The sequence below is a fragment of the Furipterus horrens genome, unplaced genomic scaffold, assembly GCF_987537825.1.
Source record: "Furipterus horrens unplaced genomic scaffold, mFurHor1.1.pri manual_scaffold_5, whole genome shotgun sequence".
In the NCBI taxonomy this organism is placed as follows: Eukaryota; Metazoa; Chordata; class Mammalia; order Chiroptera; family Furipteridae; genus Furipterus; species Furipterus horrens.
The window spans coordinates 153553969-153626057 of record NW_028327175.1 but is presented as its reverse complement, the minus strand read 5'-3'; the positions used below and the strand labels follow the sequence as shown (position 1 = coordinate 153626057).

General features: G+C 39.7%; 1 protein-coding gene across 1 annotated transcript; it reads right to left on the bottom strand.

Moving 5' to 3' along the window:
• Positions 1 to 39839: 39839 nt before the first annotated feature.
• Positions 39840 to 63787, bottom strand: ZNF365 (zinc finger protein 365). Its single transcript, XM_090279303.1, has 5 exons — positions 63668 to 63787; positions 60985 to 61740; positions 48952 to 49132; positions 41482 to 41519; positions 39840 to 40750 (listed from the first exon to the last, which is right to left on the bottom strand). Exons 2-5 carry the CDS (start codon positions 61725 to 61727, stop codon positions 40489 to 40491), a joined length of 1224 nt encoding a protein of 407 aa, XP_090135429.1. The 5' UTR covers positions 61728 to 61740; positions 63668 to 63787; the 3' UTR covers positions 39840 to 40488.
• Positions 63788 to 72089: the final 8302 nt, after the last annotated feature.

Genomic DNA, 72089 nt, shown 5'->3' with positions numbered 1-72089 from the left:
ACTGTAATGATGGACCCATGGTATTGTGTACAGTTGTCCAAACCTAAGGAATGTGTGACACAAGGAGTGAACCCTCATGTGAACTTCGGACTGTAGGTGGTTATGATGAGTCAATGCAGGTTCATCAGCTGTAACACATGTACCATCTGGTGGTGCAGAGTGGTTATCATCAGGGAGGGCATGCCTATGGATATAGGGGGTGTATAAGAAATTGCTGCACCCTCCCATCAAGTTGTGGAATTAAAACTGCTCTACAAAATAGAACCAGAGATATAGAAATAAGGAACGGACTGACAGTGACCAGAGGGGATGGAGGAGGGGGATAATGGGGGAAAGAAAGGGAAGGGTCTAGTCAAGGAACAAGTATAAAGGACCCACGGACACGGACAACAGGGTGGGGACTGACTGTGAGGGTGAAGGGGTGTGGACGCAGGGGAGAGCAATGGGGAAAAAATTGGGACAACTGTAATGGAATCATAACAAAATTTAAAAATTATTAAAATCTGATCTTAAAAATAAAGTCTTAATTTAAAAAAATATGGGGGTTCTCAGAGAAGGCATCTGAACATTCTCATTTTGTAGAAAAAAAGGAAATCAGGGAGCTGAGTTCAGTACAGCCTGTTCTGGGAGTCAGATCTCATGAGGCAGGGCAAAAGGGGATTTTGCAAGGTGAAGAAGGCACAAGGAAACCAAGAATATTATTTAGAACTTGCTCTCTAGAATCCAAAACAAAATAATTCCTCCAACCTCCTAATACACAAGAAAATGAATCCACCATTGTGACACCAGCAATCATTGCATATGCCTGTGAATATCTCTCTCCGCCCCATCTACCACAAAGTGAACACCTTTAAATATCCTCCTGATTTTGCACACAGATAATTAAAGAATGCAGTTTGATTGCTCATCATCTGTTCTATAGTGTGAGTCAATGTATGGGATTTACACTCTGGCTGTGGCTCATCTCTGAGCATTTAGTTTAACAGGGGAAATTTTCCTTTTCTCTTTCTACTTGGGGTCCTAGCTCTTTAAATTCTATCCTTATTGCCAGGCTGTTGTCATGGAGAAAAATAACTTTAAGTAGCTCTTTGAAAAGCTTTCAGTTGCTGTTCTCTGCTATTTAAAGATCCCCCAGTAAAGCAAAAAGTACACTCTGCTTCCATATAAGGCTCTGCCACTCCAAGACAAGAGTGTCACTGAGGCTTGGTTCCATGCGCTCGTAGCAGAACAAAACATGTCCTGAACACCTGGGATCACATTCACTAAGCATGCCTACCCAGCTTGGGAAGGCAAATGCAAACCAGAAATCAGAATTCTGGTATATGAAGCCTTTGGACAACCAGGCTCCCAAGTCAGTATGAGCTGAAGTGAATGAGAAGCTAAATCTTTTAATCCCTACTTATTTGCCTCCCACGTGGAGCATTTGCTCTGTGGCCTTGGAACTAATTGTCGTAATCCATTTCCTTGTCAAATACTCACCTCCTAGTCAAATACTCAGGATCTACAATTTTCTTCATTTCAAGCATTTACTAGACACTTAAAATACATCTGGTTCCTGGTTGGGCACTTTAGGGGATACTGAGGTGTAGAACAAAGTCTCAACAGGGTAAGATTTGGGAGATGAGACAACACAAAATGGAACAGATGAAACACCAAGTGATAAAGAATATTAGTCATTCCCAGGCCCTTGCACCTGACCTACTGAATCAGAAATTCTGGGGGCAGAGGGGGTGCAGAATCAGCAGGGTCCTGCCATAAGTGCACATCTGAGTTCTATAAGAACTCGGACAAGAACAGCCTCAGTCTGATCCTCAGTTTTCTCATCTTTAAAAAAAAAGGAGCCCCTGAAGTCCTCCTTCTCTGATTGTTATTTAAAGTACAAATAAGTATGGTTTAGGTAATAATCAATGTAAAAAGTCAAAGAGGGCTTCATGGACAATGTGGAACTTGGAGGAGAAAAATAGTTTTAAGGAGTGCACAATGGCTCCTAAAGCAGACTTTAGAATCAGACATCCTTGGATTTGAATCTGAGTTGACTGAATGACCTTAGCCGCATGATTTAACCTCTCTAATTATCAATTCCTTTTTTTTAAAGATTTTATTTATTTATTTTTAGAGAGAGGGAAGGGAGAAAGAAAGGGAGAGAAACATCAATGTGTGGTTGCCTCTCACGCACCCCCAACTGGGGACCTAGCCCACAACCCAGGCATGTTCCCTGACTGGGAATCTAACCAGTGATCCTTTGGTTCACAGGCCAGCATTCAATCCACTGAGCCACGCCAGCCAGGGCTCAATTTCTTATCTATAAAATGATGATAATAATAGTACCTACTTCTTGGAATTGTTAGTAATATTCAAAGAAACAATGTGTACAAAGCACATAGTAACAGCTAAATGGTTATTATAAGTAGTATTTCCTTTTCTATTGGTGAAGAGAAGAGAATACAGTATTCCCTCACTTATCGTGGGTATTACATTCTAGACCCCACTGCGAAGTAGGAACCTTACATTTATTCTACACTCTTAAACCTATGTAACTTTAACAACATACATGTACAGTACCCCCAAATCCTGCAGTATAGCGAAAAATTCGCGATAAATAATTAAATATAATATTTTTTAAAATCCCATGATACAGTGAGGCCATGATAAGTGAACCACAACATAGAGTGGGACTACTGTAAAGAATTCCACCTGGAGCAAAAGATTGTGAGCAAATATATATGGCAAATGCATTTAGGCTGTAAGAAGAGTGGCAGGTTACACCAAGGGGAAGAAACTGGCTTGACTCTGTTGGGAGGAGAGAGATAAATTTGGATGGTATGGGTGGGGTTAGATTCTCCAGTTTATTGTGCAAACTACTGGGCTAAAGAAGACCTCCTCACTCCCTCCACAACAGAAGCTTCCTCACTTCCTTGTAACAACGCACTATTTAAATGGATCCCTCAACATCAGCTATTTCAGCAAGAGCTTTCTCTCATCCTGCACAGAAAGAATCTAGAGGGTGCCTTCTTATATAGTTGATTTGGTTATGCCAGGGTGGACCATACACAGAATAACCTACTTCAACAGAGCAGGGAAGTACAAGCCTTTACAACCACAACTCTGAAGGAAGTGGGGCTATGTCTGGCATGGAGATGATTCGGCCTTTCTCTGGTGTCAGAAATGCTAGGTAACAACCAGATTACCATTTGGAAGAGGAATTGGTGCTCACCATTGTGTTCACTGTAGATAAGGTCTCTCCCTGTCTAGAAAATGAACTAATTCTCCAGTGAACCTGTGGCCAAATCTAGTTATGCCCAGGTTCTAGGGAGGCATTCATGGGAAAAAGTATCATAGAGAAGGAGTCAGGGATATGAATGGTGTTGGGAACCTGGAATGATTTGTATTCATTTCTGAGCACCCAAGTACCAGTATTTTAAGAGAAATCTCATCCTTGGTTTCAATTTATTTACATTTGAGATCAGGTGAATCATTTACATAGTTTGTCTTCTTGGTTATCAAAGAAAATATGTTGTCTGCTTGATAAAGGGGGTTTTCCACTTTTTAAATGAAATACATACCTCATTAAATAAATATTAAGTTTTAAAGGAATGACTTTAGAGATTGGCTGAGTCTGAGAGAGAGTTCTTTTCTATCTTTGCAACTTTTATTTATTCATCCTATTATTTACAGAGTATCTAATATACAGGAAGAACTTTGCTAGGTACTGGGGCAGTGATTCACAAATGAGTAAAATCATGGCTTCTTGGGCTACTATTCAGAGGCTTTTGTTTCTGTAGTTCTGGATTAGGGCCCAGAATGTGAATTTTTAGAAAATCTCTAGTTGATACTGAATGATCATACTATGCTTTTAGAAACCCTTGTATAGAAGATGCAAAGATGAATAAGGCAATATTTCTGCTTCCAGGAATTTACAGTGATCCAACAAATACCCTTCAAGAGCCAAATACATTTCCTGCTTTCAAGTTTCATCTCTCCTTTCTTCCCCCACTTATTCACCACATTGTCTATTTACTCTGTACAAGGCACAGAGCTGGCACTGTGACAGATAGAAAGATGAAAAAAGTGTGTATTTATGAAGCTCAACATAATTAAAATTTGCCATGGAAAGTGAGCATAAGCTACCCTCTGACGTCTATGTATCTTATATAACAGACCCATGTAGGGAAAGTTCCTTATCCCAAGTCAACATCCTATCAAGCATATGAGATTAATTTCAAGTTCATTTGGTGGGTGGGGAAGAAAGTTGAGAGAGGACAAAAAGAATCATGTATTGCACATATTTATTTAGCCACTACTCTGTTTTGAGCACTGGGCCAAGTTCTCAGGAGGGATATAAAAATTAAAAGTAAGATGATGTTTTCTGGGGGCTTTAATATTGAGATTATGCTGGTTAAGGCCCATTTGGTTCCCAGGAACAGTAAGTATAACAAATTAATAGTGGTGTAAGTAATAAAGGCATTCAATTAAATGATATAATAAGAAGCTGACAGATGATCGTTTCAGATCTGGTTTGTCAGCTTTGCATTGTCAAGAGTACTGGGTTGGCATCCCCAGGACTCAACTTCCCATTTTGTTCACAAGGTGGTTGCACAGATCCAGACAGTACCTTCTTCATAACCTTATTCAAAGCAAGGGCAAGGGAAGCACCAAGACCATGAAAGGGCCTCTGCATGCACTTTTTCCCTTTGTCATGGAAAATATATCTTTTTCATCAGATACCAGTGTATGAGGTCTGTCGGAAAAAGTCCAGCCCTTGTTAATATAATGAGAAAGGTTTGTACAACATCTATATAACCTGGCAGCCAAGGACAGTGGACTGGAATACGCATGTGTGAACAATGACAACTTCACTATACTAGTCAGTGGGGGCAGTAGTAGACACAATTGAGTGAGCACGTGTACTGTGTGGCCATTGCACTCAAAATAACTGAGTGAGTAGAGCCACAAATCTGCATCAAATTTTGTGTTAAGCTTGAACATTCCTCCATGGAAACTATTCAGATGATTCAGAAGGCCACAGCTATGGCAACTGGTGACTGGCAGCTTCATCACGACAATGCACCTGTTCATGCATCATGTCTCATGCAGAGTTTTTGGTGAAATATCATATCACCCAGGTGACTCAGCCTCCCTACAGCCCAGACCTGGTGCCCTGTGACTTCTGGCTTTTCCCAAACTAAAATCACCTTTGAAAGCGAAGAGATTTCAGACCGTCAATAAGATTCAGGAAAATAAGACAGGGCAGCTATTGGTGATTGGGATAACTGTGTGAGGTCCCAAAGTGGCTACTATGACGGGAACTGAGGCATCATTGTCTTATATCTTCTTCAATAAATGTCTCTATTTTTCATATTACATGACTAGATACCTTCTGGACAGACCTCATTATTTCCCCTTACAGCTCACTGGCTCAAACTGGCTCACAAGTCTCATCCTTAGCTGCAGGCAAGGCTGGGCAAAGGAGGGATTGTTGGGTAACTAGTCAACTTTTTTTTTTCAGCAGAGATGAAATTATTGTAAAATTCTAAGAATATATTATTCAACCAATTACTCAATTGCATGAGTAGTCTGGAATAAAGAAAAGGAAGTACTACACACGGCATGCAGGGAATTTAAAGAGAGACAGACCCATTAGAAAATAAAAGATGAGGCAAGCTTAAATTGATGGAAAATAAAGGGTGAAGGTCTTTCGGGTTAAAAAACAAAATCAAGAAACAAGGTAATGGCATTAAATGATCTGTAATATCAATAGCACTCAGGTTATAGTCTTACCAATATTTATGTCAATATTAGGATAATTTTCTTATTATCCATGCTAGATCATTTTATATTTAAATACTAATATCCTTTTTGGAAATGTGTGTGTGTGATACTTCTTAAGAAGTGCTCCAACTAAATGGATTCATGTCAGCCAATTACATTACAGAAGCTTCCATTTCATACGTAATGCAGAATGGAAAGACACAGGCATGTTTTTTTTTTTCATTCACAGCCTTTCTTAATGTAGTTTTGCAAGCAACTGTGAGAGGTGTCCTGAGAAGGGATGCTAGTGCTAGATATCAACCATCAGTGAGATTCCAGGCTTTGAAGGCAACAAAATGCTAAATTATGAGAAGCACCAAAAATATATGCAAGTGTAAAACAACCAAGGTTAGGAATAGAATATGTCTCTGAAGTCCACTGGTTAGATGGATACTAGCAAGGCCTATGCTAAAGTAATACTCGATCTAATGTAGTATCTATTTTCTAAATCCATTTATTCTATATCTCACCCTCATATTTCTTTCCTGATAAAGCTCACACTTATTTTATTCATGTATATATTTTTTTACCTGTGTTTTGTTATCTTTCCCTCCTACGATAAAATCTCCCTCAGGACAGATATGTTCTTGTTTACCAGGGTATCCCCAGGACTGGTCACAGGGCCTGTAGTCTCTCAGTGTTTATTTAGTTCAGGCAGGATGAGTAAATGTTCCTATCTGTAACTAATTATGTAGATACTTACTTGAAATCTACAAAACTGTCCAGAACTAGCTGTCCTTCGTCAGGTTCATGTTGTGTATCACAACCAGAACGACACTGAGAATGGAGCCTGTTCATCAAGCAGAAGCATACATTACCAGGCAATCAACAAAAGAAGAATCATTGCTCAATACCTACCAAACTAAGCCGGTGGTTTGGCTCACATTAAGGAAAGCTGATTCATTATCAGCTGTCACCCCCTAGTGGTAAAGATCATACTTAATCAGGGCTCCACATTTTAGATTCATTTCAAAAGTCAGGCCTTTGCGGAAAAGTTCTTTTGCTATCAATATGATAACCTTTGAATTACATGTAATACACACACACACACACACACACACATGCACCATGAGTTGTACCTTTCCATAATAATCTGTTAGTTAACTTAGTGGAAAACATAGCTAGAAATGAAAATAACTTGTTTAAAACTCCCTTTGAATCTTGTCTGCTTCTGTCATTTCACTTGCTTATGGAGCCCTTTTCTAAGAAAAATTTAAAGTAGCTACTTTCAAAGATCCTTAGAGAAGAATATTAATTTTTCTATTTAAAATTTGGCATGACATGAATAAATCTTCCAGAAAGAAAAAAAAAATGACAAGGTTACCCTAAAGCTTGATATGCATCAACTTTTTTAGATGAATTTCAGCAAACTGCATGTTTAAAAAAACAACATTTAATTCAGCCAAACCACTGCTTACAAATCATTAGTTGCAAAACAGCCAGTTGCTCAACTGAATTCAACATTTCCCTGCCTCCACCCAGTCCTAGACCCCAAAACACCCACAGAAACCTGTGTTTGTATTTAAGGGTATAGATGGAGGAAGGCTTTAAAAAAATAAACCACCCAAAATGACCTCTAATTCTGAATGAATTATGAGAACCAAGAACACATATGTTTTTTAATACATACATTTCAGTTTGTTTTGTGACTCTCCCTCTTAGCTAAAGAGAGTGTATAGGAGAGTTTAAAATGAGAATATCATCTGCTTATGAAATTTGTTTGAAATGCTTGTGTGTGTGTGTGTGTTAGCAACATTTTGAGCATCAATTATATACCGTTAATTGAATTTGGCAAATAACCTTCCTAACAGAACTATGAAATAGACACCCTCAGTATCACCAATTTACAGATCGTCGTCGTCGTCGTCGTCGTCGTCGTCGGCAGCCGTCCGTCTCGAGAGACGATGGCGTAGCTTCTTGAGAGTCTATCTGCACCGCCGAGAATGGCTGTGCAGTCCGACTCGGGAGTGACAATCCCTGCCGCATTTGGTACAGGTGAAGGCAGATGGCCGTTGTTGCTGCTGTTGACGCTGCTTCCGCCTCGATCTTTTCTGGACCGCCTCCTCGTTGCGCGCAGCCTCTGTGCGTGACGTACCTTGCCTGACCGCGAGCCTCCAGGCTAGGCGGTCGTCTGCTTGAACTTCCCATGTGTTGAGATTGATGGAGCATTGTGTCATGTCCTTTTTGCAGATGTCTTTGAACCGCAGTTTTGGGCGCCCTGTCATCCTCTTGCCTTCTGCTAGCTCGCCGTAGAGGAGGTCTTTGGGGATACGGCCTGCATCCATTCTTTTGACATGGCCGAGCCACCTGAGGCGTCTCTCGCTAAGAACTGCATGCAAACTGCTCATATTGGCTCGCTTCAGCACCTCGGTGTTGGGGACCTTATCCTGCCAGGCGACATGCAGGACGCGTCGCAGGCACCTCATGTGGAAGCTGTTGAGTTTCCTTTCGTGCCTTGCGTAGGTGGTCCACGTCTCGCTGCCATAGAGGAGAGTGCTGAGTACGCAGGCTTGGTAGATGCGCAGTCTAGTTTTCTCAGTGAGGCTGGAATTGTTCCACGCTCGCCGGTTCAGTCTGGCCATAACTGTGGCTGCCCTGGCGATTCTCCGGTTGACCTCCAAGTCGACTGACAGAGAGCTCGAGATGGTGGACCCGAGGTAAGTGAAGTCATTGACAACCTCCAGGGTGTATCCGTTGATGGTGATGCATGGGGGAGTCCCCGTGCCTTGAGCCATAACATTCGTCTTCGTCAGGCTGATGGCTAGTCCGAACTCCTTGCATGCGTGGGAAAGGCAAGTGACTAGCTGCTGGAGTCCCCCTTCGGAGTGTGATGTCAAAGCTGCGTCGTCGGCGAAGAGCATCTCACGGATGAGCACCTCTTTGACTTTGTTCTTGGCTCGTAGACGGGCCAGGTTGTAGAGCTTGCCATCGGATCGGCCCAATTTACAGATCAGCCTGTCAGATATATTACATTCCTGGCACAAGGTTACCAACTGTGGATACTATACCTTGCTGGATTCCAATTAGCTGTCCTTTTAGCAATGCTTTTTTCAGTTAATTAGTATGACTCAACAAGTAGGAACCTAGTCATTGCAATGACATTGATCATTGAGGGTGCTCGGCAGGACTCAAAAGCTTCAGGAAATATGTATCTCCTACTGACTAAAAACAAATGAAAACTGTTCTGCCTTAAGGAGTGGAGAACTAAATTGATGCCTAAGGACTTATAGGGCATCAAAATTATTCTTCTTAATGTTTATATTTTATATGCTATTATTGATAACCTGAAATATTCTAGAACTTTCTTTAACCAAATCTCAATTATTACTTATTTTGTTGCCACTGGCTTTTGTTTTCTCTAAATCAGAAGTATAGTGCCCTGGCTTGCCTTTTCAATCACTAAAAAACGTAATTAATTAGGATTTTAGTTACTTTAGTCCTAGTTAGCCAAGATTTTAACCTATGAAATGTGTGTGGCTATTGGAATTACCCCATCTGTCTAGAAGAAAATTCCCATGGTCTGGAAAATTAGCTGCTTGTTGGGTGGGATTGTAACATGCTAATTTTAGTATTTTCTCCAATACACCAGGTGGCAGTGGCTCATTTATATGTATATAAGTTAACCTCACAAAGATGTTCAGACTAGTGTATTAGTTAGCTGGTAAAGAAAGAAAAGTTAGTCTTAAAGTATTACAGTATAGAAAACCAAACACCAAAGAGGTAATAATTTCCACGAGCCTTTGAAGCATCAAGGAAAAGAAGCACAGCATGCCATAGGCCTGTTAGAATGAGTAACTTGTCTTATACCAACGTTGAAACATCATTTTCATACAACTCATCTTTTGTTAAATAATTCAGAAATGGTATTCTATCTGAGCATGCTGTTGACACACTTGGCTTATGGAAAACAAGACAGAGTAGACTGAGTAAATATATTTTAAAAGAAATTAATTTGTTTTCTTGCAATGAAAGGATTCAAGCATTCCCCAGAATCTGGATGGAAATGTGGCTGTGAAAATCCATGGTAATAAATAAATAAATAAATAAATAAATAGATAGATAAATAAATAAATAAATAAAATAACTTCCATGCTAGGTAACATAATGAATGAGAATCAGGACTGGCTTTATTTCTGGTGCTCAAACCATTCCAGATCTTTCCTGATGGGACACAAACCGTTTTCCCATAGTCTTTGTAAAGTGAGGTTAAAAGTCTATAGCTTCTGTTTTCCTTAATCTTTTGAAAATGAACTACTAAAATTCCTCAGTGCTTAGGTATCTCAGTCCTTACAGATACCATTCCGCATCTCTAAACCTGTCTCAGTGCTTACATCCTAGCAAGTAATGCAGACAAAACTAAGGTATCTGTAGGGCAAAAATAAGAGTTCTTCATTGGGAATCACATTCAGAAGGTTACATTTATAAGAAAAAAGTTACCTGCAAACACTAGGAAACCTGGTTCTAGTCTCACCATTACCTGGGTGACTCCTTTGTTCTCTCTGGACCTCAGTTATTTCATCCAGCAGACACATAGGCACACTCACCTCATGTCTAATAACCCTTCCCAAATCTCCTTAGCAGGCCCAATAGAGTAGTCTCCATTCCTCACCATCCTTCCCCCCAATCACTCTTTCAGACCTTTTATGTTTTCCATCATATCAATTACACCCTCTGAAATGGTCTTATTTATTTGTTCTCTTATTTATTGTCTATCTCCTTTTGCAGAAGAGGGGAAAAAACTCTTCTTCTACTCTCGCAGGTTCTGCACCTGGGGTCCTGGAAATTAAACTGACAAAAGACGGACCAACAGGAGAAAATGGTTTATTTCATATGCATATGAAAGGGCCTCAAGAAATGAAGTGAAAATCTCAAAGAGCAATTAGGCCCAGAGGCTTATACATTATTTTAACAAAGATCAATGAATTTGTGGAAAAGTGACAAAAAGGAGAAGTTTTGGTGGTTGGGTCAGTGAATTGTGAGAGGGTAGATATGTGGGGGAAACTAACAGCAGATAAGAATTATTTTAGTAAAGTTTGTTTGTTCAAGTTCATCTTGGTGCAATCAGTCTCCATCTCAGGTGATAAAGACTGTTTTGATCCTCCTGGTTCAGATAAAGGGAAAGGGGTTGCCTTTACAAAGAAAACTTTACATCCTGCCTTTAGACAGATGAGGGAGGGTAGAGAGCTTTTACCTGCACCTACTGTTTCAATTTCAGCTCAAAATAATCTTCAGGCCAGAGTGGCATATTTTGGCGTACTATATTCTCAACCCCTACATGTTCTAGAATATAAGCTCTGGAACATCTTCTACAATGCACTCAGGAACCCATCTTGTTCACTGCTGTATTTAGAGGACCTACAAGAGTGCCTGGTACATGGGAGGATTAAATAAGTAATGTTGAATACTTGAAAGAATGAATTTCCTTAATAAATAATGTTGAACACATGAAAAAGGAATTTATAATTCATGAATTTTTGCTCTTCTGGAAAAAGTTTTGCTCCAACATTTTTTGTTAGCAGATGAGTTGTGAAGAGGCCTCCAGAGTTCGTGCTGTGCAATGGTAATACTCATTTTGTTCTGATTTCTGGTCGACTTCCTTGCTTGGATGGTTAACATCTTATTCTACCATCCTTGATTGATACAGACTCTCCTGCCCTTCCTGACTGGTTCAGGGAAGTTTTCTGAGTAGGTAAGTTCATTGCCTGCTTTTGGTGCTCACCCTGATTGCTGACATTCTTGATGCCTCCATTCCATTACCTTCGAATCTTGATAATATACTAGAGAAAATTCAAGGAGACTCTTGAGCTATTTAAGCCCCAGGGTCAGTGAATTAATCAGGCCCTTCCTGAGAAAAGGCATTAATTTAGAGCAGGAGAAACACACAGTCACTTTGGTATCTAAGGTTAAGTGTACCCAGGACAATCTCCATATGCAAATTTTAGTGGCAGATCAGCCCCACCAATACCTCTCCACCTACAACATAACTTGATTGTTTTCCATTTGATTCTTGTCTCCCCAATTCCAAGGGGTTTTAATGGATCATTTGAGCAATCTTACAGCTAACAATATCTTACTGATCATTTAATAGTGTTTCCCCAAACTTGTCAGAACATAGGAATCACCTAAGGTGCTGGTTAAAAAACAATTCTCAGGCCTCACCCTGCTGGTTTGGATTCAATAGGTTGGGGTGAGGCAACGGATATCTGTGTTTTTAACAAGTGCCAAAGGTGATCCTCATGTTCAAGCAAGCTAGAAACTGATCTGATACAACCCTTTCAATTATCAGATAAAGAAACGGAGACTTAGAAAGGCCTGTATAATCATCAGGATCTTATGTCTCAAGAATCTTCATGTTTCTTGACCTGAATTCTTACTGTTATGCCAACCTGCCTCCACCTAAATCTCCGTCCCCCTAAAAATATATTAAAACCCACCCAACAGGAGAACCAAGCACCCAAAAATGCTTCCTCAATATTTCCAATGAAAATGTTGGCTGACTTCTTCAATGTTCTCTCATTGTGAAACATCTTTTCTTTTACTCCCCCCCCCCCCAAAACTCTACTCATAATATGTGTGTGGTCCAGGTTATCATCCAGGCTTTAAAAGCAAACTGCAAATGACAGACATCTCAGTACTGGTCTGATGGCCCTGTGGAGTTAGCCACAGGTCAACCACTAGATTAGTGTTTTAAATCCTAACCTAGCTTCTCATCAAGTATCACTTGGCTTATCTGGTGAGTAAAGAATCCAGTGAGGTAGGTGTTTAAAGCCATTTTTTCATCATCAGGAACTAAAAACAATTACTAATCTGCTTATTCTAATACAGTCTATCTGTGCATGAGCAATTTGTGTGGTTTTTTCCTAAGTAGAACATTATATTCTCCATATACCTACATGCTTAATATTCAAAATCAAAGAAAGAAAGAAAGATCTAGCCAGCCCCAATTCTTATAAAACAGAGCTGAAAGCAGGTGATTCAGCTGACTTTAAATGACTCAGCCTGCCTTGAAAGCCCAAGTTGGTGAGTCATCTGTCTACTGTCTGAGGAAACTCATTTCAGGAACATCATTTCCAGAGAACTCCAAAAGTTCACTAAATTCATTAGTAACTAATTGGTTATATTTGAGTTATCCGACCCTTTGCTTTCAACCTCAGCTTTTGTCTCTGCTCAAAGAAATACGACATGAACTTAGAGACATCAAACAGTATTTCCAATAAGGAACATCCCACATCTAGAGTGAACTTGTACTTCCTTTTGGTTTGATTTCCCTGGTAATCTGGGTTTTCAGGGGAAATCCAAAGAATGGAGCGGCTTTGCTTGGGGACAGATCCTTAGATTTGCTAAACCTCCTGACAAATAAAAAGTGAGTAAAAATAAATGTTTAGTTTGGGTTTACTGGGAGAGTGCTCAACATAAATCTTAGAACTTAAACTATTCTGGACTGAAAATTTTTAATACTATTTTAGATAAAGAAACTATATTTCTTATCTAGTTTCTCATCAATCTTATTGGTATATTTGAAAGTCTTGCAGGCCCTGAACCTTACCTTAATCGGGTATTGCAAAATTGCTCATTTTATGTCATTATAATAGTAATAGTTGCTATTGTGTATTAAGCATTTACTTTTTACACAGCATTGGACTAAGTTGAAAATATGGAGGTACTAATTTGCTCACCATTGTCTAAAAAAGACAGTGGTCTTTTAAGGAATTTAAAAATATTGATTATTTGTATAAATGAGGGATCTAGAAAGAGGACCCAGAAGATGTCAATAGTCAATCTTCCTGTCCTAGGCTTGTGGGTAACAAGGCACCATTTCAGTAAAATAGCTTCTTAAAATCAGACTCCAAGATGGAAAAGATAGAAGTTACTTAACCCAGAGGAGCAACACTGACAAACCATCATCCCTAAGATTGCTCCTCACGATGGAAGATTCTGAAGGTTGAGCCAACTAGAATATTGGCTCAAATTCCTCCTGAAGCTGATGTGCATATGTCTGGGGCCAAATGACAAGAAAAAATTTCATCTAAAATATCTTATATTTTTCCTTCAGTACCCATCAGTGCTAATTGGGGCAAAGGCTAAACTCCTCGCCAACACAGCCCATTTTCAAAGAACCATGGCTTCCAGCTCATGAACCATAGTACTGGAAGCCCAAAGTGGCAAACAAATCACAGAAAATAATTCTAAAAGATATTTTAAAGATTTTATAACACTTTATTTTTACAGATGGAAAAACTGAGATCAGTATAGGTGATTGGGTGAAGTTCACAGTGTGTGTTATGATCAAATTATTTTTTTAAGTGACAGCTTTGGATCTCAATGTCATTACTGGAGTCTCTGTTTGCACTGGGTATTTTTTTAAACAACAACAACAAAAAAGAACAAATGCTACTTAAGCCTCTAGTTGAAATGGCAGAATGCAATATTTATCGGATGTTATTTTTATTAAATCCTCCTTAAAATATTACCCATTCTTACCTCATTCTTATATCCAGAAGCTCATTTTCTGCTTTGCTTTGTCCTTATCTTTTGTTGCACATACCTTTTGACCCAGAACTTCATCATAGACATATACTCCCCAAAGTGTACTGGGATCTACATTGTGACAATGATTAGAACCATCAAAAAGCAGAAAATATCCATCAGTTGAAGACTAGGTAAAAAATTACCTTAGAGACGTACATACAGTATGTTGCTGTTAAAGAAAGAATGAGAGAGAGAGAGAGGGAGAGAGAGAGGAAGAAAGGAAAGAAGGAAGGAAGGAAGAAAGGAAGGAAGGAAGGAAGGAAGGAAAGAAGGAAGGAAGGAAGGGAGAAAGAAAGGGTCTGTTTCAGGATATGTTGTAAAGTGAACCAAGAATGTATGTAGGATGATTCCATATGGGTTTGTTTTTAAGTGTTCATATATACACACATATATATGTGTGTGCGTGTATATATATATCTTTGTTTCTACATAAAATATTCTGGAAGGATACCCAAGAGCAGTACTGTTTTCACTATTCACACTATTACTTGATAACAATTTAGTAAGTAGTAACAAAGAGTAGGCAGAGGGAAAGCCATTCTGTGTTTCTAAATTTGGGGCTGTTGGCCAAAGTCAATAGACCTGACCTATTTGTGAAACAAAGTTAGTCCTCCCAGGCAGGGCTGCTGGAACTGCAACCAGGGAGAGGTGATAGAGACAGATGGTAAAACACTTGACTTTTACCAACTGTTTTGGTTTCCCCCTTTGGCCAAACACATTAAGAGTCATTTGAAAGGGAAACACTATAATTATACCTACACGAGAAATAAAAACAGCAGCTAAATGATAGGATTAGACTCTTAATCCTTATTACCACCTCCTTAGAAGACAGGTGTGACAGCTACTCATTCAGGAATACACCTGAGGCCACACCTTGTTTGTCATATTACATCTTGTTTGTCAGATACCTTGTGCTTGGTATTACAGCAGAAAGAAAAATAACAAAAGACATTCCACCCAACAAGCTATTCAGGTTAGCTGAGCCTTTGCACACGGCCTGGAAACTACCAACCATTTCCTTCTCCTTCCAGTTTTGGCAGCTTGTATTTTGGTGATGAATGATTCTTTATAAAGTGTCACCAAACTAGCATATCTTGCTTTCTCTATCGAGTTCTAGCTTTATGGTAAATAAAACTTAAGGTAAAAACCTCACAAGGGTCCATTCCATTATATTTATATTATATTATTAACTTTAAAGCAAGGAGCGCTTTCATCTTCCTCTTTTTAGGAAGATGGTAATCTATGGAAATAGAGTCTTTTAAAAACTTTTCTCAAAAACAATTTCAAGTTTATAAAACAAGAACCTTAAAAATGTCTTTACTTTTTGATCTAATAATTTTACATCTATAATTCTGTTTTAACCATAATCAAAGTGTCAGGTAGCCTCGCTCTGAGAAATTACCCAGAGAAAGGTCTAGGATTTTACACCAGGTTCATTGAAGGAAGGGAGGGAAAGGGGTTAGAGGTAAGAGGAAACTCCAGGACCAACGCAAGAGCCCATAGGCGCAAGGGAAGAGGGAAGCGGGGAGAGGGGAGGGGGGAGGGGTAAAGGAGGGGGAGTGGAGACTCCAGGTCACCCACACAGGCCCGTAGGAATCGCCTGCCTGTGTGCCTGCAGGAGCTGTCTCCACACCTTTCCATCCATACATGGGTGAGTTTACCCATCAACACATGTGGCAGGTTAATTTGCATATAGTTCATTTGCATATGTAAAAGTCCAGGTGGGCAATCTAAGTGCCACCATGTTCTGACACAAAGAAGTAGACAAGGTTTAGGTACAAGGATGTTCTTCAAATTATTATTATCATAGTGGAATAATGCTTAGCTTATATAGTAAGACTTAAACCATCTACAGTACATTTATATAACAGATAGTACAGAGTCACTGAGAACATTAATAACAAGGTTCATATAAACTATGTACATACAATATCATCTAATTCTATTATTTATAATGTTAACTGTCGGTCTTTCTGAGATTTGGGACGATTTTATGCTTTTCTGTACTTTCTGAGTTTTCTGCAATGACTATTTCTCTCATTACCAGAAAAACATAAATGTAAAATGTCACTAAACTTCATAAGAATTTGCTTAGTAACTACCACCTGCTTGTTGAGAATTGGTGATTGGCTTCCATCAGCCCTCACCCAGGAGTCAGCCTACACACACCATAATGTCAGCATCATCAATCTAAACATGCCACCAGAATTGGGATTGAACCTGAATAAGCTTCTATGGTAAGCAATGCTAGAAAACCAGAACTTAAACTTTTCCCTAGTTCCAATCATGACTCCTACTGGCAGGCAAACACCTCGCTTCAGTCTGACTTAGTTTCTGATAGGCAAAAGAGAGACACAAGACCATCAGAAACTTTCTGAGAAGTTAGAAGAATGGCACATTTCATGTTACTGTATCCCCAATAAGTTGAACTGTGGAAAACTAAGATATGGGCATCCAGAGTTTACTCTGCAACACACACACACACACACACACACACACACACACACACACACACACAGTTTAAGAGTAATAATTTGACCCCAACATGTTACCAACAATTAGGTAAATCATATCGTTTATTTCAAAGATCAAAATCTAATTTTACCTGGAGCTGAGACTAGTTCACCAATTAAGGACTTGTGAAGGGAGGGAGCACCATAAAGACTCAACAGTTCTTAAGGATGTTTCCTGTGCTTATACCAATTCAGTTTTCAATATAACAAAAAAAGCTTTCAGTTCCTCAAGGCTAGGTGCTAAATAGCAATCAGTACTAAATTTTGTCAACACCTACAATATGTGTAACAGGATTGCTCAAATGGGCCAAGGCTGAGATTGGGATTTACTCAGCTGGACATGAGCAGTAGGTGGTAATGACCACTCCCACATCTCACTCTGAGCATGCACTGGTTTCCACGGAGGCTGGGAAGCTTCCTGGGAGAACTCAGTGCTCATACACACACAGGCATTTCCCACTGGAGGCAGAATCAACGGCACAGGGAGATGAAGAACACAGAGGTGTGCTGGGCCCAGTTCCTACCAGCTTGAGAGCCCACCGTGCACCTCTCTTCCCAACTCCCTGGTCAGTGATTGCATATTGGTGGTTCGAAACTGACCATGGTGTGAGCATTTACACCATGGAAAGCAACAAATGCTATAATCAAGGCCTTCCCCACCCCCACTCCCCAAGCCGAGTGTTGAACATTTACTAGCACACCATTGTGAGAACCCTTGAAAGAGAACTCATGGAGGGAACGAGGAGTCTGGAGCGACAAGCCACATTCAGCAACATGATGTGAGGCTGTTACTCAAATGGGTTTTACCCTTCCAGCCTTGGAGGCCACTGTGGGCTCCTGTCATGTTGGGCTCGAAAGACAGGGCATGACATCCAGTATGTGTCTTTGAGTGCATATCTACATGCCATGAGACCTTTAATATTTCCAACCTCACTATATGGCTCTCAATATTCCTGCTGAGAGCTGTGATAGGAGAGGTCCCATAACATGAATATCATAATATCTATGTCCTGTCATGTTTCCTGCTAGGTCCTGTTCTCCAGAAAGACCAGGTAGAAGATTAATCACAGGATTGATCACAGAGCAAGCCAGGTGAGGGATGGTCTAAAAACTGTTTCTCTGACTTAACCTGTGATTGAAACTACAAGTTCCTCTACCAATCTTGCCTTTCCATCATATTGGCCACTGTGATGTTCAAATAGATTGAATACAAAATTTCCTGCATGTTTAACTCTCTCATGGTTATTTCTCAGCAACAGTGAAAGATGTTCTGCAAGAGGCAAGCAGCTCTGATCGATAGCATTGACACCTACTGCAGCTACAGAACCAAAGAAGACCCCCAACACAGGAGCTGCCTTCTAGCATCTAGAAGAGTGTTTTCAGAGAGGGACAGGACCCATTACCTCCACATTTTATAGCCTGGACATTAGCAAATGCAGGGTGATTGGCAGCATTCCTTTGGGTTAACCCTGTGAAGTAATGCAAGTACAAAATTACCAAGGCAGGATATACAAGGAAAATTACAAAGTGTAATGGGAGCACACAGGGGAATAATGTTTCTTGCTGGGAGAAATTGGAAAACTTCCTGGGGGAAACTGATAGTTGAACTGAGACTTAAAGGCAAAGTCTCGTCGGCAGCCGTCCGTCTCGAGAGACGATGGTGTAGCTTCTTAAGAGTCTATCTGCACCGCCGAGAATGGCTGTGCAGTCCGACTCGGGAGTGACACGGTATCTGTCTCCTCCCGTGTTGAATCGACATCTTGCGATGACGCTGGAGTGTCCTCTCCAGTGGAGCTGAAGCTACAGAGCCTGGGCAGGGTGATATGGAGGGTCTGCTGTTGCCCATGCAGTAGACTCCCCCTCTCTTCGCAGCTGAAGGATCCAAGGGAAAGACGGAGTCAATACAGCTTGGCTTCAGGTGCGCCGCAGGAGTTGCCGGTGTTGACTACAACGTCAAACCGCCTTAGGGACTCCGGCTCCGGATTTTCTGTCGGGGTTTACTCCCTTAGCCTTTCCCCTGAAGAGGTATGCCGCAAGGCAGCGGAGGTTTTTTGGAGTCAGAGTTTTCCTTCTCTGTAAAGGCAAAGTAGGCTTTCAATAATATATGGGGAGGAAGCAGGGTATTTGGCAAAAGGTATTCCCGTCATGAAAACAGAATAGGCAAAAGTACTCTTTTCTTTATATTGTTTATTTTTTGTGGATTATGTAAGATGTTTTGACATCTTAAAAACATTTTTGGCTGAAGAGAGACCACTGGTCCTGGAATCAACCAATTCTTAAGAGATAGCAAAGGACCCTAAAAGGATTGTGCCTTTCATATGCAAACTAACCAATCCAGAACTCTGCCTCCTCCATCTGTCCCTTGTATCCCAGGAGGCAATAGTCCTCTGCCTTAATCATCCCAGTGGGGAGGTGTAAGGCAGCTAGGAATAAAATGTCTCAAAAAGTTAGAGCCTTCTGAATTATTCACACAGGCCTATCCTAAACTGTTTGCTCTACCTGCCTTGCCTTTCCACAGAAACCCCAATAGTCTCTGGTCTTGGCTTTCCCCTAGCTCCCGTTGTCTGCCACCTAAACCAAAACCTGGTGGTCCTCACATGGCCCTGCCTGGCATGGCAGGCCTCCATCTCTAGGACCTGTGATTATAATACACTTTGTTTTCCTGCTGTGTCCCTGCTATTGACCACACCTGACTGATCATCTCATAAAAGAACACAGAACAACTACACAGGAAGAGAGTTCTGGGTATGTTCAGGAGACAAGGATTCGGGGTGTGGGTGTTTAGGAGGGAAGGCTGAAGGACAGTTCATCTGCTCATGGATGATCTGCACTGCAGTGATAGGAATAGACCACAGAGGCTTCTGAACAAGGGAGTAGCAGGTGAAAAGCTGAGGCTCCAATTAGTTTCATAAGGTATCTCAGGAACAAATGTGTGTATCTGGGACAGTGGTTCCAAGACTTGGTTACATCAGAAATAACTGGAGAGATTTTTATAACACAGACTGTTGAATCTCATTTCTGATCAACTGAATCAAAATCATTGAGGATGATATGCAGGAATTTTTTAAGCTTTCATGGGCTAGTGTTTTGAAATCAGTACTCTAGAGCAACCTCTATCAAAGAATTTTCCACTAAAGAATTAGCTCTACAAATAATTATTTGAATGTCTATTTTCTCAGTTATTTCAAGGTTGATACAGGTAGCACTGTTCTTGATGCACAGGAGCAAAGTTAATGCATTGCATGCAATAGATTTCTGAGGACATTAAGGTTTATTTCTCTCCCAAAACCCAGGCTGAAAAAAGCTGGTCTGTAATATCATGTAATAGTGGCAATGGGATTAAATATGGTGCTTATATTTAAAAAATTCCCTTATATCCTACTACCTCATCCTCTCATGTCCCTTACAAACAGAACAATAATTGTTGAATTTGAGAGCCAGGATGAGCAATGGGATCAAAATTAAATTAAGCTTCATTGAACAGGCAAACTCACTTGTGGGCTTCTTAAATTAATTGAGTTCTCAGAAATTTGGCCCAGTCAATCATTTTTGTTCTTTCTACATATATTAATGTTTGAATGGTCTGTTATAAAAGCTCTATAATAACACAAAGTCATTTGTAATAAGATCTGATTTTTTTTTCTTATCCTAACCTCATGCTTTTATCTTGTGTACAATTCTTTCCTCCCATCAGTGTCTCAAAAGAAAGTATAATATATTTCAGACTCCAGAAACTTCAATGCATTGTGCAAAACTAAGTGCATTCAATTTTAAAATTAAAAATTATTTTAATAATTTGAATAACCTAATGTGTAACCATAGAGCCAAATATTATGCTTATTATTATTGTAATTACTTCTCTTTCTAAATCAATTGCTTTGTAAGCTCAAAGAGTGCATTTCATTATATCCTAATTGGATTCACAGAGCTGTGATCTCCTTGTAACCCTACTCCCTATTACAAACTGGGAAAATCATCATTAAATTTGATTTGCACATTCCTTTTGGGTAGTGTCACCTACATTTCCCTGACGGCAAAAATTTTCTATTAAAATCTCTTTCTGAACTAAGAATTCTAGTCATTTAGAATAACCAAGATGAGCACCTCTTACATCCTAGTCAGTTAGTATAAAAATTAACACTTTCATTCCTAGCTATCACAACTAACATTCTGCCAAAGCCTAAATTATTAAAAACCACAATTCCCAAGACAGATTCTGAAAAGCACTATGCCTGTGCAATGCTCTGTGAAGGGTGGGGGTGGGGGTGGGGTTAGGGTCAAATAAATTTAGGAAATGCTGAAATTCAAAATACAGCTTAGTATCTTAACTCCTTTAGAACTCCTGCAGGTTCTTCTAGGTTTCTAGAAAAACATCTTCGAACTATTAGATGAGGAATTCTTTTTGCAAATCTTGAAAAAAAATTTAAATATATTTTATTGATTATGTTCTTCAGTAGTCCCAATTTTTCCCCTTTGATCCCCTCTGCCCAGTACCCGACTTCCCTCCAGCAATCCCAACCCCCTTACTTCATGTCCATGGGTTGTGCATATAAGTTCTTTGGCTTCATTCTTTCCTATATTATTCTTAACATCCCCCTGTCTATTTATACCAACCAATTATGCTTCTTAGTCTCTGCACCATTTCCCCATTTCTTCCCCTTCCCCCTCCCAGCTGATAACTCTCCAAATGATCCCTATAGCTATAATTCTGTTCCTATTCTGGTTTGCTTAGTTGGCTTTTGTTTTTATTTTTAGATTCAGTTGTTGATAGTTGTGGGTTTGTTGTCATTTTAGTGTTCATAGTTTTGATCTTCTTTTTCTTAAGTAAGTCCCTTTAACATTTCATATATAATGGCTTGGTGATGATGAACTCCTTTAGCTTTATCTTGTCTGGGGATCACTTCATCTGCCCTTCCATTCTAAATGATAGCTTTGCTGGAGAGAGTAATCTTGGTTGTAGGTTCTTGATTTTCATCACGTTGAATACTTCTTGCCAGTCCCTTCTTGACTGCAAAGTTTCTTTTGAGAAATCAGCTGATAGTCTTATAGGCACCCCTTTGTAGGTAACTCTAGCTTTTCTCTTGCTGCTTTTAAGATTCTCTCTTTATCTTTCACCTTTGGCATTTTAATTATGATGTGTCTTGGTGTAGTCTTCCTTGGGTCTAGCTTGTTTGGGACTCTCTGGGCTTCCTGGACTCTCTGGGCTTCCTGGACTTGTATGTCTATTTCCTTTGCCAAATTTGGGGAGTTTTCCTTCATTATTTTTTCACATAAGCTTTCAATTTCTTGTTCTTCCTCTGGCACCCCTATGATTTGGATGTTGGCATGTTTAAAGTTGTCCCAGAGGTTCCTAAGCCTCTCCTAATTTTTTTCAATTCTTGTTTCCTCATTCTGTATTGGTTGACTATTTTCTTCTTCCTTATATTCCAAATCATTGATTTGAACCCTGGTTTCCTTCTCTTCACCATTGGTTTTGTGTGGATTTCCCTTCATTTCATTTAGCATAACCTTCATTTCTTCCCTTATGCATTTGCCATACTCAAGCATATCTGTCAAGCCTTCGAGCATTTTTATCAGCAGTGTTTTTAATTCTGCATCTGTTAGGTTGGCTATCTCCTCATTTCTTATGTTGGCTATCTCCTCATTGTTTAGTTCTCCCACTGGAACCTTGATCCTTTCCTCCTTTTGGGCCATACTTCTCTGTCTCCTCATCTTGATAGGCTCCTGTATTTGTTTGCCTCTGTTTCTTAGGTAGAGCTGTCACTCCTGTTATGTTGTAAGGGGCGGATCCTTAGGTATTCATCAGTACAGGGAGACCTGTTTCACCAGTTGTGGTGCTGTATGTGTGGTAAGGGTCAGAGAGGGAACAATGCCACTTGCTTAGCACTTGCCCCTTTTCCAGTTTTCTAGGCACTTCTCCCGCTTTTGTATGGGCCTGGAAACTCTCCAGCTATTGCCCTGGCCATTGTTCCCAGAGTGGGTGGGTCTATTGATGTTCTAGGACCATGGGGGCCCTTTAAACAAGAGGACTCTGCTGAGAGACTGCCAGTTTCTGCCTCCGCCCCAACCCCCACTGGTTTGCACAGTCAGAAGCAATGAGGCTTGATTTTCCCCAGTGCTGGGACTGTGAGCTGTGTGGTCTGGTGAGGAGCTGGGAACGCTCCCCAGGTGTCCCTCCCTACTTTTTGAAATGTGTGACTGCCCTTTCTACTGGCCTGCCACTACCACTGCCGCCGCCACCGCCACCACCACACCGCGTCCTCTCCACCCAGTCTCCACCCTTATTACCTGTCTGGATGAGTATTTTTTTCTTCTTTATATCTTTGTTTGTTGGATTTCCATGCAGCTTGATTTTCTGGAACTTCTGGTTGTCTCTAGTTTTTTTCTTTAAATAATTTATTTGTTTGTTTATTTATTTTATTTTTAGAGAGAAGGGAAAGGAGAAAGAGAAAGAGAGAAACATCACTGTGTGGTTGCCTCTCACTCACGCCCCCAACTGGGGACCTTACGTACAACCTAGTCATGTGCTCTGACTGGGAATCGAACCAGAGACACTTGGCCCGCAGGCCGATGCTCAATCCACTAAGCCACAGCAGCCAGGGGTTGTCTACAGTTTTGAGGTAGTTGCCTTCTTTCTTAGTTGTGGAGGGAGACCCAGTGTGTCTGTCTAGGCCTCCATCTTGGCCAGAAGTCTTCTTTTTGAATATCTTACTTGGTGACATCTTGGAGAACACAATTTGGAAACTGTAGCTAGACTAATATTTATGGAAAATCTACTATCTAGGTTAGTCTCACAATAAATCCATTTAACACCACAGGAAGTCTCTTCCTAGCTAGTGTCAATGTACTGTGTGAAGAAACCATTTGTGAACCAGGTCCAGATATTTCCTCATCAGACAGCAAGTCATAGGGAACGCCTTAAGAGACCAGAGGTGTGAGCTGAGAAATCGATGGCAATAGACAGCTGTTTACACAACTTAGTTTAGTCTTCACCATTTGATGGACTTCAGTTTTATAGACAGTTCTTTCTTTTTCTTGTAACCATGGAGTGTTCTATGAACACCCAATTTTATGGTCTGGTGGGTGAAGTAGTACCTAACTCATGATGAACTACTTAAGTTGCATGTACATGTTGTGATCTTTTTTAGCATTTAATCCATACTAGGTCCCAGGAGAGAGCTAAGAATTATTCCATAAGTGGAGAATGACTATTTTCAGAAGAGGACATGGTTTTGCTTTAAAATCCTGGGGATCTGCATTCTGATTCTCCTATTAGGGTATCTCAAAACTCCATACAGCATCACTAGCTTCCTTGTCTGCTGGATCATAAGACTCAAGTAGCACTGCTCTCAAATTGCACAGTAGTGTGGACCAATTGCAGAGCCTCTTTTTTTTCTAGGCCCATTCAAAACTGGAAAAATTATACATCATTACCTGGCAATGGGTCAGAGCAGCACACTCAAACATGTATATTTTGCCTTTAATATACCTTCCTAGTGATAAGGGTGTAAGGCCTAACGATCTGCCATCCTTTTCTTAGGATATATCATATTTCCCAGGCCACTTAGCCCTGAGAAACTTCACCAAGATGACACACCTTGAATTCTATGCATTGTTACTCTCACCTCCAGCATGCAAATATTTTACTAAGGCATCTAAAATACCTATTACTTCCTATTCACCTGGTTCAATCAGCATGAGTCCTGTAGAGTGGTAAGATAACCTTGGGCTCTGTAGACTAGATTATTGCTAAGAATCAGAATGTTGACATAGCTCTGAATGGAGGTAATGAAGATATATGGCTATCCTGGTAGATAAAAGCAAACTGCTTTTCGTGTTTTTGGCTATTCAGAAAAGAAGGGTAACAGAATCCACACTTGTAACATCTGCAGTTACAATTGCAATAATCCACTGTCATTATTCTAGATTCTTCTATATTCTTCAAGGACTAAACAGATGAGTTAATGTTTATGTGACATGAATTAATAGCACTGCAGCTTCCAAGAGTTGATGTAGCACTTCAGGGCTGTAGTATCAATTATTGTTTACTATTTTGGGGAAGCAGTTCTAAGGACTTCTTGGCCTTTCCTATCATAAAAGTCTTTACATCAGGTCAACCAAGTGAGAAGTAATTTCTGAAAATTTTGGGACTTTACCTAATGTGGATTAACCCTGACAAATGCCCACAAGTTCCTCTTTGAAAAGGTAGGCAACAGATTTATAGTACCTAATTATGACAGTGTTGTAGAGTCCTTCATCAAGTTGACTAGATAGCCCTCCATTCACAAGGCCCTGTGAGCTCACTCAGGTTAGAATTAGTGATGAGATTGACTATTAATGATTTAAGTCTCTGTTACCAAACAAAATGGCTATCTACTTATTTTAGAGCAAGGGGTATCATAATAAATTAGTTGCTACCAATGATGTTGGTAGTTATAAGCATTCTGATTAGTGCTCTGGGTCTACCACTCACTACAGTAACCACATTTGTTTTGTCTCAGAAGTTAAGTACTGTCACTTGACTTCCACTTCAGGATCCTATCATCCTTCAAGAGCCCTTTTTCATGATAACATTTCCCACCATCATCTCTGAACTGCAGAGGACAGTTACTGCAGAGCTTTTCAAGGATATTTAAACTTTTTCTCATTGCCTCATCCAATGTCATGTCCAATAACTCTTCTGAAAAGACATAGCAAAAGAACAGGGAACAGGACACACATGATAGATCCACTCCAATCAATATTCCTATCCTCTTAAGCCTTTATATTCCTTCCTCTATGTTATATCAAAAAATCCTAGCAATTCAGTTTTATTTAATGTAGGCCACCATTGATTCCAGTTTCTATCAACTAAGAAATTGTAAAGCTACTCCAGTTGCTTGAATTAACAATGAATCCAGAATTTCTGTTAAGTATTTCATGAGAAAATGTTGGCCTATTCCTACTGGTCTAGTACATTTATAATCCATTCCACACATATTCTCCAAGTGTCTGCCAGGGTAGATCAGCCACATCAAGGAAAGTTTTAAAAGCCTTTACTCCAAAGGTGTGGATGCCAATGTGGGGATGTAGCCAGTAGCTAATTAAGTGGATTTCCATCGTGCTTTCACAGATCAGCACAATGTGGTTTTGCAGATCTACTAGACAAATTATAATATGGATTTAGGTTAAAATTCCACTTTGCACCTAAATCCAAGCCCCTACTCTAACTGAGAGACCTCAGGGATCTTTTGGGTCCTCAGAAATTTGCATCAGGTTAGACCAAGTGAGAAGTAATTTGTGTGTGTTTGAACTACCCACTATGAGTTGCAGTTTGCAGTTGTTCCCCTAGAGCATGATCAGGATTTCACTCTGGTTACCAATCTAGAGAGTGTGGGTGGGGCTGGGTCATAACAGAGTCTTCAAGCAAGGGGAAATCAGCATCTTCCAACAGGAACGGAGGAAGGCTCTGTGGGATTTGAGGCATTTAGTTTTATCCATACTCACCTAATTTCGCCTATTCCAATTCTGAGGTTTTCCATCAATGCTTTAATATCACAAAAGATATCTACATTTACACTGTAATTCAGCAGCCCACAGAATCAAACTTTGTAGTTTTAAGATATATTAACACCATAATTACAAGAGATAATGTACTCTTTTAGCACAGTCATAATTATGATTTTTCAACCATGTCTAAGCCCAAGAATTTAAAACCCTAAGCTTATAAATTCAGTTAGAATTTGCCACAGTTTGTTTTATTATTATTCCTACCAGAACAATTAACTGTAGCAGCCATTTGGTTTCTCAAAGACTTCCCCTCAATTAGTATCCCATGGCAAGCAAAACTAAATGAAAATAGATAAATACATACCTTGCCACTGTATGTCATGAACTATCACTACCAGTTATCAATTCCTTTAAACATAAATAGGCCAGATTCCCATCTTTGAGAGTTTGTTTCCCAGAACTACTTCTGGTATAAAATTCTTTGTCAGTCAGGGCTGAGTGAGAAAAACAGAAATCACTGTAGAAGGGGTTAAGTGCCTAGAAAAAACTAATTAGTGAACTCAGTTCTCGTAGAACCACTGGAAGGGCTGGAATAGAGAAAGTCAGGGAAGGACATCATTTGTTTTCACATTCACAGTCAACCTGTGGAAATCCAGATATTATTTCTGCAGTCCAGACCAAGAACTCAAAAACCTGCCAGTGACAGAAAAGATTGTCAAATATTCTATTTGCTTTCCTTTATATCTCATCTTCCTTGCAGTTACGTGAGGCCACGGAAATGTGAGAAGGTATGGGCATAATTTCTGGGTTAAGAAAGAGAAATCCCACATACAATTCTCCAGTTTCTTGATTTCTGTGCCATGGTTTTCTAGAAGGATTCAAGTTTTAGTTTGTGTAGTTACAAAGATAGGGGAAGCTCGATCAGACTGGATCCTTCAATAAGTATGGGAAGCAGAGTATCCTATCAACTTGTGGTGGATATCAAGTATTAAAAAACAGTAACAACACTTTTTTTGTGTGTGCAAAGTCACTTAGATTTCAGGGTAATTTATTGCTGAAAAATAATTTAGATATGCTGGCTAATGTGGACACTGGTGGCCACAGCTGCCTGTAGGAGTGATATAACAGATTGCAGGGAATCTGGAGGTTGCTGCAAAATTCCACATCTGCTACAACTAATGTATCTGCTTGTTGTTGCAAAAAGAATAGCCCCTTTCCCTCTGCTGTCAAATCACATGAGTGCCTCTCGTTGGCAGATCTAAACTGGGACTCAGTTTGCAGGGGATTCTAAGAAATACAGTTTCAAGGCTTCTAGCCCTTGCTATACGGGGATAACAAAGAAAGTGGTGAAATGATGTCAAGTTGTGGAGAAAAAGAGATCCTCATGCACTGTTGGTGTAACTGTAAACTGGCACGGCCACTATGGATAAAAGTATGGAGATTCCTCAAAAAATTGAAAAAAGAAATACTATATAACTCAGCAATCCCACTCCTGGGTATTTATCTGAAGAAGTAAAAAACACTAATTAAAAAAGTTATATGCGCCCCTGTGCTCAGTGAAGCATTATTTACAATAGCCAAGATTTGGAAGCAATTTTTTTCTTCAATTTTTATATGTTAAAGGCACTCTTCCTGTACTAGGATAGTAGAAGACATCTTTGCCACCATATAAAGAGAATTTAGGGCCACCAAGTCTGTATAAAGAAGCCTTTATTCCTAGACCAAATCCCTTTGTCTTGTCAATTCTTCATAAATTTATTTTTTGTCCAAAATGTGTAAAAGCTCCATGCTTTGGTCACTTCTTTGAGTTTCATATCTTTATGTGGCTCCCATATGTACCTGTGTGCATACTTAATTAAAATTATTTTTATTTTGTTAATCTATCTTTTATTACAGATGGGTCTCAGCCAAGAACCAGAAAGGTAGAAGGAAAACTATTTTTTCTCCTTATAATAGATCTGAGAAGTATGAGCTAATGTCCCAAGGTTGTTTTTAGGATGAGTTAATTTTTATTTTTCTTCACTTTCTTTGCTGACCCTTTAGAGGTAAAGGCTACAGGAAAGAACTTGAGTTGAATCAAACACAGCATTAGCAAAGAAATGAGAATGGACATTTTGTTCATATTGAAAGCAGATTCTATTTATGAAAGACTATTGAATGTTTTATCCATGGAAACATTACTGGTATTTTAAAAAATGACTACTGGGACACAAAGTACTGAAATAACCTACTCCAGCCACTTCAGACCTAATGCACAGTAATAATCAGCATTAGGCTGATGTATGAATAATCATTGCAACGATGTAAAATAAGGAGAAAGAATAGTATGTTTAGTTAAAGTAGATTCAAGCAGTTAATGACTAATGCTGGAAATTTTAAGAAAAAATGTAAGTAGTCATTTGGTAAACAAAGTGAGTACATTTATTGAGGTTGATTCTCTTGAATAAAAATACACATTTTAATATTATTTCCAATAACTGTCTTTAAAGATTCTAATCATTGATTTGGTGAAGCACATCAAATACAGTAATATTTTCATGCTGTATGATCACGTCTGCTCAACTAACTCTCTCTCTCATAATATTTCAGCATGAATAGAAAATTATTATTTTAAGCTGTAAGTTGCCACATGATGTTTCAGGATCTATGGCCTCTCAAAAACATTTAGTTCATTATATTTCCTATTTTCTGTAATCAAGAGATTGGAAGTAATAGGCTCTCTCATCAAATACCAGAGATGTGTTGTTTTGGATTCAGTATTAGAAAAACATGGAAATATTTCAGATGAAAAGAATTCTTTAGAAAATAACTACCTAGAAAAAACACTTTCCCTTCTTTTGTTAGAAAAACATTACTAGAGTACAAATAATAATTCTTCCACCAAAAGTTATTTCTTGCATTCGGCTTGCTCTGTGTTAAGTTTATGCTATTTTAGTTTCATATGTTGTTTTGTTGTTGTTGTTGTTTTTCTGGTAGTCTTCCATCTTATCAGGTGGACACCTAAGGCACTTGATCTGTGTTGGGGACCTGCCCTGGGGAAGGGACTGAGAGATTTACATGGCTCATTGCTGAGGGTGAGCCAAGAAATAGCATCCAGAGTGAAACCAAAATGAAAAACCAGAGAAACTGTGTGATCAAAGTAGTAGTCCAAAAAGCTAGGTAAGAGTCCAGTTCTGGGTAGAATGGAGTAATTTGAGGCTGACCAATGCTTCCTTCAAGAACTACAAACACTGGAGAAGATATAGTATCACTTATATAAAGACATCAGACAGCTGCTGAATCAAAGAGGACAAGAATGGTTAAATTTCTCATGAGGAGAGAACTTCAGCTCATAGGCAATCTCATCTCTTTTTCCCTTGGGGCATTTGCAGATTCTAAGAGACTGGAAATCTGAGGTTTTCCTAGACTGCTGTGGGAAAGAAAAACCAGCAGAGATTTTAATAGTCTTGTGGGGAGTTAGAGATGTAATTAAGGCTTCGGGGACCTCATATATACAACCTCTCAAGACATGTGCCAATTTCTGAAGCTATGAGGCCAGGTGATTAAAAAGCTAAGCAGAAAACCTCTGAAACATAAAGTCACATTTTTTTCATAGACAAATGGTACTGGGGAAACAAAGAGTAGACTTTTGGACTTGCAAGCTATGCCAAAAGCCTCTGAAAATCAGAGAGAAGTTCCACTGTTTCTTAATGCTGAGGAGACAAGATTAGATCCTGCCAGGAAGAGGGAGACCAACGAACATACCAGGCATTCGGTTGAAAACCCTGAAGAACAATGCTGTCGTCCCAGAAACAAATCAGAGGTAGAGTTAACCTAACCAAAAATAAAAGTCAGCCTTAGCTCACTTTATTCCATGATTGGTTTAAGATGATCAGTCCCAATTCCATCTGCCTAGAGAAGGAAAGTATAAACCCACTATGAAGGGAAAAAAGAGTCACTTAGAGTTACAAAATTTTTATACACAATGACAGTACTCAATAAAAAGTTTATAGACATGCTGTGAGTCACCATAGTACTGGAAACCGCAAGAAAAAAAACATTCAATAGAAATAGAGCCACAGATAACATGGATATTTGGAGTTAGCATGCAAGGACTTGAACATAACTGATTAATACATTCCAGACACAGAAAATCAACCTTTAAAGGGAGAACTTTACGGAGAATTTTGATCTGTAAAAAGGAATTAAATAGAAATTTTAGAATTTAAAGATATGTAGGTTTAATGGGATTAAGCACAGAAGACAGGATTAATGGAAGAATGGTCAATAGAAAATATCCAAATGGAAGCACAGAGAAAATAGGTATGAACAATATAGAAAACAAAAACAAAACAAAAACAAAACACAAGAGATATATGGGACTCAGTGAAAAGTATAACACATATAATATGAACCCCAGACGGACAGGAGAGAAGAGAATGAGACAGAAGTACTATTTGAAAATATAATGATCAAGAATTTTTGAAGAGTGATTATCAACACACAAACTCATGAAACTCTGCCACAGATTTAACAAATAATCATAAGCAACATAAACACACACACACACACACACACACACACACACTTAGGGACATCATGATAAAACTGCTGAAAACCAAATGACAAGGCAAGGGAGAAAATCCAGGTACATACCCAAAGACCAGAAACCAGGGAAAGGCCTTATGAATAAAGAAAGAAAACAAAAGGATGGATTACCTGGATGATCCACTGGGTGGTACACTTGGCAGCATATTTCAGACATGGAGGTGAAAGCGCTTCAGAATAAACAAACATTATAACCTTGAGCTTCACTCTCAGTTTATTTGTGTTAAGAAAAGCCTAAAAAAAGTGATAAAATCCAAAGAAATTTTTGCATTAATTAATCTGGGTCCCAATCATCTTTTTCTCTTCATATTCTATCCAATAAATTAACTTATATAATTTACGATTTGAGAAACACTAAGTTTCAGGAAGGGTTTGCTTTTTGCTGGGTATCCTGAATCTGTAAAGACTGCTCTCCCTGACTTTCTCAGCCAGGAGCCCTGCCTTGGAAAAACTGGGCCAACAAAGGGAAGACCCAGAGAGAATATCAGTACTACCTAGGGGTACTTTTTCTCCTACTCACCTTTTACAAGAGTCAATCAGAAATTCTCATAAGGGATGGTAAGGAGAGGGCAGGTAATTGTATACTGAGTGGCTCCTCATGTATTTCTGTACCCCTGATTAAGAGTAACTAACTTCTTTGTATTGGTGCAAATGAATCATTCAGAAATCCTTGTAAAATGTGGATTCCAAGTCAATAGTTCTGGGTGGGACCTTGTATTCTGCATTTCTAACAAACTCCCAAGTGATTCTGGAAACTGCTGGTCCACAGACTATTTTGACATGCAAAGGTTTCAGTAAACCCCTAATTACTTTAAAAAATTGGCCACTCTGGCCGTTAACTGTGAGCTGCTTTCAAATAGAGGGTCTTAAATTATCCTGAAAAACAGGTGTGTCAGTGATGGCACCTTTGAAATGTTTCCCAAGGTATATTTTGAACACTAAGTATTGTAGTTGCAGAAGATATTAATGTAGTTTCTCTAAAAGAAACCTTTCCAAGGTCAAATAAGTTCAGGAAGCATTTGTTCAGTCAGCCCCCGCCCCCCAGGGGAGATTCACAATTCATATTTGCATTTTAATGACTCTGAACCTGCAGTAGGGAACCATGTTGTAACTTGATAATTCATTTATTTAACTCTTAGCATTCTGAGTAGCTAGTGTCCCACAGAACAAACCTTGGGAAATGCAGCCATACAGAGTGGTAGTTTTCAGAATTTGGTGTGGACTGAGTTAGCTGGAGAGCCAATAAACAACATAGATGACAGAGCCTGCTGAAGTAGGATAGGTTCTAGGCCTTTGTATTTTCACCCATTTTCCCAAGTGATTCTGATTCTCATCAAGAGTTGAGAATCACTGCTCTAAAGTAATCTCAGAGGAGTTTCTGTTACCATTTGGGGAGCCAGGATTGTCTGTTAGCTCAGCTTCCCTCTTGCAGAAACTTATGCTGTCCCTGGGAGGACCAGCATCACTATGAACTGCCTTCATTTAAGGAAGAACATTCAGACAAAATGGGGTACCACCCAAATTCCCCTATGTATTCTACATACTGCAGGGATTCCTCCAAGTCTTTTCACTGTAACTTCCAGTCAACGGTGGCTATCCCTTAGCCCTGCTCCAAATCAGAGCTTGCAAGAAGGGTTTTCTCTCTAGAATCAATTCATTGATTCATTGAACAAATCTTCATCAATCATGATTTTGGTAGTATTAGGAAATAAGAGGGACAAGACACTCCCATGAGGCTGGGTACGGGACAGACAATAAAGTAATGAGTAAATAAAATAATTTCAGATAGTAGCCAATGCTGTGAAGAAAATAAACAGTGTCATGGGAAAGAGAATAACTGAGTCAGGGATTCCATTTAGACACTTCAGTCCTGGAAGACTGCAGAAGCCCTAGGGCCATTCAGGGTAATGTGGACGCCATTCCAGAGAGGCCAGTAGTGACTGGGATCAGCCTGGATGATTCAGAAAAATTCACCATCTACCCCAAATATATCTGGTTAGGAGGCAGCCAATATTCTTTGTACCTACTACAGTTACTTACTCATACATTTCCTCGTGAATATTGGTCAATGGTGTTGGATGACTGGATGGTTGAATTGATGGGTAGATGAATAGATGGATGGATGGATGGATGGATAGATAATTAATTGCAGTAGTTCTGACAAGAGCCTTTTGGTGAGATCTTAAAACGGAGTTTGTCTAAGCTATTAGACTAGACTAAGCATTCAATTTGACCAACTCTCTCCTAAACATAAAATTCTTAGGTAGGGAATTGGTAGGAATGAAGGAAGACTTCATGGTTGTCTCCAAATATTTTCTACATGGCCAAGGCATGGCCTTATTCTGTCTATTTTCCTGCTGAGGAAATTGAACCCACAGCTACAGAAGTCAAAAATTGTAAAGCAGGCAGCCAGCACCAGTCCTCCTTCAACTGCACCATTGTTGAGGAGTGGCAAATAGATCACGCTTCGTGTGCCAAACATGATGAGCTGTTGTGACAGATAACCAAAAACTTAGGGGCGTAACACAGTCCCTATTTATTATCTTACAAGTCTATAGTTTCAAAATTCAAAATAGGTGTTTCTTGGCTAAAGCCAAGGTGTCAGCAGGGCAGCATTTCTTTCTGGAGGCTCTGGGGAGAATTGTGCTCTTGCCTTTTCCAACGTCTTGAGGCTGCCCATCTCCTTGGCTTGTGTTCCCCTCCTGCAAAGCCCACAGTGGCAGGTTGAGTTTTTCTCATGTCGCATCACTCTGACACTGATGCTCCTGCCCCTCTTTTCCACATATTAGGACTCTTATGACTACACTGGGCCCACCCAGATAATATAGGATAATTTCCTTACTTTTAGGTTGTTTGATTAGAAATCTTAACTCCATCTGCAACCTTAATTACCTTTTTTCATGTAACCCAACATATTCCGGCTTGGGAAATTAGGACATTGAAATTTTGGGGGGGGGGAGCATTATTTTGTCTTCCACAGCTGGTCATGACTGTGCTAAAAAGGATTCTTGGGCCATGTTAATCAGGAAAGATAATCATGGCCACGTAGAAATATTTCCCATGGATTCAAAAGAAGAAAAAGCTGTGTCTTTTCCACCCTACCATAGGTGCACACTAAAAATAGGAGAATTTCAAAATATCTACTGATGTGAGGGGTGACCAGTTAGTCCACATGCTCCAGCAAGCTGTAAGGGCCCTTATAAGAGGAGAGCTCCAATGATCTGCCTTCTCTTCCTGTAGCTGGACCTACTTGCTCTCCCTGGCAAGCTGAGGCTCTTTCTAGCTCTACGTATAAACCTGTCCTTCATGATCTGTCCTGAATAGCAGTATAGCAACTGGTCTGCTGCTAGGTTCCAGATATCAAGATAGGACAGGACACAGATCTACAGGATAGGTGCAGACCCAAGAAGTTTACCCTCTTGATGGGGAGACAGACAGGCAAACACATGGCTACACGAGGTGATATATTGTTATTTCTTGGGCCTCACTGGTTCTGTGCTTTCTACCTCCATGGCTGTGCTCAGACTGCCTAAAATGCACTTCTCCTTTCTGTTACCCTCAATCATACTCATTCTGCAAACATCACTCCCCCTCTGATTCTCCCCAACTGGAAGAAAATCCACACTCATCATTCTTGACTTTTTTAACATACCTGAGGCTACTGATGCTTGCATGCTCCACAAATAATATTTAGTGAAGACCCATTCTGTGTCAAGTACTGCACCTGACACTGGGAACATAGTAGGGACAAAAGATATGGATATGGCCCCTTTTCTTGGAAATGACAGACTAGTCAGGAAGCAGATATGAGTCAAGGAATCAACACCGGTAAATCTAAAGGGGCACTTTGGATCATCGCAACAGTGAAAAGGTACATGATGTTCCAAGAATTATAAAGCCGCCTTGGGGAAGTGACAGTTGACCTGAAATCGGAAGGCTGAGCAAAAATTAATCAGGTGCAGATGAAAGAGAAGGGCATTGCAGGCAGAGGTAATGCAGCAGAATAGCTGTGTTGGGGAGAGCACAGGGTATTTGCAATGCTTTGAAAGGAAGCCAGTGGCTGGAGAGAAGGGAGTCAGAGGCCTGGGGCTGGAGGAGGTGGGAGAGGCAGGCCAGAGCTGGTGCAGGCAGGCAAGCTCAAGGCTTTGTTCTGCATCCCAATAACCATTGTGTGTCCACCCATTTGCCCTTACCCCACTGTGAGCACCTTTGTTTATGCTAGGGTGACCCTCACTTTGTAAGACTCCTCGTTCCCTCTGCCAGCCCTCTGTCTTTAGGATTATTTAAGACATTTTAGCTATGGTGTCAAATAACAGGCTGACTTAAAGAGCGATTAACAAAAAAAAAAAAAGTGGTGCACCCCTGAGGAGGAGGAGAATGGTCATTCTGTCTTAAACAAAAAGGAGCTGAGATATGTAATCATCTGTTTCTCTCTGATAGGTCAGCCAAGGTGAATGCAGTACCTCTCGACCAATGTGAAGTGTCCAAAAATGTGTAAATTCTAACTCACTTTGATCTGAAACTTGAGAATTCCTCAGCAAATTTGTGTGGCTCCATTACAAGCTGGGGGAGTCTCTTGAGATGACAGAGTAGTGATAATTTATATCCCCCATAGTGGCTTGTATTAAATAGTTGCAATAATTGATAATAAATATTAAACTTAACTTTAGGACAATGAAAACCATTGTATAATCAACAAATGCATACACTTAGGACCATTTTCTGAGGATCTTGTCAAGGAGGTGCCTCAATGTTGTACAACAAGCACTAGCTGAGATTCAGGAAGACAATATTCTGGTTCTTACACATTGTCATGAATGAAAAAAAAACCAACTTTCAAACCATGATAAGCCCCACATTCATTATAAAATATAGTGAAGTCATATCCTAAAGTATTGTCAGAAGGCAAAAGTTTAGAATATTAAGTACTACCTACAAAAATGTCCTATACACCACACACCATTTCTTACTAAGTCCAACATTGCCAAATTCTCCCTGAGGGTTGGACAGAATTGCTGTTGATTCAACTGAACACCAGATGAAATGGCTGGCTTGCTCTCAGGAGCCATGTTTTAACAAAAAATGCACCTTCTCTTTAAATGCAGAAACCACATTCACTGAGGTGAGGTGCTTCCTGAGAAGCACATGGTGCTGCCAGATGTACACCTTCCATTTCCCCAACAGCTATTTCTGTTCCTGCTAGGGGAAGGAAATGATATCTCCTCAAAAGCATCTATGAGGATAACTGTGGATGCATGTTATAGAACACTCCACAAAGATTAAGTCAGTGAAAAGCCCTGGCTGGGTAGCTCAGTTGATTAGAGTGCTATCCCAATATGCCAAGGTCGTGGGTTTGATCCCTGGTCAGGGCATATACAAGAAGCAACCCACAAATGCATAAATAAGTGGAACAACAAATCAATATTTCTCTTTCACCCTTTCTCTCTCTAAAAATCAATAAATAAAAAAATTGAAAAGAGAAAAACATAATTTTTATAAAAGTTTGTCAGTGAAATAAGATTTCCAAAATCAATTTGCCACGTCAACACTAAGTTTTATGCAGCCAATATTTACAATAATGTAGCATCAGTACCTATGACAAAATCCCAGAGTTACATGTACTTTGAAGAATCCATTCCAATTCCCCACACAAAGAAGGGTCCCATCTACCACAAAGAGTGATGCAGACACACGGAGCTCACTTTTCAACAAGGTGACCTATTCCTTGTTGAGCTTAGAGGCATTTTTTGTTCAGTGACTTGATATCTCCTTCTTTAGAATTCCCACTCACTGATTTTAGTAATGTCTTCTGCACCCACACAGAATAAGTATTCTTGCATGTGACAGCCCTTCAGACATTGGAGGACAGCAATCATGACTTCTCTTCTCTCAGGACTTGGGTACCAAAGCCCTTGATCACCATCCCAGATACCTGCCTCCACATATATAACATTTAACAGTGTTCCCATTACAGTGTGGGAAGCATGGCAGGACCCGCCTATACATGTTTGCTCTAGTGGAAAAACTCATTTTTGTCTTAGAACAAGGGCTGCAAATCCAGAAGAATTGTATCATAGGGCTACAGCTTGAAGACCCCTTTCAGACATGTCAGTTTTACTAATGCAGAACATGGAAAAAGAAATTTATCACCTTACTTCCACAAAAAGAAATTAAATTTTTACAGTTCCTTATCATTTAAATAATTGAAATGACTCTGGGACTTGTATTTGGGGTCCTGCATGCCTGCCATCTCTGGAGTTCATTTTTCAAGGATCCCAACTGAGCAGAATCAAGACACTGAGACTTATTTATGTTTTCTAATGTTCAGAGGTAATAAAAAATGCCACAGTTATTATGTCACAGAATATTATGACTTGGTGAACTCATTAACTTTCATATAAATAAGTATAAGAACAGATTTGAGTCACTTCCCTAATAGTTCTATAGTTCCTGAATAAATGGAATCCCCTAAATTCTCCTAAATCCATGGTTCTTGAAAGACCAATGATTAATTCTACCAGTGCTATACTCCTGTTATTTGTCTTGATCACTCTCTGGACCTTGCAATGACTAGGATATATAGCATATACAGGTTGAGATGCACAGTGTGAAATCTGTTCATGGTTTTTGCTAGAGTTGACAAGTTTAAAAATACAATGTAGGAAAATTTCTCATAGTTATGCAGGAAGATGAGAGAAAAGTGCCAAGTGGGCTTGTGTTCTCAGTGTGAACATATGTAAAAAGAAATTTGATATATAGACATTACGATAAACAAAAATGATAACCCTAAGTTCTCAGGAAAGCTTATAGGTATAAGATCAGCTTAGTCACAAAAGACCGTTTTGTTCACTGTTAACAGACCAGCATACTTGCCTTTCCAGAAACATTTCAACTAGACAAAACATAGCAACACATTAATCAGAAATATAGCTTTATTATTATAATATTTCATAATTTAAAAACTATCTTTTTAATTCTTGAGAGAGAATATTCCAACTTCCAGACAACTGACTGACCCTGCAAAATACTGGAAAACAGTGTCTAAGAAATCTGAATTTTGCAGTTAAGAATCTGTAACCTAGTTTGGGAAAAAACATAATGAAAGAACAGTTCAAATAAAGATTGTTTTCCTTATAAAACAAATCAGATCCATTCTTGAGTTCAACCTTTAAGATGTTTTCCCAGAACTTTAGTGATTTATTCCAAAGAGCAACTCTAAAGATTGACTTCCCGTGTGGACAAAAATAAATAAAAATAAGATGCAAGTGGGACATGGCACATGGCTGGGCCATGGCACTTAAGTGGGATATCTGTCGGAGTGAGCCAGCTTCCACATTTCAACAGCAAATTTATGTGTCTAAAGAAGCACAACATATGGAATGCATGTCCTTGTGTGAGGGTCAGACTTTAGTTGAAACTTAAAAAATTTTTTTAAATAGAATAAATCTTAAAAATCACCTCTCTTGGGTAATGTACATAGAATAGATAAGACATGGTGCTTTCTGAAGATCACTGGGTACTACTGTCAGAGAAAGCTGTCATGCCCTCTAGGCATATGAAATGAAAATTGAGAATGTAGCTTACATTAAATAAATTAGAAAAAAAGTCTGGTTATACTACCTTTAAAAACAAGTTGTGATCGCACATACATGTTACAGGACAATTAGCATGCAATACAATCAACAGGTCAACTTTTTAGTATGTAAAGGCTAAAGTGCAATCAGGATATAAACATCAATAATAAATAACCTTAGAAAAGATTAATTCTCCAAATAAATAATTATAACATTACAATTTTACAATGTTAGCCAAAACAGTGATATTCACAGCAATGTTTTTCCCACTTTAGTTGCCTTTACACCACATGAATGGCCCACCCCCAACAGCCAAAAGTCATAGTGAAGATTTTAAAAAATTAACATTTTCACTACAATAGGTTAAAAATATTTATATAGTGATAAGTTAAACTTTTCAATTTACTGTTATGTTAAGTAATTGTTTTATTACCTATTTTTAATGCACTGCTAATCTGATGCTTATTGTAATAACAATCATAATTCTACTAATGTTAATTAGGTTACAGTTTTAATTTTTAAAATGACAGAATTTAATTTACATGAGCTAACATATATCGTTTAAAAACCACCCACCACAAACACACACCTTTTCCATGAGTATTTAAAAATAAATTAATATACCTGACATATATATTTTGTATATTATATATATGTATACATGTATATATTTGTGGACATTATTATTCTATTTCCAGAAGGATCTCAGCACTTGTAAACCTGCAGGAGATTTGATGATAATATTAAGTTTAAAAAACATGAAAATTCATTCCTGAAGAAAATCATAAAGCAGGGGATTCTTAACAGATGGGTCTTTGTGGAAGCAGAGGCCGTTTCAAGGCAGGAGAGGAGGACAGTCTTAGACTCTGGATCCCGCATGTACTGCTTATTTCAGATACTACTTTAGAAAGCAGTGTACAATGAACACTTCAGATACCCAGTTGAAAGGTAAGAATGTATATTTTAGTCATGAAAGGGCACAGAAGCAGCAGGAGGTGGATAAGTCAGGCAAGCAAGCAGAAAGCCATGCCTGCAGCTAACAGAGAGGCCGCTGATGCTGCCAGGGAAGGTCTCGGGAAAGGGCTGCGGTGCCTCCAGGATGGCTCACAACGCTCGACATGTGCACGCCATTGGCAGTCAACCATTCAGACCCTGAACTCGTGATGCGTGCTGATCGAAAGGGTTTATGTCCTCCTCCAACCACAGCGATAGAAACAGCTATTAGGATAGAGGCTGGCAGCACGGTCTTAGGGTGCAGAATACCCAGCCAAAGAAGACAGCAAAGGGGCACCAAAATCTGAATGAACGTGCATCCAGGGAAACTGAAAACCAGAATCAAACAAACTGAAAAACAGTCCACTGAAATGAGAACTGAAGTCTAACGAACGAGTGCCTGTAGCAACCCAAACACTGAAATCTTGATTAACCAGAACACCCTAGGAAACAGGAAGTCTTATTTTGGAGGCTTTCAAACTAATTGAGAGGAAGGTTAAAAACAAAAATATTTTTGTTTCACTGCTATTAAGAGAATTTATATTCCCATTCCTTGTCTCATAATTTAGCAAGCAGTGGCACAGATGAATCTTTTTCTAGTACCTGACATCTTGTGTGGCCTTGGGTCTGAGAACTAATTATCACTGCATAGAATGCTTGGCGCAGAAAGTACTGGATACTGGGCTAATTATTTTAGAAGTTGGAGCTTTCTTTTACTAAAATTTTTGGAAAGATAGCTTTTTAAAAAAATTCTTTTTGTAATTTGCCTTTGGTTCTACAAGGGGCCTGTGATAAAATTCTGGTTCACTGAAACTCCCGTTTGTTAAATTCTGGTTAATCCATATGCTTGCACAGACAGGAAGTAAATGTGTTATGCACTTTGCTATCCTATTGTGTCTTATTATGGGATGTGTGAAAAAGAACATTATTGTTGGCCCCTAAAACAACATTCCCCAAAGTCCAGCAACAATGGTCCAGGCCACACACCCATCCTTTTAGATGACGTTCACGAGCGCTGTTGGCTTTTTTCTGGCCATTTTGGGCCTGATGTTGCCTTTCCGACTAAACCCCAGAGGCTCCCCTTTCTTCAGTGGTCTGCAGAGTTCTCTTGGGTTCTCGGCTTGTTCATGAATGGACTTAGCAGGCTGCATGCTGGCTCTGTCATCCTTGGCTTTTTTCAGGTAGCTCCTCCCCTTTGGATGAAAATGAGTCTTGAGATCCGGGTGGTTACCCACCGAATGCGGGTGTCCTCGGCCTCTACAGATGGTCGGGCAGCAGGAGGGAGATGAACAGAAAGATTTCTTTAAAGCCTTAAAAGAATAAAAACTACCCATTGCATATACAATCACTCCTGCATGTTAGAGCAGTGATAATGCTGCCAGTAAAACAAATACTAATATATATTGGTATTTTTCTTTCAAAAATTCCTGTAACCTTCAGGAGGTGATCTCATGATACTGCATTCTCAGAAAAATATTACTAGTCCTACTTGCCAGTGATAAAAACTGAGACCTAGAAAATTTAAATGACTACCCAGGATAATACAATACATACAAGTTAGTCAATAGAGAAGATAGGAGCAGAACCTGTATCTCATGAGTCTTTGACTACTAGGGGACTCAGACAAATCTGTAGTACAGCTCTTATAAAGTATATAATTTATGGTATAAGTGTATATATATAATATAATACACACCCTGCATTAATAGTACTACAGAGCTATTATGATTATACTATACCTCAATAAAAGAAAGTTATACCATAAAACACTACGTAAATATTGTATAGTACTATCATACTGTCATATACTAAGAGACAACTAGCACAGGAAAAAGCCATATCCACATTTTAGGAAGTTAGGTACAGAAGCAGGTAAGTTTTTACCTGAGACCCTCAAATCCATTTATGTTTTAGATGCCATATAAATGCAACAGGAAAACATCATGCAAACATTATCAAATGGCCCAAGTATAAAAAGATATACATACAGACATTTGGGTTTCCTATTTGAAGAGATATCTGTAAGCTAAAGGAAAACAAATAAGAAAAAACATTACTTAAGTTGAAGATTGAATTTGATTTTTAAAATCTTGCTTATATTTTTAAGAAATGATATTCCTGTTAAGGAAGTAGTAACTATCGGGAAAAATGTCCACCTGTCCCAGCAGTGAACAGGCATGTCTCAGGCTCAGCCTCTGTTCACTCAGGGACTCTCTGTGGCTCCCTGTTTGGAGATTTCCAAGAAGTCAGTATCAGCAGATCTCAAAAATTTCACCAAGTCAAAGAGACTCTCAATAGAGCAACATTTGAAGAAACATGTTTTTAAAAACTGGAATGATGTACCATTATTTCTTGATTGGTTCAGACTGCATTTGCAGCTAATTTACGACAGCTGTGGCTGGTCACAGTGCATCAACTAAGGGGAAAATTGGCATAAAATGTTTATTGCCTGAAATACATCATTTCTAAAATGAGAGCATATGAAAACCAACCAACTCCACAATTGTCTGAGGCCACTATCACTGAAATTATTTTCCACCCCCGTGAAGATATCTTCATGCATTTTTGTGCCCGACCTAGGAATATCATTTTCAGAATAAACTGATAATAATCATTTTGTGATCCAGATGTGACCATCCGTGTTATAGGCCAACCCAGTGTATTTGAAACCTTCTGTTCCTGATCTCCTTCACAAAAGGAAATGGCAGGCGGACAGCAGACGATGAGGATAACACAGAAAATGTGGAGAAAGAACCACTTTGGAGCTGGGGCTCAGTGCAGCCAAGACATGCATCCCTGTTAGACTCAAACACCTGAGAAACGAAGCTCAGCATAATGGGACCCTTTCCCCAGTTTTTCTGTCTGCAGCTTGAGCTTTGGTCAGGAGCATATCAGAAAGTTTTCTTAACTTTTGAGGGTCATGTCCGCAGGAAAGCAATATGGCATTTTTTCTTGCCTTCTGCCTTTTAACAAGCAAAAGTCAGTGTTACTGTTGACCCTGTTCACACTGGCTGGCTTTGGCATGAGATTAGTAAATATGAACAGAAAAAGGCACCTTCCTTGCATGAGGGTCACAGGGTTATGCAATATACAAAGAAGGTGGGACAGATGGCTGAGAGGAACAACAGGCTGGCAGCCTTTGGGAACCCCAAAGGCATCAGCATTTCTACCTTCTTATCCCTCCTACCCCACCACCACCAATAAGGGTTTCTCACCTGGACTCCTTTAATAGATTTTAGTGTATGTATAAATCATTTTTAAAAATATACAGGATCTTTCTCCCTTTAAGTCCCTCCCCCTTTTTTGCATTAATACTGAGGCATTAACACAAATTTTCCATTTTACTGTATGTATGTATACCTGTATCTTGGCCCTGGCCATGTAGCACATTGGTTAGAGCATTGCCCCACTACCTCAAGGTGGTGGGTTCGATCCCTGGTCAGGGCACATACAAGAATCAGTCAAATGAATGCAAAAATAAGTGGAGCAACAAATCAGTTTCTCCCTCTCTCCCTCTCTCAAACCAATAAATAAAAAAGAATCGTATATAGTTTGATGACTTATTGCTTATATGTATACACAATACCCTTTGGAATTTTATGAGAGAGAGAGGAAGTAAGTGTCTACAGGTATCCCCCATATAACACGGTACTTCTATAACACAGTTTTGTTCTAACACAGTTAGAGAGTTGGGGAAAACTCCCATATAACATGAAATTAGGAAAATCCCTGTACGTGATAAAAGCTTTCAAGAGCAAAAGGTAACTCATTTAAATTTTTTCATTTGAGTGACTATGTCGAATCAGATTTGCCTGTAGAATTTTAAAATTAATCAGAATTTTAAACCCATTTTGTTCATGGAGTATTAATTACACTTTAAAACTTTAATTGTGTTTTTCACTTTGCTACATTACACATACATATGTTTAAAATTTTTGAGTAATACCCAACCTTTTTTAAAGAAATGGGAATTATGTTTTTCTTTTTGTGAATTAATTTGTAGCCCTGAAATATACCTGGCAGAAATTAAAAAATACCTCTTAAAAGACATTTCATCTCACTGGAACAAAAATTACAGATTTTGAATTTTTCAAACTTAACCCCCCCTTTTTGTACTAGTTCTTTGTTTCATATGACACGGATTTACATAACACGGCATTTGTTAGGAACCTAACAACCATGTTATACAGGGGTTACCTGTATATGTTTCCCCCTCTGCGGAAAAGGCCAACTGCATTTTCAAAAGTTCAAAGGAGTCCCTGTAGTTTTAAGAACTACAACCTTAGCACCTATGGATGTCACTAATGGACCCTGCTGGGACCTCAGGAAATAAGAATAATTTACTGTGTATTACAAAAAGGGAAACGCATAAATAAAGATGGGTAAAGATGAGCCACAATCCTCATATATAGGTATCATAAATTGTGCATGTCTATACATCACACACGGGTAAAATACTCACCATGTACAAACACAGCCTTCAAAACGACCCTAAGAGGTAGACCTTATAACCCCCATTTTACAGATATGGAAACTAAGGCAAAAAATTAAGTAGCCAATTCGAAGCCTCAATGCTTTCCCAGTGTTAGGGCTGGACTTCAAATCCAACGTGGCACCTTCTAAGCCAGAGCAAGTCTTCACTCTGCACAGCCTCCCTAAAAAGTGTGTCTTAGTATACGTAAGTATAAATAAGTATACATTAGTATAAGAGCAAGGAAGTGTATGCACAAAAAGTTAAGTGGAATCCAGGCTGGATCAGAATTTCTCCAGTGACTCTACAGGTTATGAGGTTTGGGGTGGACGTGGGACCAGTTATCACACACCATAGAATTTCATATGCTCTCTTCCCATGAACACAAGAGGCTACTGTTCCTTCTGGCCCCTAGAGCCTCAGGCAGATGGAGAGGCTCTTTCCACTTAGACCATCACCTGCCTCCATTTTTCCTAGTCCACTCTGTCTTCTTTTTGGATAGGGACAGGAGTGTATGAAAATGGGGATAAGAGTGTCTTTTATGGAGTGTCCAGATTGGAAAAATATAAATAGCCTTGCACTGAGAGCCAGTCTGACTATTTCTAAAACACAAAAATAGGGTCTCAGGTTGTTATAATAGGCTTGGGGAAACTGACACCCAGCCTCCCCCCAACTTCCCCTTTATATAAATAGCACTGCATATTCAACTGTTGAAGCCAAAACATTAGATTCATTCTTCTTAATTAAAAAAAAAATTTTACTGATTTTGAGTGAGCGTGAGAGTGAGTGTGAGAGTGAGCGAGCAAGAGAGAGAAGCACCAATTTGTTGTTCTACTCATCCATGCATTCATCGGTTCATTCCTGTGTGTGCCCTGACGCGGGACTGAACTGCCATCTTGGTTCATTGGGAACAATGTTCCAACCAAGCGAGCCACTCAGCCAGGGCCTTAGATTCATTCTTGACTCCTTTCTCCCTCATCCACTAAATCTAATCCTTCAGCAAGGCCAAATGGTCTTGTCAATTTGACTCCCAGAACGGATTTTATACCCATCACTTCTCTTTACTTCCACTCTATCCAAACTGCCACCTCCTCTCCCCTGCCACTGTTTCTAACCCACCTCTCATTCTTACACTCCTCCAGTCAATTCCCCACAGAGCAGCCAGACTGCTTCTGCTGAAACATAGATCACCTCCAGCTTCAAACATTCCACTGGCTTCCCTCCATGCTCTGCAATAGATTCAAACTCCTTACGTGACCTTCAAGCCCTGGCATGATCTGGATCCTTCCCAACTCTCTGACTTCCCATCCTAGCACTCAACCGTGCCCAGCTTGTTCCCTCCTAAGGCACTTGCAATTCCTATTCTTTTGTCTAGAACATTCCACTTCCACATTTTCAGAGCTGGTTTCCTCTTGTTATTCAGGTCACAGTGCAAAGCTGCCTCCTCAGCAAGGCTTTTCCTGAAAGCATTTCACTAAAGCGGACCTCTCAAACACATCATGTTACTTTTTTTCTTTATAGTAGTTATCGCTATACAGAATGACCTTCGTTATTTGTTTACTTGCTTACTGGGAGCCCCTCTTCACTGAGAGCAGGGACCTCATCTATCTCATTCACAGCAGTTTCCTCAGCATTCAGTAAGCACTGCATCCCCAATAAATAAGTGTTAGATGAATTACTGCTAGTCCTAATTTAGCAACCTGCAGGAAATAAATGCAATCCTTAAAATAAGATTATCCAAGCTGTTTCATGACCTTCTGTGTGAGCAGTTCTGTCCATGATTTTGGCAGATGGGATACTGGGTCACTTTGTGTCTAATTCGACAGCATTTTTCAGAGCATAAAGGGAAAATATCTGAGTAAGCATAGCACACTTTTAGAAACCAGCCAGGTGAAAAAGAACAAAAATGCTCGAGGGGATTAAGGGAAAGATACAGATGCCAAAACATTATTTCAGAAAAGGCACTAACTGTGAGGGGTGAAGGAAATTTTTCTAGAACACAAAAGAATCTTGAAGCTTGAGGACACCTTAGGAATAATGAATTTATACACCAATCCAGAAATTTCACTGCTATCTGGAGGTGGCAATGAGAAAAAGAGGAAAGAGGAGAAGGAAACTGGGGTGGGTGGAAGAAGGGCAATAAAAATGATTCACATGTTTTGTAGTGCAGCCTTAGTGGTGATGGCAAGATCCAGGTCAGGTTGGGCATGGTATTCCCAACCGTTCTGGAGGAAGGGGTTGATGTGTGGTGGTGGTGTAGCTCAGAATGTTCTGTTCCCTCCTTGGGTACACTGGGGCCAGAGCTCTCCCCAGTAGGGGGAGGGAGGACTAAGGCTCCAGAAACCTGGGTGTCTCAGTGCTCTGGACCTTCACTACACTGGGCCAGAGATTAATAGAAATATGATCCAAAGCTTCTCTAGCTAAAAGCATCCAAGTTCCTCTGTGTAGCTAGAGCCACAGTTATCCTGGAAGTCCAGACTCAGCACTTCCATGACATCAAAGACATGGCTCCTAACTTCATAAGGTGAGTGTATATTATTATGATGAAATAGACTAAGTATAAAGGAGACATGGTCTCAGGGTCTGGAGACTGTCTCATAATGTGGTCGATTATGGTGCAAAGCAGAATTAGAGGATTATACATGAAAACAGGGTAAATTGCATCTGCTAAATCCTTTCAGGCATCAAACACCTCCTTGTTGGTCTTCTCAGAGAGATGTATGCTCCCTCCTCTGATCAGAGGTCACCTCCTTACAGTGTGATCATGCCTTACTCACCAACAGCTCTCACGTCCAAATTCCCTGCTATAATCTTAACTGCACTTTATTTGAGTTAATCAATTCTTCCCTAGGTAAATCAAGTCTGATGAAGGCAGATGATACCATTCATGTGTGGTACACAGAGGGCATGAACATAAATATTTATTAATTTCCTACCATATTTGTTTTTATATATGTATGCATGTGTACATGTGTGCTTTTATGTGTATGTGTGTGCATATATACATGTTGTGCATGCATGCACATATAAAAATAATTTTAACTATATACCTGACTAGAGAACAGAGATGCTTTTCAACTTTTGATCACATGGTACAACATGACAAGAAATAATAACTCACTATGTCTTATGAAAGCTGTTCAATTTTCAAGCTGGAAAAATAAACTGAGCAGAGGACATGAGCACAGAACTATAAATAAGGGAGAGAACTCATGGGCTTCCTTTCTCCCCCTTTGCCTTCCATTGTTTTCTCTCTAAGATCCTCTTGTCTTAACATAGTAGAATTTTACACATTTCTTAGCTCTGGGTTATTTGTAAGTGCAAATATTAATGCAACATTTCAATTTTAGAATTCCCAACCACCAAAGCTAGGTGATGAGCAGAGAATTGAAGAGGCCAAGAGATCTCACAGAGCCTCTCGTCTAACTGCTTCATTTTATAGAAGATTCAAAGCCCAGGAAGATCAACCATCTTCCCCTGTTAAAAGGAGGATGAGAATTACGTGGAAGGCAGGACTTTTGCCCTCACACATGAGCTGTCATGCCATAACCCTCTCCTGAAACAGGGCGAGATGGAAGAAGGAGGCAGGAAAAGGCTCAGAGTGTCCCACTCCCAGTTTCCCAGGGGTAACAGCAGAATCAAGGAGGGGAGTAATGGTTCCCCCCCAGGGGAGGGACCACAGACTCCCACCCGGAAAATAATAAGTATGTCATGTAGCTGAAACTGCTTTGAACACAGAAACCTCACCGGTGTAACAAATGTAATTCCAGTCAGTCTACTTTGTTTCCAGAAGGTTCTGAAACCTATATTACTGAGGACACATTATTACAGTAAGCACTGGGTACGATTTCTTTATTTCTTACCTTCCTCCTCCTCGCCTTTCTTTCCTGTTGTCTCTTTCCTTCTGATCTTCCTTCTTTTACTCACCTGCCCTTCATTTTTTTCCCCTCCTTTTATTACTTAACCATGTTTCCTTTCCATCTTGGCTTCCGGAATGCTCAAACTAAACATTTTATCAACCAATAGCAATCTTACTAAACTTTTGATTAGCATAAGTATTTCCTGTTTCCTTATATATACAGGTTATTTGCAGGGGAAGTAAAAGGATCATTTAAAAATCTTCTGGGAAGGAGGTAAGCATAAATGAAATTCAGTAAATAATAAAAAATGTTATAAATAAACCACTTTGGGGTTTCAGAAATCCTTTCTTGGCTTTGTTATTTATACCACCAAGGAAATTTTATAGAGGACAAAAATTACCACCTACTCCCCTCACCTAAAGCATGGTTGTCTGTACACCCCAGCCCCCTCCAAAGAGACTGGGGAATCTAGACTGAGTCACTATGAGAGTCTGGACTTTCACTCATACCCAGGGTTCTCATCTGGATGCTTGTGGTTTCTTAAGCCATATGCAAAACTATATGCAAAACTTTATGCAAAGGTTTATTCTGTAACAGCCATCACCTCTGAATTTTTCTGTCTCTGAAAATACTTTTAAAGAATGCTTAATCTAAAGAGGCTATTGAATAGCGTTTTTCTTCCTATTAATTGAAAAAAAAAAAAAAGTAGGTGGTTAAATCTTGCATTGTTGAGAAGGGCCAAAACTTTCATGAGATTCCCCTGAAGAGTTCCAAAATACAGTACTATCTTCTGATCTACCTGAATACCAAGGCTGGGACAGATGATTTCTTTGGATACTTCAAACTCTATGATTCTACAAATATAAAAATATTTCTACCAATTCAGTTGGGTGTGCGTGGAGTCAGAGGGTGAAGAACTAGAGACTGTGCATCCAGAATTAAGCTTACTTCTGGGTGTCTTGGGTTCATGTACCTCACTTTCATAACACAGGCACGGCCAGGGAAGTATTCTCAAACGATGTCTAGAGCATCCTGCGAGTGACTCTCCAGCTCCCTTTTCCTCTGTCCTTGACCGGATGTCACCAAACCCAAGGACCTCATACTTTGGCTAGACCTGCGTGACTTACCACGTGCTCGCTAACATCTCGGCAGAGGCCCACGGCCTGGTGGCTTTGATAGTACTCTAACTGTTTCTCCGCCAGTTCTACCCGTTGCAACAGATTCTCAATGAAGTCCTGGAGCCGAGCTTTCCCTTGAACCTCCTTCTCGGCTGCAGCTTCGAGGAAATGGTTAAATGTAACAACTTCTCTGCAAGGAAAAATGTCAGAACACAAAATGGAGAAATGAGACAGAAATTCATTCATTCAACATGTATTTATTGTCTACTCTGCGTTGGGTACTGCCCTAGGCTGTATGGCCATAGCAATGTCAAAAAGAGATAAACTTCCATTTTAGTGATTACAATTTTAGTAGGAGCTAGTCAGTATAAAATTTACTAAAAATATGTCAGGTAGTGATAAGTGCTAAGGAGAAAGCTGAAACTAGGTGCAAGGGGACAGAGTGACAGAATAAGGGGTGAAGGAGGGGGTAACACTTGAGCCAACACCCGAAGTGAGGAATAAGCTATGCAGATACTCGGGAGACCTTGGTGGGAACATACAGATGGGTCTAAGCTGCAGCAAAAAGGCCTGTGTGGCAGAAGCAGAGTGGGGAAAGGGGAGCTCAGTGGTAGCAGGGAACCAGGTAGGGCCTCAGAGGTCACAGATGATTCCAGAACTTCTTATAAATGAGGTGTAAGACTACTGCACACTTTTGAGATAAGTTCTGACTTATATTTTAAAAGTTTGGCTATTAGGGGAGAAAAGCCTACGGAGAGGGAAGGTATGGAAGCAAGAGGCCATGCTAAATGCTTATGTGAATAAGATGAGTCACTTTGTCCAACAGTAGATTTTTGAGCTAAGAATAAAACAGCCCCAGAAGTGCTATCTTGAAGTAGAACCAAGGTCCACTGGGAAAGCTATTTTAGTTGACATAGAATTGTGCAGGTTGCCCTTTCCTAATAAATTGTGAAAAATACCTCAGACAGTACTCCTTTACTCACGTAATTCCTTGTGGATTCACAAATCCAGAAAAAAAAATTATTACTTTATTACTATTTTTATTTTCTTTTTGTTGCTAATGCAAGTATGAAAATAACATTTTGGTAGACATCCCCAGAGCACCTCAATGCACATGCACGCGCACGCACGCACGCGCACACACACACACACACACACACACACACACACACATACAGCGGTGCTTAGCTTTTTTCTCAGGTCGAGTTGCAGGTAATCAACACTACCAATTGGTGTACAGTATCACAGTTCTCCTCATCTGACTTGCCTTACTTAATAAGAAATCATGAACATCCTTTCAGTCATTTTACTGTATGTTCTGCCACCCCCACTGGGGATAGTGAATTCCATAATATTACTACCTGTTGGATATAATATTTTCTTTTGCATCACCAATATCTCTCTCAGCCTTTGTGAAGTGACCCCTCATTTTTCTGGCCATGCTCAACTTAGGCAGAAGCAAGATTCTAAACAATCTCCCCCTCCAACCTCTTTCATTTTAGATAAATGAATCCTATTTCTAAAATCTAACCTCATGCAGTTGTTCTAGAGCAGTGGCTCTCAACCTTCCTAATGCTGAAACCCTTCAATACAGTTCCTCATGTTGTGGAGACCCCCAACAATAAAATTATTTTCGTTGTTACTTCATAACTGTAAGTTTGCTACTGTTATGAATCGTAATGTAAATATCTGATATGCGGGATGTATTTTCATTGTTACAAATAGAACATAATTAAAGCATAGTGATTAATCACAAAAGCAATGTGTAATTATATATATGTTTTCCTATGGTCTTAGGCGACCCCTGTGAAAAGGTCATTCGACCTCCAAAGGGGTCACGACCCATAGGTTGAGAACCACTGTTCTAAAGAGTCAATTAAATTCATTGCCTCCTCTGCATCGTTTCAACCTCCACTTGAACTTCATTTTCTGTTGAGCTCCATAACTTATTTATTTATTTATTCATTTATTGTTGTTCTGTTAAAATTATCCCATTTTCCCCCGTTGATCTCCCCTGCCCCACCCACCCCATCTCCTCTCCCACAGTCAATCCCCACCCTGTTGTCCATGTCCATGGGTAATTTATATTAGTTCCTTGATCCATAATTTCTTAAGAGTAGAAACTTCAGGGAAGGCCAGCTCAGGAGTCAGTTCCACAGAAAGTCTATGCAAAAGAGCTAGTCGTGGCTTCCAACTCCTTTCTGACTGACTAGTCAGTGAGCTGCTTTTATAATTTGTCATGATTTTTCTCTCGCAAATATATTATGTCATCCTGAAATTTCCTATAGAGTCAAACATTTCTGCAAAACCTTGGAAATTGTATATTTATAAAAGTAGAAAAAAGACTGGTTGTCAAAAATGATACACTCAAAGAACTGCTCATTATACCAGCTACCATTTTTCTATTTTCCTATCTAGGATCAAACATAAACCCTAATCCTGTAGTAATTATCTTTTAGTAGTCAGAAAAATATCCACATAAGAGATATAAGAGTTCTTTTGGAAAGGAGGTTTCTTTCATCATGAGGTTCATTCCCAGATGTTTCCGAACAGAAGATGTGCAGTTTCCAAGCTGTTCCAGGACATGGACCCAAGCCAATTTTCAAGCTCTACTGTCATTTGACTTTGAGCTGCCTCCGAAGTGAGTAACAAACCTTAACTAGCAGCAAGAAACTGAAGGGTCCATCTGAGTGCTACATTTGGCCCTTTTGTGGCTCCAAGTCATGGTTGGGATCCTTTGGAGACAGTATCTTCACAGATCAAAAGCACCCCTGAAAACATAGCTCAGAAAATGGCTACTACTTCCTCCTCCCAACATCAAGGCTTTAATTCATTTGGTGTGAAGCCCATTGCAGAGACTTTCTTGGTGATATTTAGGATAACTGAATCATGAAAAAGTCTCTAAATTGTACTTATAGAGAAAATAACCCAAAACTTACAATCCTTACCCCCCGCCAAAAAAAAACCATGGAAAAAAGACACTGTATTTTTTCAATTCATTTTGGTTTTATAGTATTTACTATATTTATGTCATTATAAAGAGATTTCACACTTATTATAGGAAATATGAAAATTGATCTATTTGGAAGATCTGAGTAAGGGCAGAATTAGCTTTGTTTTCTGCTCTAAGTCCATCACCCAATACATGACACATAATAAATAATCAATAAACACTTGTAATTAATGTTTAAAAACGACAAGGAAGAAACAAAAAAAATGACCCATAATCCCACCACCCAGAGTAACTACTGTCAACATTTTTTTTCTAGTCTTTTTTCCCCCTCTGTACGTATTTACTATTCTTGGGCTCTCAGGCTGTATTGTTCAAAATATAAGACAGCAATAGTTGACAGCTTAATCCCACAGGATTAACACCTCAAAAATCAATAAAACAATCTGAATGCAATACAGCTTATGACTTTGGCTGTATTTTTACATTATGCACTGTTTTGCTACTGGTTACATATAAAACTTGTATGAATTAACATTAATGCTCCAAGTTGTTCATGGAGTGTTATGTCATGTTGGGAGAAGAGAAGCATCTTTTTCTAACTTTTCCCTCATCCAATTATCTTGTGCCCTGAAGCTGAGAAGTTAATATGCTTTCTATTTTCAACCAATCTGGCACCAATGTTAACCTAATTTCAGTTTACGGATGTTTCACATCAACTAAAAAGAAAAAAAAAATTAAAACAAGCCTGATGATTTAATTTTAAAAGAGAAGTTACACAAGACAGGACTAGAGAAATTCATCATACTGAGATTGTGTTTGGATATCTGTATTAGATAAAAACAGTAACAAACCCAGTGAGTAAGTGTGGAATAGCATGTATGTACAACTTTAGATCCCCCTTTCACATCCTGTTCAGTCTGGATTAACAATATCCAGAAACACCTCTTATTTCCCTAAGGATATTGGGAATTTCCTGAGTGGAAAAGAAATTATTTAACTACATTGCACTTGTGACCTCTTTAATAATTACACTCCAAAAAGTAAAATATGCATTCACATTGATTTCAATGCAAGGCATAATGAAATTTTCATTGATATAATTTCTGATTCCATGTTGCAATTACGTTTAAGAAACTACTAATTGTCGAATTTTGGCATAGTATCAAAGCAGAATACCCACTATTCTCTGAAAATGGTATTAAAATACTTCTCCTTTTTCCTACTACATATCTGTGTGAGCCTGGATTTCCTTCATCTACTTCAAACAAAATAACAAATTTGGAACAGATTAAATGCAGAAAAACTAACAAGGTCCAGCTGTCTTCTATTAGGACAGGCATTAAAAATATTTATAAAACTTATAAACAATGCACTCTTTTCACTAAATTGATTTTGGGAAAATTGTTATTTTTTCAGAGAAATATATTTTGTTAGCAAGAATAGATTTCTTATTGCTATTTGTAAATGAATTAATGTTTTTTTCAAATGTCTAAGTTTTAGTTTCTAATACAGTAAACATCAATAGATAAAAACCCACACAAGGAAAAGCTTTGGAGATCCTCATATTTTTCTTTAGGAGTGTAAGGGGAAGTGAAGTCAAAAAGTTTGGGAACTGCTGCCATACTGTGTATCAGAGTGATCCAGAACCTTAGAACTCTGGTGAGGGTGGGCAACATGGGCTAAAACATGAGTAAGATTTAATTATTCCATTATTCAGTCACTCAACAAACATTTATTGAATGCTACCAGGTACTGGGCTTAGTGCTGGGGCTCTCATGAACTCATGGCTATATCTGTGAAACTTAATGTCTAACCCAGGGATCAGCCAACTCTTTCTGTAAAGGGCCAGGGAGTAAATATTTCAGGCTCTGCAAGCCATATGGTCTCTGTCACAACTACTCAATTCTGCCTAGTACAACAGACCAGAGACAACATGTAAAGGAATGAGCACAGCCATGTAACAAAACTTTATTTTTTAAATTATTTTACTTCATGGACAATGGTATTTGAATTTCCTATAATTTTTATATGTCATGAATTATTTTTCTTTTTTTTCCCAACCATATGAAAATGTAAAAACCATTCTTAGCTCATGGGCGCCACAAAAACATGTTGGATGTGGCTGGTCATGTGCTGGGCCTTGATACAGTGAGAAAAGCAGATCTTAAAGCAACAATTGCTAAAATAAATATGTAAATACTAATATAAAATGTAAATACTAAAGTAAATATGTAATTACAGAATGTGACTAAGAAAGAGAATATAGGATGCTATCAGACAGAAGAGTAGAAAGACTTGCGTGGTGTTATTTTAGGTTCTCAACCCTGTGATTCAGAACTCCGTGAGGAAGCTGGAAGGCCAGATGAGAAGGAAAGGGCAAACCTGGGAGCAGTTCGGTCAGCGCGCGGGTATAGACCAGCTTTAGGGCAATTACCTAATTCTAGGCTACCACCAGCCCCATCTTTGACTTATTTCTTTTTTTAAAAATGTTAAATATAATTAAACCCAAAGTTTCAAGTTTTAAGTTTCAGTGGGAAACATGCTTATTTAAAGCAAGATTTGATACTAAAGGAAAGAATGCCAGTATAGTATAAGAAACTGTCCTGAAGTTCATTATTTTGCCAGATGACTTCCAGGCTTCGAAATCTGTCAGTATCCTAAGAATTCTAAGGAAGCACTGAGTGAAAAGCCGTTTCAGTATAATCACAGCTTTATTTAGAAAAAAAAATATTTGTTCACTCAGGCACTCACTCATTTACAGGATGGCCATAAGATCTGAAACATAGATATTATTTCATTTCAAACGCCTAAATTACTTCTTCTGAGGTGGGATAAAAACAGGTTCATTAAGAAAAATCAAAGACACTGGTGTAGAGATAGAGGTGGTCTTCGTTTCAATCTTACATAGGCAGTGCACTATGCATTGTTAATGAGGGTCAACACACCCATCCTATCACATATTGTAACCTACTATAAATAAACCACTCAGTATGTCTAGTCCCCTCTGTTTCCACCTTTCATGGCCATCCTGTAGCTTTATGTGCCTTGGGCCTCATTAATAACGTGCATCACATAGCTCTCTGCGCCTGCTGCAGTGAACTCCATTCAGCCAGATTCTTGCTTTTACACATGCTGTTCCTCCACCAGGCTCCCTTCACCTACCCTTCCCAAGCTCCCACTCTGAATGACCCCTCCAACCTCAGGGCTCTCCTGCTTGCACGCTTTCCCAAACACAAGGCTGGGTGCGGGTTAGGTGACCTGCTGTGTTCTCCCACAACCTTTGGACCCCGTCACAGCACACACTGCAGAGGACTCGTGCCAGTTACCCCATTTCATTATAAAATCAGTTAGTAAAATCAGGGACCCTGCCTGTTCCTTCACTGTGATACCCCCAGCATCTAACATGAGCCCAGTACATAGTAGGGTCTCAACAAATTTCTGCTGAGTTCATGAAATGTGCAACTACATCTCTAGTTGAAAATCTTTAACTGATGAAAAGATCCTTAGGTTTCTTTTTATCTTTTTCCAGACAAGTACTGGGGCATTAAAACCTGTAAGTAACCTTTAATACAGGTACCTCCCATGGGAGTGAGGGTGGGACCTAAAACTGATGCCTTTCTTCTATTCTTAAACAACACTTTAATATCAGCTTCTCCTCCCAAAGGCAAAGCTCTACCAAGTTATTTAAATTTCATTTTACATTACTGATTTATGAACCTCTTCAGAGGTATATGAAATGGTAAAAATATCTCCGGCTAAAAATAGTCTAGCCATTGATCACAGAGCACTTCAGACAGACAGTAATGTCAGCCACAAGGCTAATCCCAAAGTCAGACTCGACCACCTCCAAGCCCCAGGAACCTGGCTGCAAACTTGGAGTTCCGGGTTGGCACCTATGTACCCGAAGGACCCCATGGGGTGGAACTGCAACTACTGCACATCTGGGACCATAACTTCTCGACTTTTGTTAGCCCTTTGCCTTACCTTCCTCTTTTGGCTTCTTTGAATAAACCAAGAAGTATATATTTCTCATTAAGGATTTAAAAAATAATGAGAAAGTCAAATTATTCTTATTGATTCTAAGTAGATCAACACTTAACGTTCTAAGTCCCTCAGACCAAATTCTGTGGGGTGGGGTAGGACTGGAGGAGAGAAGGGAGAAATTGAGAAAGAGACAAGAGAAATAGTAAATGTTCTTGTCTCCAACTTTTACCGCACGACATTCCTCAGGGGGCATGTCTGACATCATTTTTTCCTATAGTAGTTTATAAGTCTGCATGGAACATAGCCTGGGAAGAGAGGAACCTCCTCTTTAAATAAATGCATTAAAATGTGGAACAAACCGACCCCTTCCTGTCCCACTGAACTCTACATTTAACATGATTTTTCTTGGCCTGCTTCTTAGCTCTAAATCAGTCTGGAGACCAAGTTGCTTACTCACTGCTTTAGGTCACCAAAAATGGGAGAGATGTAATTAAGTGGCAAGAGGGTTTAGTTGTGCAAAGCAAGTCACCAAGTCAAACTTGCCTCTTAGAGGCCAGTGCTCCACAGCCAGCTTTGGATAGAAACCCAATGGATGTTACGTGGGTCAGGCCACCCCTATATGTCTCTTTATCATACCCCTGAAGATCTGTTCAGTGTCTATTTTACCTCCTGGTCTATTCCTGCCATTAAAGCAGGACCTGGACTCACTTGCTGACCACTTGTTTGACCAGAACCTAGAACAGTACCTGACACTCAGCACACATTCTATAAAGATTTGTCTTCTGCAGACTCCTATCTGGGGAACAGTGCAAATGATGAAGGATAAGGGGAAAAGTTTATATCAGAGCCCACAAGAGAGCAGGCTGGACATTAGAGATGGGATTACAAAGAGGCCCCTCTCTGAAATCAAGGGCAGGGGCCACAGGCTCCCCCCTGATTGGGCGTGGACATGCAGAGCCCTTGTTGGAAGTTAATAGCCCTGGGCTCATGTTCTGGAAGCTTAATATCATAACCATACTTAATGACGCCACCATTTCCCATTTCCCAACACCTATGAGGCCAACTAACATTTTCTTTAATCACATCAGAAAAATAAATGATGTCATTCTGGCAGCGCTCTCAAAATAGCAAAGAAGCAAGTACATTCCAAGGTGGGGCAGATTCAGTATTACTTAAGTCTTAACACTTTGGGAAAATGTCACATTTTCAAAAGTCTGGCTGAGACATGGTGAATTAACAGAAAAAGCACTCAGCAGAAAGACAGGGAGTTTGGGTTCCAGATTCAGCTCTGATACTCAATTTTTGTCCTTAGGTGAGTCATTCCACACTCTGGGCCTTACTTCCCACTTCTGTGAAATGAGGGTGTTATCCTGAAGGGGACAGGGGGTACCTTCTAGTACTAAAATTACACAGTCCCCTCATGGGGCATGTCTAACCCCCCTGTTGTCTTCCAATGTCAATAACCTCTGACTACCAATGCAAATTCTTGCTGTTAGTCCTCACTTCCTCAGTGGTGCCTCTTAAATAGAAAAATCTATTCTCTAACTTTTTATCAACTTGAAACCATGGCTTGTATTTAAGCACTTGTTCATGGCCCTGGGTTTGAACATGGATGTGTTCATGGGTATATTGATTTGTCCTATGTAGAGTTTGAGTTCATTAGGGTAAAATACCAAGAATTTCCTGTTCCCCCCCCACACCTAGCACAGTGCTAGGCACATCATGCATACGCAGGCAGCACTTCCCAACCTCCCCAGCAGAAGAGTGCGCATGTAAGTTTAGGATTACTGTTATTACACTGATGTTCTCCAAACCCCAGCTGACCAACAGAGCCAGGAACCAGCTACTACTCACAGCCATCCTTTCTTGTTAAGGAATACCCTGCTGCAAGGTTGTCCAGGATTGATTTACCTGATTACGGGCAGCACTACCCTACAGCCCTGAATACTCCTGAATAAGTAAATAACTGTTTCCACAGGACATTTAAAATCGCACAGACTTTTTGAAGACAAAGAGAAATTTCTCTTTTGGATCTGCTCTCCAGAAACATATAGCTACTTCTCTACATAGGTACAATGAGACTCATCAGTACAGAGGTACAAAATACTGCCAATTCAAACAATCTCCTCTGCTACAAAACACATATATTCATAGACTTCTTCAATCCTAGGTGATTCAGTCTATAGATGGTCTCAGGCCAGAATAAGCCATTAGAGTACTTTATGTCAGTTTGAAAGAAAGAATTTTAAAGTTGAGAGAAAAACCCATAGGCAAGAGAAACTCATGTGAGTATTAAATACTAAAGGTGTGTCTCTCCAAAGTTTAAGTCAATTTCAAACGGTACTGTAACAACCCACTTTTTCTGGCAAATGAGCTCTGAGAGCTCATTTGGAGGGGTTTTGCAGGGGTGCACAGTTCTGGTAGGTTGCTTGGTCAAAGAGAAGCTCCCCACATCTGAAAGGTCATCTCTTTGATGGAAGGCTCGGCTGGGTGAGGAAGAGGTGAGGAGGGAAGGGGCATGGCCCAGCCGGGGAGATCTAGTCAAATCAACCTGGTTTCAGTGGTGTGGCAGGTGGGCTGCTGGCTCGCTCTGCATCCCCATTTCAGGTAATTGGGGTGGAGGGGGCAGGGAGGCTGGACATTGTAGACACTGAGGGCAAGGGCCACAAACCAAGAGTTCCACTGTCCTTTCTGGAAACAAGACTCTTTCAGTCCTATTTTATGCACAAAAAGAATGATTATTTGAGGCTTGAATACAGAAACTGATGGAACGGGCCAAATGAAGGCTTAAAAAATGAAGACTTTGTTTATTTTATGTTTAAAAGTTTCAGGTAGTTTCACTGTATTTTCGTTTAAAATGTTTTTTTTTTTTAATGACATTGCTTTTTTTTTTTTCTGTAGTCCAAAAAATGTCATACTAAAAATCGGCTCATAATTTACCCCAATATATACTCACGAAAACATGAACAAAGATATATGTACAAGGACCTTAACAGAGGCCCTATTTATATTACTAGGAAAATGGAACAAAACTGTGTATTCATCAATAGCAAGTTGATTAAATCAGCCACGATGCATCCCTACCATGGAATACCACCCAACAGCTAAAAGGAATGACATACTTCTATGTTTAGTGCATGAAAGAGGCCTATAACATACTATGTTAAAACAAAAACAAACTCCCCACCTAAGTGTCATGAACAACATGTGTCATGACTCCATTTGGAAAAACATAGTAACTCTGTGTGTATAAAATAACATGATTATATGCATACAAGAAAGGTCTAGAAGGACAGTCACTGAACTAAATAGTGGCTATCTCCAGAGGATGGGGTGGGTATGCTTGCAGAGGAGGGAGGACTTTTAACACAGGCAGTTCTACCCTGTTAATTTTTTTTACAAGTATGTATTAGTTTTTCAGTTTTCAATTGGTCCCCAGGTGACAGCACTGGAGTAACCAAAACACATTATCAATATTGATATTGATAATGGCCCACTTTTACTCAAGTTAGTAAACCAGTTCTTTTCAATAATAAAACTTCCCTGAACCCATCACTCAAAATACAGTTAGATACTTGACCATAACCTAGACTTAACCATGTGATCCTCTCTGCCATCAAAGTCTTCCTGTGTTCCAGGCAACCACCACCGCAGATCCCACATCCACGATCACTTACAGATTTAATTAATAAAATACAACAAATAAGTAAATACAATCAATTCGGTTACTTTTTAAATTCACTGCTCTCGAATCAAACAGAAATACCATAAAATTTAATTTTAAGCTATCCTCTGCACGCAGGGGAAGGCCATCTGCCATTTTCCCAGCGGTGCAGCGTTAGTCACCCCTGAGCCACAATGGGTCAAGGCACTGACTTCCCACCAGGAAACACCAGAAGCCAGGAGAAAAACATCTTTCATTAGATACCATTTCCCTAAGATCAAAGCAAATCAGTGGCTGAATCAATTCCTCCCTTGCTATGTAATTTGAAGTGTCTAGTTGAGCTGAGCAGGCTTTCCCTCTAGGTAGAATGTAAGTGTTTAGTGATAGTGAGTGATGATCTCTTTAATATATAGGGCTTCTCAGCCTCCTAACAAGTGGAGGAATTTTAAGTACTACATATTAAGAGACAACACATGAAGAAGAATGCCAGAGGGCAGAAAAGTATGAAATTAAGTCAATCTCTCTATTGGAACTCAAACTCTTTGGAAACCATCCTTCTAAGATGTTTTAGTTTATCAATTTTTATGTCCTTTCATCCTATGAATTCCAAGCCTCCATTTAAAATTAAATCCAACGTTCAGCATTCGGGAATTACACAAATGCATTATAACATATATTTCTTTTAGTTTGAATTGAATCCATAATTACTGTTAAGGAAATGCTTTTCCAAGTATGATGAGTTTTAAAGTATTAGCTTACCTGATCAACTATAACTTTGCAAGTAGGCATGGCTTACTCTAGTATGACATAACATTTTACAAAAAGGAAACTTCCAAACTTAAATCATAGAAGCACAATATATCAGAAAGTTTCCTCTAGTTTCCTAATGCTTACATCTTCCAAATAAAAATTGTAATTGAATGGATTCTCCGCAATTGATGTTTAATGACAGTGGGCAGATATTCCAAAATGGCAAAGAAGCCAAATTTATTTGTATATAGAGCATACTTTTATACTTGAATGAGACAGTAACTCAAGCTCTTGACTTTATTACGTGGAGAGTGTCAAGAAGGAAAGCACATCCTTTCTGCACTCCCATTCAACTCTCCCGCTCAGCAGTGGGTTCTGGGAACGGCACCCATCACAGAAACAAAGCACTACTTTCCTCTTTGAAAACATTGCCTGTACTTTACAGTTTCCAAGGTGATAAGGAATTAGATATTTTGACTTTCAGGTTGCTGGGTTGCAGAACATACACAGAGAGGGCAAATAATATTTAAAGCATTGTACCTCCCACATTCAACGCTATCAGTGAGAAATGCAGCCAAGGTACCTGCAATAAAAACCAAACCTTGCTTAACATTTGCTTGTAATTTGGGGAGGGCAGGGTGGGAAGTGGCCTAAAGCAAAGGGGTGAACATCCTGTTTCAGCGCCACTTACTCTTCTTTCCTGAGAAGCTCCTCCTCAGACTCTGTCAGGCGTTGCCTCAGCCCAGCGATCATCTCCACCGCCATGTCCACCTGTCTGTTCAGGGCCCGCTCTCGTCTCTGAACCTCCTGCTTTTTCTGAGTCAGCTGGACAAAAGCTGCCCGGACTTCCAACAGTTCTGCAGTTTTCTGGGCCAACTCTTTGGTAAGTTTATCAATTCTCTTCTCGATTGTCCTGTCCACCGCCTCGACCATCCGATTAAATTTTTCTCTGACATGGGCCTCAAAAGCAGCTTTGGTGTCTGAGGTGGGAAGTCCGGGACTGGACCGCAGCCCATCCAGCGACTCAGCATGCAGGTCCACTGCAGTGTAGGTTTGCACGTAGGACACAGGTCTCTCTGTCACTACCTCGAATGGCTTCCTGTCCTTGGAATGTTCATGTGAAATGCTATACAAGTTAACATAACTAGGCTTCTGCTTCACCACATTGCCACAGTTCTGCAATTTTCCTTGTTTCAGGGGTTCGGAGGAAGTGACTAGGTCTGTGTCTTTGAGGGATGGAAAGAGGTTGCATTTTGTCAGTAAAGTTCTTTCCTGGTAGCTGTGACTGAATTCCAGATGGGCCCTCAACGAGGACAGGCTTCTAAATCTGGTATGGTCTCCGCACCTTGGGCAGCGGAATGGCAGGCACACAGCAACATTCTCAAAGGACTCCTGCCAGGGGTATCTGCTTTCTTCAAAAGCCTTCTGTTGCATTACTCTAAAAGTCCTGGGCAGGGGAACATAAAACAGGTAGTTTACATGTCTTTTAAAAATGCTTCTCAAATGACTGTTGTTGGTGTCATCTCCCTATGGGCAGAGGTTTTTTGGTTTCAAATGACTTTTGCATATAATATAAAATTAAAGTCTGCCCTGGCCAGTGTGGCTCAGTTAGTAGGACCATAAACCTGTAAACCGAAAGGTGTCACATTCGATTCCAGGCCAGGGCTCATACCCAGGCTGCAGGTTCAAAGGCAGCCAATCGGTGTTTCTCTCTCACATTGATGCTCTTTCTCTTTCTCTCTCACATTGATGTTTCTTTCTTTTTCTCTTTCTCTCTCCCGTCCTCTCTCTCTAAAAGCCATGGGGGGAAAAAAAAAATCCTTGGGTGAGGATCAAAAAATTAAATTAAATTAAATTAAAACCTACAATCCTTGGGCCAAATCCAGCCACACCCACTAATTTCCATATTGTCTACTGCTGCTTTTGCACTAAACTGACTATGACAGGCAAAGCCCAAAACACTTACTACTTGGAGTTTACAAAAAATGCTAACCCCTGGCCAGGATAAAAAGGGTGTGTAACATTTCCTTCTTACAGATGAGAAAACTGGAGCAAGGAGGAAAAGTTAATTAGTTCAAGGCTAGATGGGAAACGGTAGACCCAGACGTGGATTCAAGTTTCCTGCCCTTCTGAATTTAGTACACTAACTGCAAAACCATTCCCTGTTTTACTAACAACCTGATACGCATAAATACAAAAAGAGAGAGAGAGAGGAAAACTCAGCATGAATTGTCAAAATAGGCCCTAAGACAGCAAGCTCAGTGATCTTTTTCTCAAGGATAGGAAAGATGTTACTCAAACTAGGTGTGTGGTTGAAAATTTTTTAACCTGAGATTTTTGCCCTTAATTTTGTCCTTTAATTATTGATGTGATGACATAAATCAAAGTGTTATAAGAACAATGGCCTCCATACTCGATTCACTAAAATTTAGGAACCCAATGTGTCAAATATTATTTGATCTAAGTGGGTGCTCTGAATGGATTTATCTTGTCTTTGATCCTATTTTAAGGATCAACCTCTAGACAGTAAAGACAACCTCTAGAGATGGCCAGTGTTTGAACCAGGTAGGCATCAGCATAAGTCTTTTAATAATAGGAAGTTCTTATTCCCTTGTACGGATTTCTTATCTTAGCCCTAGCAACAGATGACTGCTAGCAACCCAATTCTGCAAGCAGCGCGCAGTATCTATTTCCTCCAGGAATGATTTCCACTTAAACGTAAAAAACCTTTGGCTCTCAAAAGAGGGAGTTCGGTTAAGGGTCTAGGCTGAAAAGTGTTGTTCCTGGGCCTCCAACTTCTTTAAAAGCAGAGGTGCAAATGATCCCCAGACAGCCAGGCAACGCTTCCAGGTTCATAAGCCCCTGGCCCCCAGAGAGGGGAACCTCTTCCTGTGCTACACGGGGCTGTTTAACTACCGGTTTTCTGGGAGGATATGCAAGCCCTGGCCGAAAATGCAGGCGACAAGTGAAGGAAGGGGAAGTCAGGATTTTAGGGGCAATGGGAAAGGAGTGGCATTCTGGAGGGGGGAATGGGTAATCAAACACAGTGGGAGTATGCAAGCTATCAAGGGCCCAGCGGAAACCCCAGTATACAGGGTTAACATAAAAGCCCTAATTTTCTCAGCCTGAGCAGGAGAGGCTAGGACCCTGACCCCGGGGTCCTGGCTCTCCCCGCCCCCGCCTTGCAGCACACAAGCCCGCGGGTGCCAAAGTGGATATGTGCGCACACGAGTTCGTGCAGGTGCGGGGCCGAGAAGCCCAACTCCCCGCAGCGGTGCGGGGACTGGACCTCCTTTCCAGCTCCGGCCGGGCCCCCTCCGCTGCGCCCCCTGGGCCGGGCTGCAGGCGCAGAATGCCCCGCAGCCCCCACTTACCCGACTTGTTGCTGCACCTGCAGCCACTGCTGCTGCTGCCGCTGTGGCCGGTGCTGCTGCTGTGGGAGCGAAGCGGTTTTCAGCAGAGCCGTAAATCAGGCCGAGCCGGGCCCGCTCCCACCCGCGCGCACCCCGGCGCCTGGACCAGCGGCGTCCAGGGCGGAGCGTGGCGCGGGCCTGCGGGGGCGGCGCGCGCGGCTGCTGGGATCCCGAGCGCCTGGAGAGCGAACGCCCCAGGGAGTCCTGGAGCGCCGTGGCTGCGGGTTGACACCCTCGCTCTGCCCGGCTCTCTGGAGCACCGTTTCCCCTCTCCCAGCCGTGGTGAGGGCTCGGGCTCCGGCTCAGTGTTCCACTGACACGCGGGGAGAGATGCTGAGATCGCGCCCCGTAGGAGGGAAGAAGAAAAGCGTGCCAGCCTCGGAGGCACTGTGCTTTCTACAGGCCCTGGCAAGCTTTTTGCACTTTACAGTTATTGGGGAGAAGGGGAGTGTGGATGAGGATGAAGCATGGTCAGGCATCCTCTTCGAAAATCTGCCAGAGAAGGTCCGGGTATTATATTAGGACCACTTCATGCTAAGCAACAGGAAGAGAATGTCCCAAAATAACTAACCTAAGGAGGCTATTCTTACCTTCCTAGCCGAGTGCCCTGGTGCTAAGTTAACCGGCAGAAATAAACCAAGTGAAGTATATGGGTTGTGAATAAATAAAGCAACAAGACCCCCAGCTGCACCTCTATCTCTGAGGGACACGCCCCCTCACTCCCACAGAAACTAAGATTTATCATCCTAAAGAGGTTTCTTCCCTTCTTAAGGACCCTAATGAGGCAGCCTTTTTTTTTTTTTTTTTTTTTTTTTTTTTTAAATCTGGTTTGGGAATTCCTATTCTAACTCCTGAAATATGAAACCAGTATAAACTTAATTGTTGGATTTTCTTGTCAAAAGGAGAGATTGTTCATGCCTAGAGTTATTTAAATACACCTTCTTGAAGCCTCAGGGCGCTTCTAATCTCAGAGCTTACTATTACATTTAAACACTGAATTTTTTTTTTTTTTTACAAATGAATCATCACATCAAAGTGGTTAAGAGCCCAAGGTTTGGGGTCAGTCTTGTTTTGATTTAAGTCCTAGTTCTAGGATTCAAATCCTGGCTCTAGGACCTGCATCAAATTACTAGTTTTCTGTGGCTTGGATTCTTCATCTATGAAATAGAGATAATCAGGACCAACCTCTTAATATGATGGTGAGGATCAAATGAAGTGATGAGGGTAGATAAAATAAGCTATCACTTTCATTTTCATTTCAGTTTTTAGTATTAATATTATTACCACAATAGAGGGTACTACACACTTTTAAAACAACAGAAGAGACAAGGGCATCTAATATGTACTCATTTCCACAAAAATCATGATAGGCAATTGTACTGAGATATATTCTCTTTGTAAATTCAATTTCATTGAATTTATCTCATGACTCTCAAAAATAGATTTATTCTAAAAATCAATTTATTCAGTAAAGAAATGTTGCATGTGCAAGATATATGTAACAGAGGACCAGGTCATCTTGGTCATTTAGCCCATGTAGGAAGAATACATGGTAAGCCACTCTCAGGGACTCCCTTGCAGCTATCATTTTCCTTCAGGCAAAGTCACCAAAAGTATGCTCTTGTGAGGAAAAGCTCTTGGGTTCAGGCTGCTCCCTTTTCTTAGGTAGCATCTTCACCTTCTCTAGTCCTTGAGCTCCTCTCCTGTGTAAATGAATGGGTGTGAATTTTCAAAGGCCTTTCTTACCCTGAAAATATAAAGAGTACGTATTCTCAGATAATTATGAAGAAGTTGTTCTGTACAGGGTTTAGAGCTGAGAATTGTGGGAGATTCAACTCTGATTGATTGACAGGCATTTAGGAACTCACAATTTACACTAGTTGTTCTCAAATATTATACCAAATCGCCTTGTCCTCCACCACCCCCACCCTACACATACACCAGAAGCATGAGCATAACCTGGCAATTTGTTAGGTTAGAATTGCAGATTATCTACCTCAAGCCAGATCTACTGCATGAGAAACTCTGGAGGTGTGACCCAGCAATCTGTGGCTTAAAAAGCCCTCCAGGTGATTCTGATGAATGATAAATTGAGAACCTTTGGTTTACATAGTACTTCTTCATGCATTGTCTACAACAAACCAGAAGATGTGTTATTTCCATGATTATTATGTTTCTCTGTGCTGGGCACTGTGCTGAGCACTTTATTATCTCAATCCTCTCTATACCAGTGAGGTATGAGAGGGATTTTGTGCATTCAGTTTTAGGCACAGAGTATCCCTTTACTTCTTCAAAAGAGTCCAGCTTCTTCCCATCTCAGATCCTTCTTTTCTGGGTAATGCCTACTCATCCCAAGGGGCTCAATAGCCTGGTATCATGCCTGGTGCATAGTTGATGTTCAATAAATGTTTACTGAATGAACAATAAATATTTTCAACAAATCTCATTCTACTAAACATTTATATGCGTATGCAGTGTTTCACAAAGTAAGACCTTTGAAGTCTGCAACTAATAGGGGAACTTGACAGTTAAAGATTTTAGCTTCAGTCATAGTTGATAGACTTAAGTGATTAATGCAGTTGAAAGCTATTATTCCAGGAACTGGAATGTGTGACCTATGTAACTCCAGGGGGTCAACAAGCAATTCAACCTCTGTGCCCCAGGGGGTCTGCAAGCATCTTGAGATGGTATCTGAGCCATTGTGTTCCAGGGAGGGAATGTCCATGACTCAGATAAAGAATTGTTGATCAGCAGATAAAGAAATACTAGGAAAATTGCCACTGGACTGCAACTCTTATCAAATTAATCCTTACCTACAGTTTCCTTCTCCCTATAAAAAATGGGGGCTTGAGATGAGATGTCAAGATGGTTTTTGAGGGCACATAATCCACCATCTTCTCATCACCAGCATGTGAATAAAGCATCCATAAAGATTCAAACTTTATCTCTACTTACTGGTTCTGGTAGTGACAGGCAGCATGAACACTGACTTTTCTGGTTTCTGTTAAAATGCAGATACCTGGGACTTTGACCTAATGAATTAGTCTATGGGTGTCAGTCTTGAGAATCTGCATTTTCACCTACCTCCCTAGGTGACTCTCATGCCCACTTATGTTTGAGAAACACTCCATCGTTACCATAACCATTCGAGACAGACATTGATAGCAGTTCATGCACAAGAAGAAATGCTACTCGAGATGTAATGAAAGTTGCTGAACATCACACCACAGATAAGCATCAGAGATAGTAAGGATTTTAATCTAATTTTGACTCCAAAAGACTGTGCTCTTTTGACTGCCACTGGAAGGAAGGAGGTCAGGAGAGAGGAAAAGAGAATGGAAAGTAGAATGGACTAACAGGCAGGAAGAGAGGAAGAGAAGGGCAGAAAGAGGAAGGGAATAAGAAGGGAGAGAGGAAGGTCAAATGGTTAATAGAGAAAACAGATTTTATCAAGAAGGGAACGGACTTGTCAGGCAGGATTTTCAGAGAATACTTTGGAAAGACCTGGGAAATGAATGGAGATTAATGAGTTCACCTGACCCTGTGCTTATCTGATAATATTCACTCATTGTAGCCAGAGGATTGCCTTTCAAACATAGGTTTCTTGAATCACAGAGGTTATTTAAACAAATGCATTCATTAAATATGGTGATTACATTTGCCGAAAAGCATCCTTAGAAGGACTGAGTGAGCACTGACCCTCTCAGATGGGCTTAAGTTCTCTGCTCCCATTAAAGACCTGCAAGGAGTTTACCTGGTCAGATTCCTTCTACCTTTTCCATGTCTGCAACATGCAGCTGTGTGCAGAAGGGGCCCCTAGGGATGCAGAACTCATATATGGCCTGAAGAGCAGAGGCAGTCTTTTGGAGTCAGACAAATCATTTCACACACAGATTATCAGGTAATTATGAAAATCCAGGGAGGATATGAGTGGACTTGCTCCAGACTGACTCTAAATATTGACTTTGAGTAGCAGGTCAGTTCTCTGCTGCTACATCTTCAGCTTCCTAATGCAACTAATTGCATTCATGTATTCATCTTGTTTTCCAGCAAGTATTACGGTGAATATACTATATACCAGTACTAATCACTTGCATCATTTAAGCTTTAGAGTTGGAACTATAATCTGGCTTTAAAGCCTCCACTAAAATAATCTACTAGAAAACCCAATTTCCATTAAATTTTGTTGGCATGGCAACCACCAAGCAACATGGAGAGTGCCTTAAATCCCACAGCAGTCTGTTAGTCCCAGTGAGTTTGCAGGGAGCAGGCCATATATAGAGACTAAAAATAAACAACCTACAGCAAGGTGCCCCCCCCCCCCCACCAATTAGGAATGTGACTGAGTTGCTCCCCTTGGTGGTGTCAAACATGAACCAGAAGAAAGAATGGGCCAGTCTTCCAGAGTGCAGCTTTTTCCAGCCCAGGGCCTGGACTAGCAATGTGGAGACCCAAGGCCTAATACCAGATTTGTCCCCCTAGATTCAGGTCAAGTTGGGCAATGTGTGTGGGCTTAAGTATCCTCGTTTGTAAAAGGTCTGATCTGGGATGCCCTAAGGACTTTCCAGTGCCACACCTAGTTGCTAGTTCAGATAAGGTTTGTCATTTCATTGCTGGCATGGATGGGTAGCAAGGGCAGAGGACATAACAGGCAGTCCCAGTGGTGGTGAAGTTTGTCAATAGGAAATTTGACAAATATTGTGTCATCTCTTCTGGTAATAACAGCGGACATAACCATATGCCAAGGATGGGTCTCAGTGATTTTCACATAATATTGCATTTAACTTTTCTAACAAGGCTAGAAAAAAGGCATTACTAGTGACCTATTTCATAAATGAGTAAATTGAGTCCTAGAGGTAAACAGACCATTTTTATTTACTTTTATTTTTTTAGTCGTATTATTTTTATTTATTTATTCATTTATTTACTTACTTATAGAGAGGAAAGGAAGGAGAAAAGAGAGAGAGAAACATCAATCTGGTGCCTCTCATACATGCCCCGACCAGGGACAGAACCTGCTACCCAGGCATGTGCCCTCACCAGGAATTGAAACAGCGACCTTTTGCTTTGTGGGAGGGTGCCTAGTCAACTGAACCATACTAGTCAGGGCATAAACAGGCCATTTTTAGAGACAGAGTCAATAATATACCTAATAATTGAACCCAAGCTACCTAAATTCAGAGCTCACGTGCTTGAATATTATTCCATTGTAACTCTAGTGTGTAGGTCATTGCCTGGTACTCTAAGTGTCCTCAAAAATTAAGTGTTGAATGTGCAGTGAATGACTACTATGTTAGAAGCTTCCGAATATCTAATATTCACAAAGCTTCAAGCCATTTCCTGCCTTGGTAGTTTATAATGAGAAAAGAAACCTTTGCGACATCTCCCCTAAGTGAAATGGTTGTGGCAGAGCTAGAAATCATGTTGCTATGGAGTAAGATGTACAGAAAAAGAGGCAGCTAAATAGGGTGATTGTTAGATAATGAGTCTGAATTATGTAATTATGTGAAGAATAAATTATGGGACTGATGTTCTGTCAAAATAGGGTCTGTTTTCAGACCTAGAATACATAGGCAATTTTATTCTACTATTTTAGGTGAAAATTATATTTGTTTTTAGAGACAGAGAGAAAAAGAAGAAAACTTATAACTGTAGGCAGGAGAGAACTGAACTTGAAAATAAAATATAGGCTATAAAAATAAAAGTAATTATTCTGGTTGGGAAAAGAAGGATCACCTCCCACCACTAGCCCTCTATAGCAGTACAGGAGGCATTTTCTAGGCTATGCTAAGACATGTATTTTACTAGGCAGCTTATGGCTAAGATCATAAGGTGAGATAAAAGGATAACTTCTTTGGGACATTTTTATAACAAAAATAAGAAGTGTTCTTCAGTCTCTATTTCTAGTCTCATTTCATATCATAAATGTAAATATCAATGAATTTTCAGATCCAGATACACTTATATGACCAGTGTACAGATCAAGAAACAAAGCAATTCTCTACTTCCCAGAACACTCATTCATATTCCTATCAACTTGATCCCTCCTCTTCTAGGGTAACCATCATTGACTCTCAGCACCATGGATTAGGCCCCTCTCTGTGTGCTTCATGTCAATGAAATTCTGTTGTACATACCCTTTTTAGTTTGGGTACCTACTGCCTAATGGTATTCCAAAATGTTATACCAATTTACTACCTACCAGAATTGTATTGATATAAAGATTCCAAATGCTACACTTCTCTCCAAATCTTGCAATTTTCTGACTTTAATTTAGCCAATCTGGTAATAATAATCTCATTATGATTGAAGCACATTTTCAGGTTTTCTGGATATTTATTTGCACATGCTCTTGTGAAGTGTTTGTTCAAATCTTTTTGCCGTTTTTCTCTTGAGTCGTCTAATTCTTATTGTTTAGTAAAAGTTTGTACATATGTTAGATATGAATCTTTTGTCAGATATATATATATATATGAGGATTTTTTCTCTATGGTTAAGACCTTTTATGTCTTGTTTAAGAACTCTCCCTAACTCCAACGTCATGAAAATGTCTCCCTACATTCCCCTGTAAGAGCTTTATTGTTATTTTCACATTTAGATCAGTGATCCATCTGGAATTAAATTTTTGAGTATAGGTTGGGGTCCAGAAATTTTTTTCACATATCCAATTAATCAAGCAACATTTTTGAAAATACTGTTCTCTTACCCACTGCATTGTTGCCCCTGTCATGGATCAGGTGGCCATTTCTGTGTAGACTCTCTAATTTAGTTCATTGGTTAGTTTGTATAAGTTTGTATGAATCCCATACATTCTCATTACTATAGCTTATCATGGGTTTTGTTCTCAGGTAGAATGAATCATCCAGCTTTGCTCTTCCTCTTCAATTGCCTTAGATATCCTTGGCCCTTTGAAATTCCATATGAATTTTAGAGTCACCTTGTCAATTTCACACACACACACACAAATCTTGCTAGAATTTTCCTTAGGATTTTGTTAACTTATAGGTTAATTTGGGAAGAATTGACATCTCTACAATGATGAGTTTTCTAATAATTAATAGTTTTACTTTTAAATTTATTTAGACATTTAATTTCTCTCAAGGATGTTTATAGTTTTCAATGTTAGGGCACTGCAAATCTTTGTTAGAATTATTCCGATGTAGTTTATATTTTGAGACTATTATAAAAAGTACTTTAAAAATAATTTTTACTTGTTTGTGAGTGATACATAGAAATACAGATGTTTCTTAAATGATGACATGTCTAGCAACATTGTATATAGAATTATTATTTCAAATAGTTTATAGAGTTTTTTGGATTTTTTTGGCATATAATCATGCTGTCTACAAATAATGACAGATTTTTTCTCTTCCTTTCAAGTCCTAATGCCTTTTAAAAAATATATTGGAATGGCGAGGGCCTCCAGTAAAATATTAAATACAAGTAGTGAGCATTCTTGTTTCATTTCCAAACTTAGGAAGAAAGTTTTTAATATTTCACCACTGGGTATGAAGTTTTCTGGGGGTAGGGGTGGGAATTTAATATTTTTTATTTGTTTAAGAAAGTTGCCTTTTATTTTCAGTTTGCAAAGAGTTTTTTTTTAAATATATAATGAATGAGGGAGAAATAAATTTTGTCAAATTGTTTCTCTGCATCTATCATGATATTCATACAACTTTTCTCCTTTTTATATTAATATTGTTGGGTTAATCTATAAGTGTTAAGCCAATCTTGCATTCCTAGAATAAGCTCAATTTATTTGCCACTAGATTCAATTGTCTACTATTTTGTTAAAGATATTTACATTCATTTTTACAAGAGATTGGTCTGTATATCTCCTGCTTATAATGTCCTTGTCAGGTTTTGGAATTGTGGTTATACTGGTCTCACAAAACTTGCATTAAAAAAAATTGTCTCATCTGTATTCTGGAAGAGTTTGTGCAAGAATCATGGTGGGGGTTTTTTCTTAAAATTTTTTTGCAAGAATTTATCAGTGAATCCATGTGAGCCTTGATTTTCCTTTGGGGAAGATTTTACTATAAAAAAATTAAATATCTTTAAAAGATATTGATTGAGCTATTCAGATTTTCCACTTCTGACAGTTTTAGAAAGTTGTATTTTTCTGGGAATTTATCTATTTCACCTAAATCGTCAAGTTAATTGGTGTTAAAGCACTCCATTAGTAAGCAGTTGACATTATGTTAGTTACATATTTTTAAATTGATTTCTACCTTGATTCTACTGTGGGAATAATGCACCATGAATGGCTTTAACTTTCAAAATATCCAGATAAATCTTTTGAATAAATCCTTGTACAATATATGGAGGTCTGATGATTAGGAAAGATGCTAGAAATGAGAGTATAGGTTTCATTATTGTTAGT

Bases quoted from the DNA above. Each gene is read 5' to 3' on its own strand.
- ZNF365 (XM_090279303.1), bottom strand. From the start codon at position 61,727: ATGCAACAGAAGGCTTTTGAAGAAAGCAGATACCCCTGGCAGGAGTCC. The intron at 49,133-60,984 runs GTAAGTGGCGCT...TTTTCCTTGCAG, and splicing joins GAGCTTCTCAGGAAAGAAGA to AGAAGTTGTTACATTTAACC. The intron at 40,751-41,481 runs GTATGTATATCT...GACCATCTGTAG, and splicing joins AATAGGAAACCCAAATGTCT to AGGCCGAGGACACCCGCATT.